This window comes from Nicotiana tabacum, chromosome 13 (assembly GCF_000715075.1).
Source record: "Nicotiana tabacum cultivar K326 chromosome 13, ASM71507v2, whole genome shotgun sequence".
NCBI classification, from domain to species: Eukaryota; Viridiplantae; Streptophyta; class Magnoliopsida; order Solanales; family Solanaceae; genus Nicotiana; species Nicotiana tabacum.
The window spans coordinates 35,588,983-35,661,071 of record NC_134092.1 but is presented as its reverse complement, the minus strand read 5'-3'; the positions used below and the strand labels follow the sequence as shown (position 1 = coordinate 35,661,071).

Sequence of the window (72,089 nt, the reverse complement as noted above, 5' to 3'; positions counted from 1 at the left end):
AGTCCCCTCTAAAATCGCCCAAATCCGAGCTCCCAATCTAAAAATATGGTAAAATGGGTTCCAAGTCTTAAAATAATATCTTATATGCATTGTGCGGTAGTACCTTACGCGGCTAAGGTTGTACGCTCGCGATCGCGATGCCCAAAAGACACACTGCCTTAGGAAATTATTCGCGAAAGCGGCCTGACGCACGTGAATGTGATGGCCAACTGGCCCCAAGCTCCGCGAACGTGGATGAACAGTCACGAGCGCGCTGATCTCTGACCCCCAACACATCACGCACGCGATTCACTATACGTGAATGCTAAGAACAACAATTCTAGTGCTCCGCGAAATCCACCAGTCGCGAACGTGATGCATAGACCTCCAGCCGGTTCCTAGTACAATGCGCGATCGTGACACTCTTCACGCAATCCTGATATACACCCTCAGCACCAGAAAACAGAGAAAACCCAGCAATCAAACATTAAAGAAAATGGTCTAAAACAATCCTTAAACTCACCCGAGCCCCTGGGGAGCCCGTCTGAATATACCAATAAGTTCTAAAACATACGATAGACCTACTCGAGGCCTCAAACCACACAAAATAATATCAAAATCACGAATCGCACCTCAATTCAAGCTTACTGAACTATTTCAAAATTTCAAATTCCAAACTTACGCCGGACACGTCCAAACAACTCGGAAGCACCTCAAAATTTACACACAAGTTTCAAATGATATAACGACCCATTTTCAACTCTCGGAACAAAAATTTGAACCAATAACATCGAAGTCAACTCCCGATCAAACCTATGAACTTTTCAAACCTTCAAATTGCCAACTTTCGTCAATTAGAGCCAAAACCTTTTAAAAATATCCAAATGCAAATCCGGGCATACGCCCAAGTCCAAAGTCATCATCCGAACCTAATGAAACCATCAAAACTCTGATCCGAGGACAAATACACAAAAGTCAAACTTGGTCAAATTTTTCAACTTAAAGCTTCCAAATTGAAAGTCATTCTTCCAAATCAATCCCCAACTACTCAAAAACTAAAATCGATCCTACACCCAAGTCATAACGCATCATATGAAATTACTCAAGATCTCAAACTACCAAACGGATTGCTAATGCTCAAAACGATTGGTCGGATCATTACAGAAGAATCTTGGTCCTTGCAATAATGTCTACCATGCATTAAGGACTTGCCCAATAACCTTCACCAATTGTCTTTGTATCTTTGAAATGCATCCTAGATGGAGGTATGGATGTGTGATGCTTAGTGAATATATGTTTGTGAAGTCCTGTATTATTGCAGCTAGATGTGGCAAAATGGATAAAATTTACAAGTATTCGCCCATAATATCCGCTCAGAAATGAGTTGGATACCTTATCCACTAAAAGCGGGTCAGATATGGGTCAACTCATATTATTCGCTCAAAAAAATAATAACTCGCGGACCGAAAATAAATTTCACACATTGATGACTAGTTGGTACATACTTAGTGGATTTTTTAGAATTTGTCTCTTCTGTTATTTTCTTTTTGTTTTCTCGTTTTTGTCATACACCAAAGTCTAGTTAACTGGGTATAATTTTTTGTGACAAATATTTTTTTTCTTCCTTAAGCTAGTCTCTGTTTTCTTTTTCATAATTGTTCGATTTATTTAGATAAAAAAAAATTAAAGTAAGAAAACATCCCGTACATTTTTGAGACAATACATTCTAATAGTATGTATTAAAGTGACTCTGCATCTGAATTTCAAAGGAAAACGTTACAGAACAAGCTAAGATACTCCGTATAGAATAACCCATATTTCAAGTGTTGAACATAAAATTAAAAGGACACAAGAAGATGTACTCTTTTTAGCTTTGACTACAAAATGGGCAAAGGACCAAATATATTCATGTATTAAGAGAAAATATTTAAATATATCATTCAATATACTTTGGGTCCAAATATATCTCTGTCGTAATATTATTGGTTCAAATATACCATACTTCTGTTAAGTTTGTCTAGTGTGGACATCCAATCTTATATGACACTAATATTTGATAAGGTAGATGCCGTATGGCATGCCACTTCAGCGCCCCTAATCCAAATATAAAAGACTAAAATTTAAAATAGAATATTTTTCATGGTAGTGGTAAGGGTGACAATAGTGGTGGAGGGGAAGGAAATTTTAATGATGGAAAAACAATAGAAGGGAGAGGTAAAATGGGTTAGGAGCGCTGAGGTGGCAAGCCACATAGCATCCACCTCATCAAATGTCCGTGCCACGTAGGATTAGATGTCCACTAAATTAGACAAACTTAACGAAAAAAAGGATATATTTGAACCAATAATATAACAACAAGGATATATATGGACTCAATGTATAACGAGAGGTATATTTAAATATTTTTTGATAGTACATGAGTATATTTAGCTCTTTTCCGCTATAAAATTGATGTCGATTATGTAAATAAATAATTAAATACTTCATTATCATTGAAAAACATGTGGATATTAATACAAAACAAAAAATAATTTTTAGGTGTACTAACTAAATGTTGGTCATGAAATAATGATTTAAAAATTGTTATTAAAACATCTAAGCAAAGACTGATCTTACTTTTGGCAGAACCAAAAATAGGTAAGAGAAAAGTATATAGGTGTGGAACGAATTGATAGGCTGTGATTAACAGACCAAGTGCACGATCAACTTTTTGTCAATTACGGAAAGTACATGTAATTAATACCAGATCGCTTCACTCTCAATGCTTGCATGCCTCTCTCGCTTTTACTTGAGTAAGGTTATAAATAACATATTCGATGTTTGTTGTGACTTACTAGTAATATCCTCCTGGTAGTCTAGCTATACTAGGTGATTGGTCTGTGTTTGAAATAGCTAATTTAGTGTGAAGTATAATCTTAATGCGGCAACATAGATTCATATTGTGGCTAGCTGTGCATGGAAAGTTACTAACCATAGCTAGATTGATAAGAGGTGATAATGCTAGCTAGGTGTTGTCTATGTGACATCCAACATTTGTTTGTTGAATGTACATGGTCTGTTGAGTTGCGGAAGGCCATTATTGATTGGGTTTGGACCTGATCTCCAGCATCTAGACACTACGCAATCCTTACTCAAGATCTAAAGTAAGCGTAGGAGAAGGTGGCCAAGACATTAGATCTTTAGGTATATTAATGTTGTCTGTTATGGTAATATTTCACGGTTATTAGCAAAAGAAATAACTTCAAGGAAAAATATGAACATAGGTAGCCAGATACCAGATTCCATACAACTGCCACCATTTTGAGTAGAACTCACTTAGCCAAAAGTAGACTTTTAATGTGCTCCAACCACATTAATAGCCTGTTTGGTCAAGAAGCAAAAATTAGCTTATTTTGAGAAGTGATTTTTTCTCAAAAGTACTTCTGAGCAGTAATTAGTGTTTGACCAAACTTTTAAAAACTGCTTCAAAGTGTATTTTCCTCAAAAGTGCTTTTCAAAAAAGTGCTTTTAATTTGGAGAGAAAATATTTTTTTTTGCTTTTCCAAAACTGTTTCTGCTTCTCCTTAAATGCACTTTTTTTTTCTTCCTAAAGCTTGACCAAACAGGCTATAAAAGGGCAAAAAGTTTGCCTAGCCTATCTACTAAACAGTTGAGACATGAAATATACCATAGATCAATTAAAAGGATACATAAAAGAAAAGCATTAGACCATATATAGTTCAATATAACTTGCCCACAACAAAGAAATATTCTTGAAAATAAGAAATATTAACTTTTGTAACAAGACGTTAGATATTTTATCAAACTGATATCTTCCTCAACAAGAGAGGAATATCTCTACTTGCGTCATAGCCAAGTCCATAGGAAAGCATTAATGAGCTTTAGAACTTGAAATCCTCTTCAAGCTTCAAATTACAAAGAACATAATGGAGAAAAAGGAAAAAATGGCAGAAATCCATTCACAAGCAAAGAGCTTGATTGATGAACCAGTATAGTAATAAGGAGGGGGAGGTCCATAATTATACTGTACTGGACAGCACGGAATAACCGGAGTAGCTGGCGGGCAATTGCCATAACCAGTACTAGGTGGTAGTGGTGGTGGTGGTGGAACACCAGAAGGTGGTGGTGGAACACCATAGCTTTGGTAACCAGAAGGGGGTGGGGGTGGTTGTTGGGGATGGCAAGGATATGGACAAATTGTACAATTTGCACAAGCATTTTGTGGTGATGTGCCATCTCCATAAGTATCTTGAATAGTATTATCTTGAGTATTATTGCTACCAAAAACACTTGAGAAAAAGTAGAGTATAAGCAACCAAGTTCCTAGAAGAAATTTCAATTTTTCTTGGGCCATTCTTGGTTTTCCAATTCCTTGACAACTTTGATAGAGAAGAAGTAGCTAAAGCTAAAAGAATATAGATGATCTCTCTTTTTTTATGTTTGGTTCTCTCATGGTTTTGGGGACTGAAATCATGTATCAAGTGACACATCAAACCAAAACCATGCCACATAGCTAGCAAATGTGGCAAATTCAAGGTGTTGATGATGAAACTAGTTTGACTCTGTTTGCATGGATTTCTCATACACAGACAATGAAAACAAAGTGGTAAATGTACATCAGCTAAAACAGAAGTGATATAAGGTCAGCAATTTCATTTTTACATGTCTTTAAACAGAAGTGATCTAGAGGCTATTAGATCAGCAATTTCATTTGTACATATCTATATACAGCTAACAAAAGCAAAAAGTGAAAGCCCTCAGAAAGGAATATACTATGAATCAGCTGACTAAATTCAAATTGTCTACTACTACTCCAAAATGGAATGAAACTTGGCATTTGTTTTGAAGTTTCCAAAAAATTGAGTTTGCAAACTTGGTTTTGAAGTTCATAAAAATTGTATACAAGTAGTTAGCAAGTGTAAGTGTAAGTAGCACCTATTAGCATAAAACAACTAGTGCATGTTTTTTCATTCTTGGTTAAGCATACCTTAGCAATGCATTTGGAGATTTCCCTTTTGCTTAAATTAGGTTTAGCTGCATATTCCTCTATAGGCATCCACAGAAATAGAGAAAAATAAGAAGGTAAATAAGTAGTCCCTATTGTTGAAAAAATTATTGTATGTATTCACCAAGTCCAAGTTGACTAAGAAATTTAATTATTCCTCTAACCTAATTTGTTTGACATTATTTTCTTATTAATTTGTTCTAAAAAGAATGAAGCATTTTTATATTTGAAAGCAATTAACTTCAAACTTCTCGTTTTAGCCTTAATAAAAGGCTTCTATAGCCATATAAATGTTATGGCATGCTTAAAATCACAAATTTTAAAAGTTTTATAACCATACAAATATAATGTATTTAAGATCGCAAGTTATCAATTTCTTTATGTTTTTCTTAAATTTCACGCCTGATTAAATTATACCAAACAAATTAGAACAAGCGTCAATGTGGAGTTGATTTATTTATTTTTTAATATCTACTTCGAGAATTTCGGCTGACAATAACAGGCAGGAAAACAAAATATTGATCCAGAATGGAGTTATTAATAAAAATACAAAAATGGGTCAAAATTATCCCTTATTATTTGATAAATGATTTACATTTATCCTCCGGCATCTATCAGTCCAAAAATACACCCTACATCTATCTATCAGACCAAAAATATACACTATGATATATTGGATTAATAGATGGATGTAGGGTGTAAATTGGATTGATACATGGCGGGAGAGTAAATATAAATCATATACCAAACAATAGGGGATAATTTTGACCCAATAAAAATAAGCATCAACGTGACGTTGAAATTTTCAATTTCTAATTGGGGAATTGCGGCTGACGATAAAAAGGTGGGAAAACTAAATACGGGTTCATAATGACACATTGACAACAGGTGAAATTCCCAATTGCCAACTCGTTGACTCTAATAAATTGAGGAACCATATATATATATATATATATATATATATATATATATATATATATATATATATATATATATATATATATATATATATATATATATATATATATGCGTGTGTGTGTGTGTTAATGGTGGGAACTCGATGAAACGGATCCAACATTGAAGGAGTCCACTACTGGAAATGGTTGACAATGAGAGCTATATGTTTACCCTGTAATTAGGTAACAAATAAATTTATACGCGATTTAAAGGATACATGGTTTAATTCAACACAAAAAATTAAGATTAACATATAAATGAATTAAAGATGAAATAAGCGATCAAACCAATCACATTGTTAGGATCAGGACTGATCTTAGATTGAATAGCGACCTTATCCTCGATTGGACCCTCGATTCGAGCCCAGTCGAGAATGAAGAACAGAATAAGTGAGAAATTTTTTAACGGTAGCTAGAAGGAAAAAGTAATTTTTTATTGCTTTTAATTGGGTGTTAAAATGTGTCACATTAAAGAAAAACTTCCCCTTTATATAGTAGGAGAATTGCAGTCCTAGTACAAGTCTAAAAGATGTAAAAATCTTCTTTTCCCTGTAATTATTGATCCATAATCGATATCGAGCGAGATTCGCGTCGTGATATCTAGTTGAGGGCGAGTATTACGGCCCTCTATCCATCATGCATAACCATTCATCGTGTCTCCCGATGTCTAGAACTTACACTCGGCCCGGGTCACATTGCTTTACCATATCCAATGTCGGATATACCGTTCATTCATCCAGGGTCTCGATACGAAGGGTCTCTGACCTCGATTACAATCTCCCGTATCTGTGCTCCTCCTTCGTTCTCTCATCAGGGATCCGGGGTAGAGATTGCCCCCAATTTTACCCATACACAGATAGTCCTCTCGTTTTTTGGAGGGTAGATTTATCGAAGCGACGGGAAGTGAAATGTGAACCTCGGTTCCTTCCTTTCGTACGTTAGGACCGAGTTATTAGGTCAATGAAACGTCCCATCAACTGCGTCTTTCAGACTTCAGACACATGTCAGTCGCCGGTTGACTGTCCTCGAATGGGAAACGTCACGCATTGATTGTTCTCCCCTATAAAAACTCCGACCCCTTTTCACTTCTCCACTTTCTAATTACAGAACTCTTCGACTTATCCTCGAATTTTCTACTTACCTTTAACTCCTTCAAATCTTCATCATTGCTCCTTAGACCTTCACATCTTCATCCTCAATCTTCATACATTCTCTTTGAATCTTTAACCCACACCTTCATATCTTCATCCCATCTTCAAATATTCATATTATTTCTTCAAACCTTCATGTTTCCCGGATCCCGATGGCAAAAACTTCTAAACACGTGCCTCAGCAAACCGCTTCGTCATCTTCCAACCCGGACATAGACACTGATGTGACCATTCCTGAGGTGGCCTAGGAGCCTCCCTTGAAGAGCTTCGTACCGGGGGCTGCTCTATTAGGAACGACTTTAATGTCGATAAGGCCTCCAGTCAACAGGACTGAGGTGAGGGAGCATAAAGGTACATATGCTCCATTACTGAGGAGACACTACCCACAGTCCGGGTAGACTGTAACTGGGAGGGCAAGGAGGTAGTTGTCCCCGGACCCAATGATGACATCAGCACTCACGTGGAGGGGTAATTAAGTTTTTACACTTACCCCTTCATGCTCCCCTCGGTGGACCCCATAGTCCTCGACTTCTGCATAAGGTACGACCTCTGCCTTGGGCAGATTCACCCATCCTTTTAGAGGATCGTAATCCTCCTCCGACACTTTGTGAACAGCACCGAAGCACCTCGGTTCACCCTAGACCCTGCTTCGTCTATATAGTCCCCGAATCTTTCGAAGGGGGTTGATCAAGCTCGTTTGTCGAGAAAGCAAGGTTTCGTTCTCGAGCATCGACAAGGACCGAGATCGAGGCTGGCATGTGAGGTTCGTTCGGGTGAAAACTAAAAACCTCATCCCCTCCGAATTTCTACCGTTCCACGAAAAGTGAAACGCATCCCGTAAGTCTTTTCCTTCTCAAGTATTTGGCATTCTCTTTTATTCTATTTCTAATTGCATGTGTTTGTCGTCATGCAACGGTTGCCCAGGTTCCTAATGCAGTCCCTCACTTCAAGAAGTGGATCGAGGGGATCTGCAAACAGATGCCCTACCTCAAGCGCACATGGCGTGAGCTATCGAAGGGCATGTGAGAGGCCCGTTCCCATGGTGAGGCTCTTTCCCGAATGATTACATTCATACACGACACTTATATTTTGCTAAGTCTTCTTCCTTTTCACAGGTTTGCCCAAGACCACCGAGTTCAGGCCGTTGGATGAGGATGTACGTCCTCGCTCATTGAACCCTGCGCTTCGGGCCAGCGGGGCTGCCGCAAAGAAGGAGAAAAATAGGAGGAAGTCTTCAGTCTCCCTTGATGCCTATGTGAAGAAGAAGAGGGTGACCATCCGGGTCCGAAAAATCCAAAAGAGAAGAGGGACTATCCTAAGGAAAACAACCTTGAGTTCATTGCTCATGAGTCGACCCTAAATGAAGGGGAGCAGGAGGCAACCCAGAAAGGTGACCACGAGGTCGATCCCCCTCTAGCTCGAGAACTAGAGGGAGAGATGGAGGTCGCGCCCTCCCGAGAAGCCGCTCATGTCCCGAAGGAGCTAGCTGGTGTCATCGACATCGTGGAGACATCATCTTATACTTTGTCCATTCTCGAAGAGGCTCAAGCGAGCAAAGAGAAATCAAACTAGACGGCGCCGGACCTAGATGATGCCCTCCACACATTCTTCGATGGCATGGACATGGCCGCGTTGGAGGATTTTTCCTGGCTGGGTCACCTGGAGGTCCCAAAAAAGGATGTTCCATCAAGAGTGGGCGAGCTGAGCTCGAGCCCGAAACTAGTGAAACAGTTCCCTGCCCCGAGTGTTGACCCCGACCGTAAGAGAACGGTCGTTCTTATTATCCCAACGGGCCCCCGGGCGTTGTCTGCTCTGGTGGGCATGGCTAGCTACCTTCATTACCTGGTGATCGAGGAGGACCAAGCAAAGATGAATGAAATAGGAACGTCGAGCCTCTTCAATGAAATGTAACAGGCACTTAACTAGGTAAGAGGTTTATCATTCGTATCCCTTGCGAATTTCTCTTAGCTTTAGACATGTTCTAATGACTTTGTTATTTTTCAGGCTTCAATGCTTCATCATGAAAGCTCCCTTTGGTCCCGCTTAAAAATCAGCCAGCTCGAGTTCGAGCTCAAAGAGCAAGTCCGGAAGAAGGACAAGTACAGGGCTCTTAGTGAACAACAAGACGAGGCCCTCAAGGACCTCCCAATTCTCCAAGCCGAGCTGGAAAAGGCTCAGAAGGAGGCCTCGTCCTTGAAGAGGGAGCACACCGACCTGGTCAAGAAGGTAAAGATCTTTAAGGCTAAAAATGAGAAGTTACTCGGGGTGACTGACAACGCAACTTCACAGGTTCAAGAGAAGGTAGACCTGATCGACCAGCTTCGCACTGAAATGGATGAGGTCAAGGCCACGACCGAGGCATGGAAGGGCAGGATGGACTTGCTAGCTTCAAAAAATGAGGCTACAAAATAGGAGCTGGCATCGGTCAAGGACCAACTCCGGGTGGAAAAGGACAAGGCCGATAAGTGGTCTCGGCTAAATGAGGAACTTCGGGACCAGCTGAACTTGGCCGTCAAGGAACGGGATGCCCTCGACCAAGAATATGCCGCTCTGAGGTCCAAATAAGAGGCAACTTCTATTGAATCCTCTAATGTCTAGGAAATGCTGGCCCAATATAAGACTGATGTGGAGACAGTTGAGGCCCGCTTAAAGATGAAGACCGAGTACGTACAGCGACTATCCCGGAGAGAGACCCTCGAGGAGATCCATGCCTGAGGTTTTGACATGTCGGCCGAGATTGAAGAAGCCAAGAAACTTGAGCCCGAGGTAAAGGAACTCTATGAGCCCGAGGGTCCCAAAGGCTCTAATGGTTTCGAGGGTTCCGACGGTTCTGGTGACAAGTCGATCCCCGGTAAAGACCATGCATAAATGCCTTAGTTATTTTTTAATTTTTCCTTGTATATTTTCTTTTTTGTTAATTTGGAGGTCGTTTTATCATGCCTTTGAGAATATTTTTTGGAATATCTAAAAATTTCCCCTTTTGGAAATATCGTATCTTTACTTTCCACCATCAATTTGAAATTTTTTATTTCCGTTTCATTTTTAATGCCTTACAATAAAATCAAATATAGTCTAGAGCATCCATTTTTTGGAGGCCCAAATGGGTCCCGATTTTGATGGCAACTTCGGATTACTTGTGGGTTCGGGTCTTCGATAAAACCAAAGGCCTTTAAGATGCTTAAGTGTCTTAGACGATGTTTTGTTGAGGGTAACCTTTCATAGGTTTTGATTTTTCGTAAGGTCCTTACTTTCTGAGTACGGACTTTGGACGTCTCCGAGCCGTTTTTAGGGCGATCGTAGCCTTTCGTATTAGGGCACTACCTAATAGGCTTGGTGCCTCCAGGACTTGGTAGCTCGGGTCGTCCAAATTTTTATCGGTCGACAGTCCCCGGGTAGGGGTAGCCCGTGGGCTTTAGGATCCAGGATTGAAGAAGTGAAATGCGTAGTAATAAAGTGTAAGGGAAGTAGAGATTTCTTTCATTGTTTAATATGCAAAGTACATGATTGGAGGCGCATAAGCCTTGTGTTGTGGCTAGAGTGGACTATGTGGGCACGGTTCGCATGACCGTTTGACCCTTACAAATGAATTCTTATCACCAAGCCTTGGCTTTTGACATATAAAATTTTCCTTTTCTAAGAATCCTAACCTAGGGGTGATGGCCCCCAATATTTAAGGCCGAGCTTGTGAGGGATCGGATACCGTTGATTCGGTGCAAATGATCATCAATTCTGGTTTAAGGCTAGTCTTCAAAACTAAGGTAGCACGTTTTACTATTGAATCATTAAAAACCTTGCCGAAAAACCCACCTCGGGACAAAATCGGTTCAAGGGAAAAAGAGTACAATACGTGCTTTCAGACCTAATAGTCATGTTCGTCCCTGGCCGAGTACCTGCATATGTTAGTCTGCAATGTAACTAAATTAAAAGGTAATTAAGTTCATATCTTAGCAGTAGTACCGCTATAAGTGTGCCACGTCCCAGTTGCTCGGTAGTTGTACACCGTTTCCCTATTCGAGTTTATACGATCCTTTGCCGATTATTCCGACGACTCAATACGGATCCTTCTTAATTCAGACTAAGTTTCCCTTCATTTGGGTTCCTGGTGTGTATTGTTACCTTTCTTAATACCATGTTCCCAACTTGAAAATATCGGAGGTTGGCTATTCGGTTGTAGTACCTCCCTACTCGTTGCTTCTGTGCGACTAACCAGACTAGGGTGGCTTCTCGCCATTCATCCAATAATTCCATGCTCATGGTCATGGCCTCGCCGTTTGACTCTTCTATAGTATACTGGAGCCTGAGGCTCGGTTCCCCTACCTCAACTGGTATTAAGGCTTCCGCTCCATGGATGAGAGAGAATGGGGTTGCCTCGGTACTTGACTTCGAAGTCGTACAGTATGCCCACACGACTTTGGACAAGATTTCCTTCCACTTTTCTTTAGAACCGGTCAACTCTTTTTTCAGGTTTCGGAGTATAGTTTTTTTCATCGATTCCGTTTGCCCGTTCCCATTAGGGTGGTAAGGTGTTGAAAATATCTTCTTGATTTTGTGATCCTTGAAAACTTACTTACCTTGCTGCCAACGAATTGTTTTCCGTTGTCACAAATGATCTCAGATGGTATCACAAATCGACATATTATATGATCCCAGATGAAGTCGATGACTTCATTCTCTTGGACCTTATCGAACGCCTGAGCCTTGACCCATTTGGAAAAGTAATTGTTCATGAATAGTATGAATTGAACCTTACCTGGTGCCCATTCCCTACTTCATAAACGGCTATGGAGACAGGACTGGGTTGAGCATCTCTCCCGGTTGATTAATCATCGAGGCATGTCTTTGGCACTCGTGGCATTTTCGCACAAAGTCTTTCGCATCCTTCTCCATTTCATTCCAGTAGTAGTCGGCTCTGATTAGCTTCCGAACTAAGGATTCCGCCCCCCAATGGTTCTCGCAAGTGCCCTCGTGAACTTCTTTCATGGCATATTCAGCCTCTCCCCGCCCTAAGCATCTGGCCAGTGGGCCAAAGAAGGATCTCCTAAACAATGCCCCTTCGACTAAGCGAAATCTGGCAGCCTTGGTGCGCAGGGCTCTCGATTCTTTCAGATCCGAAGGCAATTTTCCTGTCTTCAGGTAGTCTATATATTTGTTCCTCCAATCCCAACTCAAACTTGTCGAGTTTACTTCGGTACGACCTTCTTCTACCACAGAGTTCATCAGTTGTACCACTGCCCCCGAGTTGAATTCATCGGAGTCAACATCTTACCCCAAGTTGGCCAGTGCATCGGTGTCGCTGCTTTGATCTCGGGGTACATGTTGCAGAGTCCATTCCTTGAATTGGTGCAGAGTCACCTGCAACTTGTCCAAGTACCTTCGCATTCGTTCTTATTTTACTTCGAACGTTCCGTTAATTTGATTTACCACGAGGAGGGAGTCGCATTTGTATTTGATCACTTTGTCCCTAAGGCTCTTAGCTAGTTCTAGATCTGCAATCGTGGCCTCATACTCAGCTTCATTGTTATTCAATTTTACATTCCTAATATTCTGCCTAATTATGCTTCCCGCAGGTGGTTTTAACACGATACCGAGCCCAGACCCCTTCGCGTTGGAGGCACCATCTATGAATAGGGTCTAGATTCCCGAATTAGCCCCTAAGATGAGCAGTAATTCCTTTTCGACTTCGGGTATTGAGGCCGACATGAAGTCGGCCATGAAGTCTACCAAAATCTGAGATTTTATGCCAGTTCAGGGTCGGTACTCGATATCGTACCTGCTAATCTCCACGGCCCATTTGGTCGGCCGGCCCGAAAGCTCGGTCTTATGTGTGATATTCCTTAGAAGGTTAGAGGCTACGACATATATAGGGTGGCATTGAAAGTACGGTTTTAGCTTCCTGGAACCACTTAGCAAAGCGAGTGCTGACTTTTCCAGGTGAGGATACCTTGATTCGGCATCGCCTAGAGTTCTACTGACATAGTAAATAGGAAATTACGTACCTTCTTCCTCCCGGACTAAGACATCACTTACTGCCACCTCGGAAACCACCAAGTAGAGGTACAGTTGTTCGTCGACCTTCGGAGTGTGCAGCAGAGGGGGGCTCGATAGGTACCATTTAAGTTCTTCCAAAGCTTGCTGGCATTCTGGAGTCCAGGAAATATTATTCTTCTTCTTCAATAATGAGAAGAATCGATGGCTCTTGTCCGAGGACCTCGAGATGAACCGACTTAATACGGCTACACGCTTGGTCAGCCTTTAAACCGCCTTGATGTTGTCCACTATGGTGATATCCTCTATGGCCTTTATTTTATCAGGGCTGATCTCTTTCCCCCGATTGGATACCATGAACCCGAGGAATTTAGTCGAACCGACCTTGAACATGCACTTCTCCGGGTATAGCTTCATGTTGAATTTCCTTATTATGTCGAAGGTTTCCTGCAAATTTTTAAAATGGTCCTCTACTCGCAAGGACTTGACCAACATATCATGAATATAAACTTCTATTGATTTACCTATTTGTTCTTTGAACATCCAATTTACTAGGCGTTGGTAGGTGGTACTGACATTCTTTAATCCAAAAAACATTACGTTATAGCAGTAGGTGCCAAATTTGGTTATGAAAGAAGTATTTTCTTGATAGTTCGGGTCCATCCTAATTTGGTTGTACCTGGAGTAGGCGTCGAGAAAATTGTGTATCTCGTGCCCGGCCGTCGCGTCGATCATTCGATCGATGTGAGGCAAAGGGAAAGAATCCTTTGTGCATGCTTTGTTTAGATATTTATGAGCCACACACATCCTTAGTTTATTTCCTTTTTCAGGTACTACCACTATGTTAGTTAACCAATCCGGGTATTTAACTTCCCGGATGGATCCTATTTTTAGAGGTTTAGATATCTCATCCTTGATGAATGCATGTTTGATCTCGGACTGTGGTCTCCTCTTCTACTTAACCGGATGGAACTTCGGGTCCAAACTCAGCTTGTGAGTAGTTACCTCTGGTGAGATCCATAACATGTCAATATCGAACCAAGTGAAACAATCGGCATTAGCTTTAAGAAAATCAATAAGTTTTTTCCTGAGCTCGGGGGTTAACCCCGTGCCCAGGTATACTTTTCGATCTGGTAGATGCTCGATTAATATGACTTGCTCCAATTATTCAACCATTGATTTGGTGGCGTCGGTGTCATCATGAGCTATGAATGACATCGGGATGCTGTAATCGTCCTCCTCATCTGCTCCTTGTTTTTCCTATTTCTCCGGTTCAGCTGAGGCCAATATTAGTGATTCCTATTTAATCTCTTCCTTTTTGGTCAGTTTCGTGTTCCTTGATGTTGAAACTGCAGGAATTGAGATTACCCCGTCGATAGCAACCATCTCCCTTGCGGCCTGATGTTCTCCGTAGACCGTTTGGACTCCCCCTAGTGTGGGAAATTTCTATGCATGGTGCAAGGTAAAGGGTACCGCCCTCATGTTGTGGACTCATGGCCTACCAAATAGAGCGTTGTACCACATGTCCCCTTCGATCATGTAAAACTTCGTTTCTTGGATTGTCCTGGCGGTGTTTACTAGCAAGGTTATCTCTCCTTTCGTGGTCTCACATGCCATGTTAAATCCGTTCAATACCCAGACTACTGGTGCGATTTGGTCCTGTAACCCCAATTGCTCTACGACTCTTGAATTGATGATGTTGGCCAAGCTACCCGGATCAATCAGCACCCGTTTAAAATGAAATTTATTGATAAGTATGGATATTACTAGTGCATCATTGTGAGGCTATACAATGCCCTCGGCATCTTCGACGCTGAATGAAATGGCTCCATCCGGAATATAATCTCGGGTGTATTATTTCCTTATAATAGACACTTTGGTGCGTTTAATCATTAGCCCTTGGGGGACTTCGACTCCCCCGATGATCATGTTGATCACGTGCTGAGGTTCCTTTTGTTTGACCTGTTTGTTGGTGTCCTTATTTCTGAAGTGATTTTTGGCTCGTTCACTTAGGAATTCTCAGAGGTGCCCATTATTGAACAGTCGAGCAACTTCTTCTCTTAGCTGTTGGCCATCTTTGGCCCTATGATCGTGAGTGTCACGATACTTACACATCACGTTAAAATCTCTCTAGGCTGGATTGGACTGCAACAGTCGGGGCCACTTGGTCTCTATGATGCACCCTATGGCCAACATGATGCTTGCAGCGTCTACATTGAAGTTATATTCTGATAACCTTGGTGCATCCCTACTCCCGAGCGACCTGTCAAATCTATTCTTGTTCATCAGACCTCGGCCACTGGGCCCTCGATCACTTCTCTTCTCATTCCTTACGGGGTGACACCTGGATCCATTTCCCCTTTGGTCCGTACTATATGGTTGGTATCAATCTCGGACCGGTCTTGGCTCTTGATCAATGGCTCTCTTAGATCTATTATCAGCCCTGATGGGGTAAACAAATCCAGAAGGGGCCCCGAGTTGGTCGTCCTCGACCCTGATCTTTGATTGGTACTTGTTGTGGACATCGACCCAGGTTACCGCTGGGTACTCCACCAAATTATTTTTTAGTTGTTGAGAGGCCAAGGAACTTCGGGGGTTGAGCCCCTGAGTGAATGCATGAGCGGTCCAATCATCTGCAATCAGTGGTAGGTCCATCCGTTCCATCTGGAATCTTGACACGAACTCCTTGAGCATCTCGTTATCCCTTTGTTTGATCTTAAAAAGATCTAACTTTCTGGTCTCGACCTTGATGGCCCCGACATGGGCCTTTACGAAATCATTTTCAAGCATACCAATGAGTCAATGGAATTTGAGGGCAAGTTGTGATACCATATCATTGCTCCCTTGGATAAAGTTTCCCCACACCTTTTCAGTAACACCGACTCGATCTCATCGTCTTCCAAATCGTTCCCTTTGATTGTGCATGTATAAGAGGTCACATGCTTATTTGGATCCGTGGTCCCATTATATTTGTGGATGTCGGGCATATGAAACTTCTTTGGGATAGGCTTTGCTGCCTCGCTCGGAGGAAAGGGCTTCTGGATAAATGTTTTGGAGTCCGGTCGTTTCAATATCGGGGGTGCTCCCGGGATCTGATCGACCCTGGAGTTGTATGTTTCCACCTTATTATCATTAGCCTCAATCATTTTCTCACTTGACTACACCTGTTTTGTCAACGCTTCAAGCATCTGCATTGCCTCGGGATTTACCCAGGGATCGGCTTCACCCGGTCTCTCAGTAATTTGTTCGTCTCTTCGAGTGCATTCCCGAGATTGTTTGGGCTCGACCCTGTTAGGGGCATGGCTTTGATTCTACAGCTATGCTATTGTCGCTTGTTGAGCATGCACTATTTCGAAAATCAGTCGTAGGCTCTCCCCATCACCTTCGCCTTCGAGTGCTTCTCGAGTTGTTGGTCGGGGTCCCCCGTGAACACTGTTTTCGGGATCAGTTGACAAATTGACGTTGATGGCCACCTGCGAGTTGGCATCGTCCAGGTCGGCAGCTGGGACACCATTGGGATCGGCATGAAGCACATCATTACTGGGCAACAAATTATTATTTTCTCCATGATGGCCAGACTCAACATCAATGTTCAAGTGAGCAGACTGAGAGTTTGATATTTTTAGGCTGACCTAAAATTAAGATTTCAAAGAACAAGTATAAAATAGGGTGTGTTATGGAGATTCGTATCAAATTATCATTATTATCCTTAGCCCAACGATGGGTGCCAATTTGTTTACCCCAAAATTTGGTAACAATTATATTTGTACGCGTTTTAAAGGATACATAATTTAATTCAACACGAATAATTAAGAATAATATATAAATAAATTAAAGATAAAATAAACAATCAAACCAATCAAAATGTTAGGACCATGACTGATCTTAGATTGAATAGCGACTCCGTCCTCAATTGGACCCTCGGTTCGATCCTAGTCATGAATGAAGAACAAAACAAGTGAGCGAAGTTTTTAAATGGTAGCTAGAAGGAAAAAGTAAACTTTTATTGCTATTAATTGGGTTTTACAATGTGTCAGATCAAAGAAAATTTTTTCCTTTATATAGTAAGAGAATTTCAGTCCTAGTACAAGTCTAAAAGAAGTAAAAATCTTCTTTTTCTGGTAATTGTTAATCCTTAATCGACATCAAGCGAGATTCGTGCTGTGATATTCGGTAGAGGGCGAGTCGAGGGACATAACCGTTCACCGTATCTCCCGAGGTCTAGAACTTACACTCGGCCCGGGGCGCGTCGCTTTCCCATGTCCGATATCAGATATACCGTTCATTCTTCCAGGTTCTCTATACGAAGGATCTCTGACCTCGATTACAATCTCCCGGATCTATGCTCCTCCTTCGTTCTCTCATCGGGGAATCGGGGTAGACATTGTCCCCGATTTTACCCGTACATACTATAGTAGGTAAACAATATAAATTAGTCGATTTGTGAAATTTCTCACAAATTTAAATGCATTGAAATATACTCTCCTAAATATGTGTTATAGTGATTATATGTAAGGACAAATATACTCTATATGTTTCAATTTATATAACATATTTCATTAAGCGAGAGTCATTTGACTAAATTTCGAAGCTAAATTAAGTTGGTTAAATTGGGTATACTAAAATTAAAATTAAAATTTAGATATTCAAAAACTGTACAAAAAGTACTATAAGTTGCAATTCTTCTCATGTCAATATAATATAAAAAATATATTAGACAAATTTCACACAATTTGAATCTCGAGAAACTAAATATATCACATAAATTGAAATGGGGGAGTAATAGATCATTCCTAATTTTAGAAGACTCACACTAATTATTTTAAAATATAAGCAAATTATTATGTATTGGAATCAAATAAGTACAAAATATAGGGGCTTATTAGATATGTCAAACAACGAGTGTGAAATGGTATACCTAGTTGTTGTAATATTAGCTAGGTTGACAAATTGACTAAAAGACGTGTCTGTGTATTATAACCTTTCCTTGGTTTCTTGTTTTTTTGTAAATTCTCCATGTCCTTTTTTATATTGGGAAATGCATAAGTATACCCTAAACTATAATTGGATTTTTAATTACACGTTTAAACTATATATGCAGGATCCTATTACCCCCTAAATTATTTTAAAATGAAATAAATTTGCCCTTAAAATATAACATCCACATCTATATTGTATGGTGGAGTACACGCACCTCAGTTATTTTACCACTAATTTTATTTTCTTCAATATTCTCCTTTGTTTCTCTGTTCTTTCTCTTGCCTTCATTATCAACAACCCCAAAAATCACCAGTGTCATACCTACTTCACCAGACACCATATCTTTACCACCTTCAAAAGAACCATTTTTATTTTCGCCTATCATTGCATTCGCCGCCTTTATTTATTTTTTCCTAACCATAGAAATTTATTACATTAATACAAATATAATTCCAACTAACCTCGATCAATTAGAGTAGAACATAAAGAAAGGTAGATCTATTAATCCTCGAGAACTTCTCAGAGGATAGTTCAAAACAATCATTATCTTCATATTTAATTCTCCAATTCAAGAGTTTTCAAACTTTGATTCTAGAGTTTTCATATTTAATTCAGTATTTGGTAGTCTTTACCGAGACTTTATTGTTGCTGCAAAAGGAGATGCACGAGTAAAAATAAAAATGGATGAAGATAAAAATGGTGAGCCCGACTTCATTTTTTCCCGACGAGGAGTTCCCCGGATTTCTTGTGGGAATCCCTTACTGCGACTAGAAATAATTAAAAGGGTAGGAGATTATTTTATTAATAAAATATAACTAATGGTAAAGTATCCAATTATAAAAAGACATATGTAGACATTTAATAAAATTTTAAGGCAGTTTTATGCTCCCACATGCCTCCAAGAAAGTGAACACACTTGCTCTGCCGCATCATCTCTTAAGGGGATATTTATTCTTCTTGAAAAATAGTTTAGAGGGGTAATAGGACATCCACAAAATTTAAGTGTGTAGTTAAAAATCTGACTATAGGTCAGGGGAACTTATGCATTTTTTTTCTTTTATATTTCTACTATCATGACATGAATTAACGACCTAACACATTTTGTTTGCAATAAATGTTTAATGCACGAATAGACTTGGTGTAAAAATTGGGAAGTTTTCTATCACGACCCAAACTCAACATGTCGTGATGGCGCCTATCACAGAACTAAGCAATCCGACAATTACAAATAACTACGCATTTAAAAATTAAAAACATGAAGAAATAAGTTTAACAATGAGAGATCTCATAAATAACCGATAAAAAAATACCGCGACTCAATATAAAATCTCCAAAAGTCCGGGTGTCACTGAGTACATGAGCTACTAAAAAGTCAACACAGTCTAACTACTAATACAATTGTCTAGAAAGATAGAACAGTGCTAAATAAATTAAAAAGAAGGAGAATCGAGGTCTGCGGACGCCAAAGAATCTACCTCAAAAGTCTCCAAGCAGATTAAGCTCCAAATATAGCAACCGCTATGCCCAGAAGTACCTGGATCTGCACACGAAGTGCTGAGTATAGTATGAGTATAACTGACCCAATATACTCAATAACTAATAGGACAAACCTTGGACTGAAAGCAGTAACGAGCTCAGGTAGGTAGAGTCTAAATCCAGACAATAACGGTACAGATATGACAGTAAAAATGAGAGTAATAACACAAAGAAAATTTCATAATCAGCTGTACACAGTACAGAAAGGTAGACATGCTTTCAAGGTCTTTAGTTCAGGCTCAATACTGGTAAAAATATGCCAAGTATAGCTAGCATGAGGAATATTACATCTCCATATCTACATGTCAAATATGCATGCCACCTGTAATGCAACACTATTATAAACTCATATGCTCATGCTCTCAGAGTATTCCTCCTCACTCAGCATGTTCAATAACTTAGCACTCCCAATCACTCAACACTCTCAATCACTCAGCACTTGTACACAGCACTCAATGGAACCTGCGCACTGCTACTATGTCAGTTTTCGGAGGGGCGGATCCTGCCCAAGCGCTAATATAAGCCAATATGGCATGCTTCGGCGTGCAGTCCGATCCCATCATGTAACGACCCGACCTGTATTTTTACTTTTTAGAACTCTGTTCCCCTAAATAACACTTCTTGTACGTGCTTCTACTATTTTATGGCTTGTGGGGATGGTTAGTTCGGGATTTGGAAAGGTTCGGGTTGAAATCGGAACACTTGGTTCCTTAAGGTTGGCTAAAACGGCTAAGTTTGCCTTCGATCAACGTTTTGAGTAAACGACATCGGAATAGGGATTTGACAGTTCCAATAGGTTCGTATGATGATTTCAAACTTAGTCGTATATTCGAATCGAGTTTTGGATGAACCGGAAATATTTCGGCACCTAATAGTAAAAGTTGATTCTTTAAAGGTTTTTGAAATTCTTTAAATTTGGTTTGAAGTAGATTTTGGTATTATCGAGGTCATAATGGAATTCAGTGACTGGGTATAGTTCTATAATATCATTTAATACTTGCACGCAAAATTTGGTGTCATTCTGAGTAGTTTAAGTACGTTTCGGCGCGTTGGGAGTGAAATTAAAGAACTTGAAGTTCATATTTTGATTCAATTGGTTTGGGGTGTGATTCTTTGTTTTAATTTTTTTTTGTGTATTTCGAGAGTATGAGCGAGTCCGTTTTATAATTTTTAAATTTGTTGGTATGTTTGGACGGGGCCTCGGGGGCCCCGGATGCCGTTCGGACTATGCGCGGATTGAGTTTGAAACTAAAAAGGGCTGCTGGTTGCACCAGTTCTAGTGTAACCGCACCTGTGAGCCTTGGGCTGAAGGTGTGAGCCCGCAGATGCATGGTTCGTACCGCAGAAGCGGCTGGGAGCATTTGTCCATGAACCGCAGATGCGTGCGAGTTTGCGCACCTGCGAACGCGCATGTGCGATTGGAGAAATCACAGAAGCGGCTATGTCCGCAGGCGCGCATCGAAGGTCGAAGGAGCGGTCGCGCAGGAACGGCTCCATCTCCGTAGATGCGTACGTTGGCCAGCTGTGGGAGGACCGCACCTGCGATATTTCCTCAGCACAAGCGGCACCGCAGGTGCGATATTCGCTGGGCAGTGACGTTGGTTAAATAAGGGACTTAGGCATTTTGCTCACTTCTTACACTTCTTGGGGGCGATTTTGGAGCTGGTTAGAGAGGGAATTTTCATCAACTAATTGAGATAAGTAATTCCTATCAGATGTGAGTTAAATACATAATTTATGGGTAGATTATAACATGTAAATTAGTAAAAATATTGGGGTTTAGGTGAAAACCTAGGTTTTGATAAAGAGGAGATTTAACCACAAAATTTGTTATGGAATCTAGTAAAAATCAAATATTTAAGTCCATAATGTTATGGGTAACAACTTTCTCCGAATATTTCGGGAATCCAGACACGTGGGCCCGGGGGAGTGAATTTTAGGGATTCTTCAAATAGGCTTGGGAAATCACTTTGACAGTCATGATATGAACTTTTGAATATGTATTGATCATTTTATATAATATTTGACTAGTTTCGACTTGTTTGGCACGAAATTGAGGGTTTGAGCACAATCTTGGACTGGAAAGTAGGCTTTGAGAAGAGGTAAGTATCTTTTCTAACCTTGTAAGAGGGAACTATCCCCATAGGTAAATTAATTAACATGTGTTTCTATTTGTGGGGGCTACGTACGTACGAGGTAAGGATTCGTTTTTCATTGATTCATTTGTCATTGTCTTCATTGATGACATTTTGATTTACTCACGTAGCATGGAGGAGCACGAGCAGCATTTGAGAGTGGTGCTTCAGATCTTGCGAGAACAAAAGCTATATACTAAGTTCTTCAAGTGTGAGTTTTGCCTAGATTTTGTAGCATTCTTAGGGCATGTTGTATCAGGCGAGGGTATTAAGGTGGATCCCAAGACAATAAGGTTAAGAGAGGTCATATGTGGGGGCTACGTACGCACGAGGTTAAGGGAGTTCTTACGTAGCTACTAATTATGCTATCATCCGGGTTGTCTAGGATCCATATCATGCTATACTTGAGATGTTTGCACCCTTAATTATTAATTTAATTGCTTCAGTTAGATTGCACACTTATAAAGGAACTTTTAAAAGGTTAAATTTCACTTACTTGAAGTTGTAAATAGAACACTTGACTGTTATTGAGAATTTGTGTTTCTTTAAAGTATTTTCTTTGTGGAACGGGTTGAACGCCTCGGTAGTAGATAGAATCATCTATGGTTCAAGCCGTTCGACCCTCGACAGTGCACAGTTTAAATACTTTATGTTGGATCAGGTCGTACGACTTCGGTATAATTTGCGCATGATACATCTTTTGAATCATTTATAATTGATATTGCTTCATTGGCTTGAGATATAAATTGTTAAATGATGAAAATAAAATTCGGGACTTAGTACTTGTGAAAGGATTATTTATTATTTCCTGTTGTTCTGTTTTCAGTATTATTCATGAAATCCATGCTTATTTCTAAATTTTGGTATATTATTTTTAGCCCATAGTAAGTGTCAAAGTCGACCCCTCATCACTACTTCTTCGAGGTTGGACTGCATACTTACTTGGTATATGTTGTTTATGTACTCACGCTACACTTCTGCACTTAATGTGTAGGATCCGAGGCAGGTGCATCGGGGTATCAATCTGGCGCGCACGCTTGATTACTACTGCGAGATTTTACGGTGAGCTATCTTCCGAGCCCTTTTTGCAACAGCTAAAGTCTTCTTTTTGCCTTATTTCTCTGTCTATTTTGTTTCAGACAGCTGTATAGTACTCTTTAGTATATTCCACTAGTGGCCCATGTACTTGTGACACCAGGTCTTGGCACACACTACTAAACTTGTGGTTTTGGCTTTATTTCTACGGTTATGATTGCATTTAGCGTCTTTTGTTTTAATTATTCTAAATCTGTTATTTATCAAATCTTTTAAATTAAGAAAATTTAATTACTTAAAAAACTTATTAAAATGGTAAATCACTAGATTGGTTAAGTTTGGCTTGCCTAGCAATGGTGTCAGGAGCCATCATGGCCTAAAATAGAATTGGGTCGTGACAACATGGTATCAGAACACTAGGTTCACGTAGGTCTCACAAGGTATGGGCAGCCCAAATAGAGTCTTGCGGATCGGTGCGAAGACGTCCGCACTTATCTTCGAGAGGCTATAGGGTGTTAGGAAACTACTCTTTACTCATCTCCTATCGTGCAGTTGATGGTGTACTAAGTGTCTTCCTCTTATTCTCTCAAAGATAGTGAGAACGCACACGGCAGACGTTCCTAACACGGGAGGGGTTACTCCCCCTGTTGCTAGAGGCTGAGACAGAGGCATGGAGAGGTGACCCGACCAGATGTTAGTGACCAATTATGAGGAGAGATTCTCTGAGTTGTCTCGCCATGCACTTATGATACTTCCTACTGAGGTGGAGCGAGCACGGAGGTTTGTTGCAGGGTCTCACTCAGTTATTCAGGCTGCTATGGCCCGAGAGGTTGAGATAGGGACTTACTATTAGCTAGTAGTGGATATTGCTCAGAGGATTGAGGGTTACTGTCAGAGGGGTAGAGAGAAGATGAAACGGTACAAGAGGGTCCGTTATTCCAGAGAGTTTAGAAGTACCCCGGCAGGGGGGCGAGGTCAGTTTATGAGGGATCAGCCCAGCAGGACCACATATCCAGCATTGCCACCTCCTCGGGGTGCTCCAGTGCGACCCTATTTTATGCACGAGGTGATGAGAGTTCGTACGTAGCTACTAATTATGCTATTGTCCGGGTAGTCTAGGACCCATATCATGCAATACTTGAGATGCTTACATCCTTAATTGTTAATTTAATTGCTTAAGTTAGATTGGAAACTTATAAAGGAATTTTTAAAAGGTTAAATTTCACTTACTTGAAGTTGTGAATGGAACACTTGACTGTTATTGAGAATTTGTATTTCTTTAAAGTATTTTCTTTGTGGAACGGGCCGAACGCCTCGGTAGCAGATAGATGCATCGATGGTTCGAGTCGTTCGACCCTCAGCAGTGCACAATTTAAATACTTTATATTGGATCGGGTCGTACGACCTCGGTATAATTTGCGCATGATACATCTTTGGAATCATTTATAATTGATATTGCTTCATTTGCTTGAGATATAAATTGTTAAATGATGAAAATAAAATTCGGGACTTAGTACTTGTGAAAGGATTATTTATTATTTCCTGTTATTCAGTTTTCAGTATTATTCACGAAATCCATGCTTATTTGTAAATTTTGGCATATTATTTTTAGCCCATAGTAAGTGTCAAAGTCGACCCTTCGTCACTACTTCTTCGAGGTTAGACTGGATACTTACTGGGTACATGTTGTTTATGTACTCATGCTACACTTCTGCACTTAATGTACAGGATCTGAGACAGGTGCATCGGGGTATCAGTCTGGCGTGCACGCTTGATTACTACTGCAAGACCTTACAGTGAGCTATCTTCCGAGCCCGTTCTGCAGCATCCGAAGTCTTATTTTTGCCTTATTTCTCTGTCTATTTTGCTTCAGACAGCTGTATAGTACTCTTTTGTATATTCCACTAGTGGCCCATATACTTGTGACACCAGGACTTGGCACACACTTCTAGACTTGTGGTTTTGGCTTAATTTCTACGGTTATGATTGCATTTAGCGGCTTTCATTTTAATTATTCTAAATCTGTTATTTATCAAATCTTTTAAATTAAGGAAAGTTAATTATTTGAAAAATTTATTAAAATGGGAAATCACTAGATTGGTTAAGATTGGCTTGCCTAGCAATGGTGTCGGGCGCCATCATGGCCTAAAATAGAATTGGGTCGTGACACATCATGAATCAAGACTGCTATGGCATGCAACCTGATCCTATAAATATCACTCACATTCAGGCCCTCGACCTCACTCAATCATCAATCTCTCCAGTCTCTAGGGCTGATAATACTCATCCAATCAGCCCAAAACAATGATACATGATGTAACAATAAATGATAACGGAGACTGAAATATGGTATGTAAATGATGAATGCGACTGAGTACACAACTGCAATTTAAACAATTAACTCAACAACAGAAACTACCTCTGTGGGTCCCAATAACACCAACATATAGCCTAAACATGATATCTAACATGAATCACAACTTATCTCCTCTAACATATGGAGATTACATGAATAACAACAAGATTGGGTAACTACACAGTTCCACGAAATCAACCGAGTCACAATTATTATGGTGCACGCCCACACGCATGTCACCTAGCATGTGTGTCACCTCAACACCAATCACGTAACACGTACTTCGGGGATTCATACCCTTAGTATCAAGTTTAGAAGTGTTACTTACTTCAAACCGCGCAAATCTCTACTCCAACAAACCCTTGCCTCACAAATCGGCCTCTGAACGACCCGAATCTAGCGACAAACAACTTAATACAATTAATACAAGCTATGAGAATAAATTCCATATGATAAAGTTAGGTTCTTTAACAAAAGTCAAAAAGTCAACCCAAAAGGTAACTCCGGGCCCACATCTCGAAAACCTACAAAATTTACAAAATCCGAACACCCATTCAATAACGAGTCCAACCATACTGAAATCACTCAATTCCAACCACAAATCGACACTCAAATCTCCAAATCTTACTCTCCAAACTCTAGTCCAAAATTTTCCAAATTCCACCTTAAAAACACATAATCTAGGTGGAAAATTCAATGGGTATTCAATATTAATGAATAAAAATGATCAAAAGTGGCTTACCTCTTGAAATCTAGTGAAATCCCTCTCAAACATCGCCACTACCCGAGCTTGCGAAGTCCCAAAATGAGAAATAAACCTCAAAACCCTCGATTTTTATCTTCTGCCCAAGCATCTTCACACTTGCAGCTCCGATTCTGTGGAAAAAGGTCCGCTCCTGCGGAAGTCACCTAGGAACCTGACCAGCCGCACCTGTGGCCTAAAACATGCACCTGCGAGACCGATTCTGTTGTCCGCTCTTCGCTTCTGCGCATCCGCACCTGCAGATTCCAATCCTCTTCTGGGAGGCCAGCCACATCTACCAAACTCCGAAGATGCGGAAATCTTCCTCGCATCTACGGCCACTTCCCAACACCCACAAGATCGTTCCTACGACCCCATGCTTGCTTCTACGGTCGCGAACCTGCGACCATTCCTTCGCAGGTGCGATCGCACCAGACCAACAGTAGATCAGCCACTCCTCTAAGTCCCAATTTCAATCTGTTAACCATCCGAAATCCACTCGTGGCCCCCCGGACCTCAACCACACATACCAACAAGATAAATTTCCAACTTCTACAATCGATGCTGAAACCTATCAAACCAACTCTGATTGACCTCAAATTTTGCACACAAATCATAAATGACACAACGGACCTATTCCAACTTTTGGAACCAAAATCCCAGCCCGACAACCAAAAAGTCAACTCTCGGTCAAGCTTTTCAACTCTCCAAACTTCTATTTTTCCAACTTTTGCCATTTCAAGCCAAAATTATTGACGGACTTCCAAATCAATATCTGGACATACTCCTAAGTCCAAAATCACCATACAGAGCTATAGGGACCATCCAAACTACATTCAGGAGCTATTTACATATAAGTCAACATCCGGTCAACTATTTCAACTTAGGCTTCCAACCTTGGGACTAAGTGTCCCAATCTATTCTGAAACATCCCCAAAATCAAACCAACCACCCCGGCAAGTCACATATCAACAAAAAAGCATAGAATAAGAAATAAATGGGGAAACAGGTCTATAATACTTAAACGACCGTCCGGGTCATTACATTCTCCCCTCTTAAAAAAAACGTTTATCCTCGAATGAGTCTAGAATCATACCTGGAGTCTCAAATAGGTGTGAATATATGCTCCGCATCCCCCACTCGGTCTCCCAAGTAGCCTCCTCAACTGGCTGACCTATCCATTGTACCTTCATTAAAGCTATGTTCTTTGACCTCAACTTCTGAACCTGTCGATCCAAAATGGCCACCGGCCCCGCATCATAAGTCAGATCTCATCTAAATGAATCGTGTTGAAGTCCGAAACATGAGATGGATCACCCAAATACTTCTGGAGCATGGAAACATGAAACACTGGGTGAACACTAGATACACTAGGCGCCAATGCAAGCTTGTAAGCCACCTCTCCAATCCTCTTAAGCACCTCAAAAGGACCAATATACCGAGGGATTAACTAGCCCTTCTTCACGAACCTCATAACACCCTTCGTGGGAAAAATCCTGAGCAATACCTTCTCCCTTACTATGTAGGCAACATCACGAACCTTCCGATTGGCGTAACTCTTATGTCTAGACTATGCTGTGTGAAGTCGATCCTAAATCAACTTAACCTTTTCCAAAGCATCCTGAAAAAAGTCAGTACCCAATAGCCTAGCCTCACCCGACTCAAACCAACCGACCGGAGACCGACATCGCCTACCATAAAAGGCCTCATACTGAGCCATCTGAATACTCGATTGGTAGCTATTGTTGTAGGAAAACTCTACAAGCAGCAGAAACTGATCCCAAGAACCCTCGAAATCCATGACACAAGCGCGTAGCATATCCTCCAATATCTGAATGGTGCGCTCGGATTTTCCGTCTCTCTGAGGGTGGAATGTTGTACTCAATTCAACTCGTGTGCCTAGCTCTCACTGCACTGCTCTCCAAAACTGCGATGTGAACTGTGTGCCCCGATCTGAAATGATGTACATCGACACACCATGAAGGCGAACAATCTCACGGATATAGATCTCAGCCAACCGCTCCGAAGAATAGGCAGTCCTAACTGGAATGAAATGTGTGGACTTAGTCAACCAGTCCACAATCACCCAAATAGCATCAAACTGCTACAAATTCTATGGGAGCCCAACTACGAAGTCCATGGTGATACGCTCCCATTTCCACAAAGGAATATCAGGCCTTTGTAGCAAATCGCTCGGCCTCTGATGCTCGTACTTCACCTGCTGACCATTCAAGCACCGAGCTACAAACTCAACTCCCCCACCAATAGTGCTGCCTCAAGTAATGGTACATCTTTGGGGCACCCAGATGAATGGAATACCGCAAACTGTGGGACTCATCAAGAATCAACTAACGTAGCCCATCCACGTTGGGCACACAAATCTGACCCTGCATCCGCAACACCCCATCATCCCCAATAGAAACTGTTTTGGCATCATCGTGCTGAACTGTATCCTTAATAACAAGCAAATGAGGGTCATCATTCTGATGCGATCATATAAAGAAAACTGAGAAACCATGCAAGCTAGAACCCGACTAGGCTCCGAAACATCTAACCTCACGAACTGATTGGTCAAAGCGTGAACATCTTATGCAAGCTGTCTCTCACCAACAGGAATGTATACAAGGCTACCCATACTCACTGCCTTTCTTCTCAATGCATCGGCCACCATATCATAGTCCTTTAGCAGCTCCAACCATCTCTGCTGCCTCAAATTTAGACCCTTTGCTGGAATAAGTGTTCCAGATTTCGATGATCTATAAATACCTCACAAGACACGCCGTAGAGATAATGCCTCCAAATCTTCAATGCATGAATGATGGCTGCCAACTCCAAATCATGAACGGGGTAGTTCTTCTCATGAGGCTTCAAATGGCGTGAAGCATAAGCAATCACTCAACCCTCTTGTATCAAGACACACCTGATACCAATCCGAGAAGCATCACAATACACTGTATAAGAACCCAATGCTAAAGGCAAAACTAGAACTAGAGTTGTGGTCAAGGTAGTCTTGAACTTCTGAAATCTCTCTTCACACTAATCCGACCACCTGAATGGAGCACTCTTCTGGGTCAACCTGGTCAAAGGCGCTACAATGGATGAGAAATCCTCCACAAAACGACGATAATATCTGGCCAAGCCGAGAAAACTCTGAATCTCAGTAGCTGAAGACAGTCTGGGCCAACTATGAAATGCATCAGTCTTCTTTGGATCCACCTTAATCCCCTCATTGGACACCATATGCCCCAAAAATGCCACCGAACTAGACCAAAACTCACACTTGGAGAACTTGGCATAAAGCTTCTCCTCTCTCAACGTTTGTAGTACCATCCTCATATGTTGTGCCTGCTCCTCCTGGCTATGTGAGTACACCAGGATATCATCAATAAATAATATGACAAACGAATCAAGATATGGCTGGAACACACTGTTTATCAGATGCATGAATGTTGTTGGGGCATTGGTCAGCCCAAAAAAACATCATAAGGTACTCAGAGTGACCATAGCGGGTCCTAATGCCGTCTTCAGAATATCCGAGTCCCGAATCTACAACTTGTGATATCCCGACCTCAAATCAATCTTAGAGAACACTCTCGCTCCCTGAAGTTGGTCAAATAAGTCATCAATGTGCGACAGAGGATACTTGTTCTTAACTGTAACTTTGTTCAACTGTTTATAGTCAATGCACATCTGCATAGTATCATCCTTCTTCTTCACAAACAGAATCAGTGTGCCCCATGACGACACACTAGGCCTAATGAACCCCATATCAAGAAGCTTCTAAAGTTGCTCTTTCAATTCTTTCAACTCTGCTGGTGTCATACGGTACGAAAGAATAAAAATAGGTTGAGTGCCCGGCACCAAGTCAATACCAAAATCAATATCCCTGTTGGGTGGCATGCCCGGCAGGTATGCAGGAAATAAATCTGGAAAGTCTCGCACTACCAGAACAGAATCATAGGAGTATTGGCACTAACATCCCTCACAAAAGCCATGTATGACAAACACCCCTTCCCAACCATTCATTGGGCCTTCATATATGAAATCACCCTACTGGGAACATAGTTCAGAGAACCTCTCCACTGATCCTAGGTAACCCCGGCATCGCCAACGTCATGGTCTTGGCATGACAATCCAGAATAGCATGACATGGGAACAACCAATCCATGCCTAGAATCACGTCAAAGTCAACCATGCTAAGTAATAAGGGATCAACTCTAGTCTCCAATCCCCCAATAGTCACCACACACGACCGATACACATGGTCCACAATAATAAAATCTCCCACCGGCGTACATACATGAAGAGGTGAAACTAAGGACTCACTGGGCATATCCAAGTAATGAGCAAAATATGATGAAACATACAAATAAGTGAAACCAGGGTCAAATAATATGGAAGCATCCCTGTGGCATACTAAGACAATACATGTGATCATTGCGTCTGAAGCAATAGCCTCTGGCCTGGCAGGGAAAGCATAGCATCGAGCCTAAGCGCCATCTGATCGGTCTCCCCCTCTAAGGCGACCTCTAGCTGGCTCAGCCCTACCCCGAGCTAGCTAAGAGGTGGTGAAGTAACTGGTGCGGAAGTCATAACCTGACCCCTCTGCTGAACTGGACCTCCAAAACGACGGGGACACTGCCTTCATGCATGTACAAACTCTCCGAGCGCGAAGCAACTCCTTGATGGTGGTGGAGACTGAATCGGACCTCGAGAGCCAGAATAGCTACTAGAAGGACCTGGTACAGATGAACCCTGAACTGATCGAGCACGAGATGAACTCTGAGTTGGGAGGGAACTAAGAGATGACTGACCTGGATAAGCACTGTATGAACCATGGCTAGCTGATGCACCACGATGAACCAGACGAGTCATCTGAGCGGGCTTATAAGGATGAACCCTGTTGTGGTGGGACTGCCCTCCAGAAGAAACATCGCTGAAACCACCCATACCCAGGGCCTCTTGGCCTCCCTCTCCTCACGCTCCTGACTACGGACCTACTCTAGCCGCCTAGCAATATCACCTACCTCGTCAAACATAGCACCTGATGCAATCTCCTAAGTCATGACAAAGCGTAGTCCATAGTTGAGGCCATCAATGAACCTCCTAATCCTCTCCCTCTCTGTGGGGACCAACCAGATCGCGTGACGAGACAACTTTGAAAACCTCATCTCGTACTGGGTCATGGACATACCCTTCTAGCGTAGCTGCTCAGACTACCTATACAACTCCTCCCTACGGATCTGTGGAACAAACTTCTTTAAGAAGAGAATGAATAACTCATGCCACGTAAGTGGTGCAGCACCGGGTGTCCTGCTCAACTCATAGGCCTACCACCATATGAAGGCTACCCCCGACAGCTGAAAGGTAGTAAATGAGCATCCTCTGACTCAGCCCCACTGAATGCTGGAGGCCTGAGCCTCCCAAACTACTCTAGACTCTTCTGTTCCTCATCACTCATAGGTGGACCCACTTGGGCCTGAGGAGCTGCAATCAGCTGGACTGGTAGTACCCCCGGTGTCTAAAGTCCCTGAACTACTTGCTCTGAAGTATGGGTGGCGGGAGTCTGAGCACCTCCCCCGGCCTGAGAAGTGGCCGGTGCGTCCTGAACTGAAACCGCATGACCAATGCTAGTGCATACAGCCAATATCTGGTCCAAAGCCTCCTGAAGGCCTGGAATCACAATGGGAACAGATGGTGATTGAGTTGATCCCACCGGCTCAACCATATCTAGAAGCTGCTCCTGAGTTGGAGCAATAGGTGGCTCCATGGGTACTGCTCTGGCTGTTGTACGAGATGCACCTGGGCCCTTACCGCGACCCCGGACTCTTGTGGCCGTAGCTGGTGGTACTAGCGGCCGTCCGCCAAATCTAGGAGCACGTGTCCTTACCATCAGTGAGAGAATAGAATAATAGAAATTTAGTTTCCAGAATCAACAAATTCGCACGACAAGAATACAAGAAAGTGATGTTATCCTAATGGTTCAGTAGCCTCTCGAAGATAAGTACAGACGTCTCTGTACCGATTCGCAAGACTCTACTAAACCTGCTCCTGACTCATGAGACCAATTTAACCTAGGCTCTCATTCCAACTTGTCACGACTCAAACTCAATATGTCGTGATGGCGCCTATAACAGAACTAGGCAAGCCGACAATCACAAATAACTACGCATTTTTAAATTGAAAACATGAAGAAATAAGCTTAACAATGAAAGATCTCATAAATAACCGACAAGAAATACCGCGACTCAATACAAAATCCCCAAAAGTTCGGGTGTTACTGAGTACATGAGCTACAAAAAAATCAACACAGTCTAACTACTAACACAATTGTCTAGAAAGATGGACCTGTGCTAAATAAACTTAAAAGAAGGAGAGTCGAAGTCTGCGTACATCAAGGCAGCTACCTCAAAAGTCTCCAAGCAGATGAAGATCCAAATCTAGCAACCGTCGTACCCAGAAGTACCTATATCTGCACACGAAGTGCAGAGTGTAGTATGAGTATAATCGACCCAATGTACTTAATAAGTAACATGACTAACCTTAGGTTGAAAGCAGTGACGAGCTCAGATAGGTACAGTCCAAAATCCAGATAATAACGGTACGGATATGACAGGAAAAATGACTGTAATAACTCAAAGAAAATCTCATAATCAGTTGTACACAATGTATAAAAGTAGACATGCTTTCAAGTTCAACAGTTCAAGCTCAATACTGGTAAAATATGCCAAGTATAACTAACATGAGGAATATTACATCTCCATGTCTACATGTCAAATATGCATGTCACTTGTAATGTAGCATAGTGATAAACTCATATGCCCATGCTCTCGGAGTATTCAACCTCACCCAGCGCGCTCAATCACTCGGCACTCCCAATCACTCAACACTCTCAATCACTCGGCACTCGCACTCAGCACTCAACGGTACCTACGCTCACTATTGGTATGTCAGACTCCGGAAGGGCAGATCCTGCCCAAGCGCTAATATAAGCCAACACGGCATGCTGCGGCGTGCAGCCCGATCCCATCATGAATCAATCAAGCCTCATGCGGCGTGCAGCCCGATCCCATAAATATCACTCACAATCAGGCCCTCTGCCTCACTCAGACATCAATCTCTCCAGTCTCTCAGAGTCACAACATTACAAAAAAAAGGGTCAATAGCGACAGGAAAATTGGTCGCTAAAAGTGTGATTCTGGTCCTTGAAGGTCAATAACGACCAGTAAAATTTGGTCACCACTCGTCGCTAGAGGCTCCGCCGCTAAAGAACAATAACGACGAGTTTGAGGAGCTGGTCCTTAAGGAGTTTTAACGACTGGAAAAATTCTATTCCCTAAAACAGTTTTAGGGACCACAAATCTGGTCCTTAAGCACTTTTATTTTGGTCCCTAAGCATAGACCAATTGCTGCCTACAATATTTAGTAACCAGCTCTACTGGTCCTTAATGAGTCTTTTTCAGTCATATCCTTTTTATAAATTATATTATTTTTAGTGTAGAAAATCACATGCACATAACAAAAATATCAATGAAATCATGCTTTCAAATACAAATGTACATGTATAAAATTGGTTATGAATTGCAAAAAAGTGTATTACATCCCATTGGTAATTGTATAACCATGAGTCATATGTCACCATGATGTTTACACAATCTTTTAACAAAAATAATTTTTTTTCCTAACTATCCTTGCAAGTGATAAAGAATGCTGCATGAAGTCTTCAAAACTTGCATCTTTACTTGTAAGTTCAACTCTTCAAACCATGTAAAAAATAAAAAGTAAATTTTCTTTTAGAAAATTATGAAGATCATACTATGTATTTCAAAGATAACAACAATGAGAGGAATACCTGAATAATGCATACTTTCTTCTCCTTAAAAGCATGTCATTTACATATATAGTCCAATTGCACTTTTTCAAATATAGATTAATGTAAAATAACCTATCCATATTTACGAAATACATTTTTTGCCCTATTTTTTAAACATTTTATATCATTGGTAATGAATTTACTCCTAACTACTCTAATAGCCTGCTTGGCCAAGCTGCAAAAAATAGCTTATTTTAAGATGTGTTTTTTCTCAAAAGTACTTTTGTAATTATGCTGGAGCTACACATACGAGGGCAAAATGAATCCAACTGGCACAAGGAGGTAGAAAGATTGAGCAACTACCCTACTTAGAAATGCATAGTTATATGTAGAGATAGTAAGTAGAGGAGATGTAGTAGATTAAAAGTAGTTATTAATTCTGTTATTGGTCTAGCTTAAGAGTCCAATTGAGCTAGCGGGTTGTAAATATTATACTTGGTTAAATGAAAATTTTGACTGTTTAACCAAAAAAAAAAAAGTACTTTTGGTGAGAAGTATTTTGTGTTTGGCTAATCAACTTGAAAAGCACTTCTGAGCAGCATTAGTGCGTTTGACCAAGTTTTAAAAAATATCTTCTAAGTTTATTTTTCTGAAAAGTATTTTTCAAAAAAGTATTTTTGAAAAGAAGCTACTTTTTTTCTGCTTCCCCAAAACTACTTCTGCCCCTACACAAACGTACTTCTTTTCTTCTAAAAAAGCATTTTTTTGAAGAAACAAAGTGCTTTGGGCTTTGGAGAAGCTTACCAAACAGGCTATAACTCGCCTTCAAATTTCGTCAAATTTTGTATATTGCCTCATCTATATGTTTTCAATGAATTACTATATTGCCCATTAAAAAAATCTTTTTTTGTCTATGTTTTTTGAATGTTCTATATTATATGTAATATTTTTGGCTATTTTTGATAGCATGACTAAAATGACTAGTTATTGATAAATAATATCTTTGTTTGGTACATTCCCGTAAGATTCCTTATATAAAACCGCGTTTAATTAGCAGTAGTAGAAGGCACTGTTTATCAACAAAATTTTCGTGAATAGTCTTCATGCCTTTGTCTAACACCTGGCTACCATAAGTAGATTAATGCTCCGACTCCATGTCAATCGCCTTTTAAAGCAATGATTCATGCAACATAGTACTACTAAAGTACCAATTCATGTAATTGACTTTTTTGTTTTTCTTTTTGTAATTCTAAGAAAACATAAATGCTTATGAACTTTTAGCAAAGCCAATTGAGAACTTCTTCAATTGTGACAAGAATAACAAATAAAGGAAAACAAGGAAAGATATGATAATTAATTTGCTTGGTGATCACATTATTTTGTGTGAAGTTGAACTTGACCAGTAACCTCTTTGATTCGGTTGAATAAAGGAAATCTGTCAATTCAACCCTTTAAGATAATGTTAATTGCTATTGGTTGAAGTATAGATAACTCTTTTTTGCAGAAAATGCAGAAGTCATGAGCTCTTTGGAGAAGCCGTTGTATTTGTTCTTCTTTTTAGCTAAGCAAATCTCTGCTATTTTATTGAACATCTCATGCTTCTTTACAAAAGGTTGAGCTGCATATTCCTCCATATGCATCCACTGCGAATATTAAAAAGGGAATAAGATTGTCAAAATAAGAAATCTTTTAGCATAAATAAAGACTTACATTAATCTTGTTTAAAAATCCAAAATAAAACACAATCATATATTATTTCACCTACAAAATCTCCCTACTCCAAAATTAAAATTAATTAATCTTTTTTCATGGTCAAGACACGTAGATAAATAAACAACAAAAACAACAACTATGTCTCAATCCCATACAATAAGAAAGTCGCACCTGTGCTCCCTTAATTTCAGAATCTTGCTTCTGGATCTTATAAGAGAGTGGTTTCAACATGCAAACAAAGAACAAATCGGACTTCCCGAAGAATGATTTATGGCTTTGCCTGTAATACAATTAAATCTAAGTCTTAGTGCCAGAAAGTTCATAGCAAAAGGAATTCTGCTTTGATATGGAAAAATAAAGCTCTAGTACTGGAAATGTTCCTATATATTACCTGAATGCAAGTAGCTCTAGAAATTCTGCTTTGATCTGAAAATCATAATATGCCAAAATTCTTTTTAAAAATGAAATTATTTGTAAAGATGAAAACATATATAGTTAGATACTTATATTGGCTTCACATCAAGCTCTAGTATTGAACTTACTCCGGTTTCTTCTTGCACTTCTCTTACAGCAGCATCACATATATCTTCCCCCTGTTGTTTGAAAGAGTTTGATTTTGTGAAAATTTTGTTGCAATTTATTAAAAACCAATAGGAAAGAGGATTCGAAATATCGTTATTCACCTCATCAACAACACCTGTAGGCATTTTCCAAACCTCTGTTCCCTTGAATGCCCCATTTCTTTCCTGGACTACTAGTACCTGATATATTATCATGTATTTATTAGAATGTAAAGTTCGTAAACATCTTCAAAAATAAAACCGACTAAATAATATCCCCCCTTTCATTCCAAATTTTAATTGTTTGGCAAACTGAATTTGTTTTAAAATGTTTGACTTTTAGAAACAACAAGAAGCATTGTATTAATTGTGACATGTAAGAGGGAGATAAATGCAGATAGCTTAGACAAATATTATTATAATTAAAATTATTAAAACTTTAAAAGATAGATAATATAATCGAGGACTCGAAGGCAGTATAATATACCTCTCCATTATCATTCATGACAAGAGCTCCAATACCAATTCTGTGAGAAGCATTTGCAGGAATAATATGTGGAATTTCAGGAATCCAATATACAAGCATCAAATATGTTGGCTCTGCGTGGTGATACCAAAATCCTTGCTGCATTTCATGAAAAAATAAGTAACACAAATAATTCATCAATTGTGAGCTAAAGGAACTTGTTTAATTTTCTTTTACCTTGACTGCAGCATTAACTAGGTTGGCATGTTCTATAGGCAATTTAATCCAAACACCCCTTTTTCCCTGCAACGAAAAATAATGCACTAGAAATATTGTCACAATTGACCAAATTAGACAGATCTTCATAAAACTCCGTCCGTTTGATTTGAAACAAGAAGAGGAATAATAACAAGTATAAGAGGATCCACATTTCTAGTGTGGACCAACTCGAACATTATATATTTATACATTTTAAAATTTTAGAGCTTATATGTTAATTATATTATCTGTGCAAGGATTGTATTTAAAAAAAAATGGCGAGTATATGGTGATATTCTGCATCCACTGGTTTACAATCTTAATTAGATCTTGCTTCTGACAACAAGTGATATCCTCTCCTAGGTGTCGTCTGGTGGTCGTCAATTAAGAAAAATTATGATGTGTCATGTTCAAATTCCAACTAAGAAAAATAATAATATTTCATTTATTTCAATTTAGATGGCACAAAGTTTAAAGAAAAAAAAAAATTTGAAATACGTGGAGCTAAAAGTTTAAGGGGGCAAATCCTTTTTTGTATCTGGTAAAGACGACTGATGTTGTCTTCTGATTTTTCTGTTGAATCTCTAGTAAGTTACTTCATTTAGAAAAGAAAGAGAAGGATATATCTGTTTTTTTTTTTTTCTGTAAGAGAAGAAGAAGATAAGAAACCTGTTTTCTCCATTGTGATATTGAAGCTCTAAGCATAGTAACGAAGTGGTTAGAATCCATTAGCTCATTGATTTGCACCTTCACACCGTCATATGTATCTTCATCTGCCTCAAAAACTCCATTAATTTCTTTCTCGACAGCTCCATTACTTTCTAACAGATTCGCCATCTCTTCCTCCTTAACAATCATTCAAGTCTTGAATCTCTTCGTAGCCGAAACTTTTCTGAATAATATGAAAGCTCTCTGAAGAATTAAAGCTGCATATATATCTATATGTTTAGGGGTGACAAAAAGGAATGGCATATGAAGAATAAACCTGAACATGCATGGATTCACTTTTAGAAACTATTTATATTTGATAGCCGAAAAAATGTATAAATTTTTTATAATTTTTGTATATAACATACAGAATATATATATATACAAAAAATATATATTTTTTCGGCTATTATTGTGAGAGCGGCTATACAATATCATTTTTTCTTTATCTAGTCTATCCCTTTTGAATAGTTCACGAATAAAATGAATTGTACAGAAAATAATAAATTAAAGGAAAAGTAGTGATTGGTATATATAGTAACTCTAGAAGCGCATTATTTAAGATTTAAGTTTTAATTAATATAAGAAGCGTGCAATCAAATCAATATATCTGTTTTACAAAGATTGAGATGTGGAATATTACATTTTCAGTCACATAAGTTTTGACAATGGTGCAGCCGCTTCAAATATATATTTTAGACCAAGTTTGCACCCATTTTCACAAAGAATAGTGATATTTTACACCTGCTAACTCATATATTAACATAATAATAATAATAATAATAATAATTATAATGATGATGATGATGATGATAAGAAGCATTTGATGGACATATATTTGCTAGACTGTAACTTACAAAGATTTGAAGGAGGAGCTTGATCAAGCTTGTAAGTATATTTAATTTTTACTAGTACTCTGAACCCAGCGGCCTAGAATATCAACGAGCTAGCATTTCGTACCAAATCTGAAACTCAGCAAGCTTTATATAGGCGAATTAAATTTTCGTTCTCCCAATAAGAACGTAACGCGCGCTATGACAGCGTCTACGAATTATAATAATTATCTGCTGACCATGCTGACCACTGTCTTTTCCTAGCGAAAAAAAAAGCAGTCAATTAGCGAAACGGTCTTAGTTGGTTAACTAATTTTACCAATCAATAATGTATTTTATTACACAAAAAAGTTAGTTATTATTTTTATCGGGTTACTTATTAATAATTATTGAGGACACGGTTAGGAACTTAAGTTATTCGGGACAAAGTTGGAGTGACCCTCATGAAGGACCAGATACGAGAAGTGATGTTAAGAAGTATGATCATGTGATGAGCAGAGACGCAGATGTGTCCCTGTGAGGAGTGTGAGAGGTTAACCCTAGTGGGCCTTAGGAGAGGTATAGATGTTGGCCTAAGAAGTATTGGGTGAGGTGATTAGGCAGGACATGGCATAACATCAACATACCGAGGACATGACACTTGATAGAAGAGTGTGGAGGTCGAGAACTAGGGTAGGGGATTAGTTGAAGTTGTGTGTATTTTTTTGCCATACCAGTTGCACTAGTATTATTAGTCTTGTATTTGCTTGTTTGTTGAGTTATACTACAACATGTTATTTCTTTCACTTCAGTTATCTTATTTTATCGTTGTTGTTACTGTGCTTCTTTTTATTTTTCTTTGATTCGAGGGTCTTTGAAAACAATCTCTCTATATCTACAAGGTAGAGGTAAGATCTGCGTACACATTATTTGCGTATAATTGAGTATGTTGTTGTTGTTATCCAGGTCGAAGCTACACTCTGGTGAGGGTGGTCAATAAACCATCCTTCATCGAAGAATTACATTGCGGGTATAGGTAAAATATTTTTTTTAGAGGTATATAACATATATTTAATCACTCTTTATCGGGGATTGTTTTCACTTCTTTTACGTTTAAACACCCTGGGAAAATATTCCTGACTTCGCCACTAATTGTTATTGTTGTTACTTAATATAAAACTTATATCAGAGATTTATCGGTGATTATTTTATAAGTAATATGATTATTTAAATACTTTTTTACATTATCGATGTGTAAAACTTGAAATCTTTTAGCAATACATGAGGCAAAGGAACGAAATAGTATTCCATAGAGAATGAAGGAAGAAACCAGGCAACTCATGAGGCAAGATAACTCCAATGAGAAGCCCGCAAACTGACATATGGGTTTGACAATTAAACAAACACGTTGCTCGAATGGGACACTATTTTATTTCTATATATGGAAGTTAGCGATATTGGAATTGCTTAGAATATTCCTGGACATGAAGTGCATGTATTTGAAAAAGTCTCAAGAAACACGAAATGAAAGTAAAGAAAGACGGCAATAAAATAAAGGGAAAAATGTCAAATATATCCCTTTACTTTCAGATATTGTCTACATTTAACTTCTATTATACTATCGGATCAAATTTATCCCTACCATTATACTATCGGGTTAAATTTACCCCTACAATCAGTAAACTTTTAAAAATTAGCTCTCAGTCCGTCAGGTAACCCAGAATCTCCCAAATCATTTTAATTAAGTTACTGGTTCGGCTTCTTGGTCCACTATTTTCATTTACCTGCTATATGAATTGGAGAAAAAAAATAAGAGAAAAAAATTAAATAATACAACCGTTAATAAACAAAGTATAGTTATTTGAAAAATCTAAATTAGGTAGCCTGTCTAAATTCTAAAAGTAATTACAACATCCCAATTTTAATAAATTCGTTGCACCAAATGTATGAGGACTTTGCAAGTATTAGTGATTGAAGTTGAAGTTTCTCGGAGACTTTACATTGTCGAATTCAACTTTGCTTTAATCAAATGCCTACACATTGTGCACTCTTAAGTTAGTCGATCGAACTCTATACTAACTAGACAATGACAAAATATATTTGAATATAATACATGTACATACATGATGATCAATTGCATATAATTCACAATAAATAGACTCATTAATTTTACAATGTTTATATGGTTGAAAAATATAAAAAATATTAAATCAATTCCAAACCCATTATTACAAGATAAAAAGTGGGTACTTTGTTAATTAAAAATATTCATGAATAATTTGTATAGTCTAGTAACTTTAACATTCATATCAATAGTAATTTCTGAAAATAGTGGAGAACAACAAGTGATTTAAATAAAAAAAAATTTGGGAGATTTTGGATTACTTAACACATCAAAGGGTAATTTTTATTGTTTGCTGATGATAGGGATGAATTTGGCCAGATAGTATAACGGTAGAGGTAAATTTGGCCAGATAGTATAACGGAAGTTAAATGTAGACAATATTCGAAAATAGAGGAGTATATTTGGCCCTATACCCTAAAATAAAACAATGTTCATGCATGGATGGATTCATTAAAGAATGTCTTTGTTGAAGGTAAAAGATGTAAAACCAAAAATTGACAATGAGAAAGTAAACATATAACACATTTCTAAGTACGAAAAAAGTTTCTACATCAATTGCCAAATTTATATGTAGGACTTTGTTTTAAGAAGATGTTCGAGATAGTTAAGGGGCAAGACATCTAAAGCCCCGAGTTCAATTGACACTTTAATACACTCTTCTTTTGAACATCAGTGTGCTTTTTCGTCTGTAAAGTTGTGTCCCTTAATTTGGGTTTAGTTTAATGATGGTTAGTATAATACATATGAGAGTTGTTTTGAGGCTTTGTGGGGGTCAAACGACTGTTTTTAAAAACTAGGGAACTGAAAAGAATAAAAATGCCAGAAACTTGGATTGAGGCAAATTCCAACTTCAGAGAAGTAAATCTCTTAATCTAGGAAGAATTTCATCAAGACTAACGAAAGAATGTTTAGCTGCCTACATATGACCACAAAAATTTGGGAATAATTAAAAAAACTTTTGTCGTTTTATTATTTTATTTAACTAAGGCAAAATACATACTTTACCCATCGACCTTGTCCCCAAATCCCTTTTACACACCTGTTAAATACGGGAATAATATTATACACTAAAACTTTTAAATGTGTGTCAATTACACACTTCGGTGTTTGACCATATCTGCTTAAATATTGTTATTACACGCGCCAATCAGCATCTGACACGTATCATAAATCGAAGAAAAAAGAAAAACTGGAAAAAAAAAAAACTCTGCCCCCCACACCCCCACCCCTTCTCCTCATCTTCCCTAAGAAAAAAAATACACAAAAGAAAAAACCCCGCCCCCTCCTCATCTTTCCAACTAGGGGTGGCAAAATGGTTAAAAGACCACCCATATTATCCATTAAAAATGGGTTGGATAATAAACTTTTTAAAAATATGTCAAATATGGATAAGAACCATATTATTCATTTAGAAAATGGATAAACAATGGGTAACCAATGGATAACTAATTGGTTTAACTTTTATATTTGCAAAGCCTCAAATTGGGGGTTCCTCAAGTTTGGGTGACTAGAAATTCTCTCAAAAGAGTTCATATTCAAGAAGTCATGGATAATATGGTTACCCATATTATCCGTCGGTTAACCCGTTTTTTATCCGTATTAAATATGGATCGGATCGGATAATTTATCTATTTTTTCATTACCCATTTTCTACCCGAACCATATCCAACCCGACCTGCCCGTTTGCCATTCCTATTCCTAACCCATCTTCTCCACTACCACCAACCCTTCCACCACAAGCACCTTCTTCCCTAATTATAGATTCAACTCTTTACAAATTTTTAACAAGTTTTAACAACATTCATCACAAATCCTTAGACAAATTTCAAATTCAAGTTCAAACTCAAAGCTTTAAACTTATTAATGGTATTTTTTGAATTTTATCAAAATTAATCACTAAATTTTCCGCATATTTTTATTAAATTTCTACTCAACAATAATTACGAATTCAAGCTAATTTTCTAGATCATGGAACACCAAAATCAACAAGACCCAATTAAATTTTTAAATTTTTTCAAAAGGTCAATAATGATGATTTTTACAAGACCCAATAGCTTCTCTTTTCTTCTTAGTCATGGGATTTGGAGAGGCTAAACATGAGGGGGCAGACAAAACTAGGATGGGGTTGTGTCAGGAACTGACTTGTAATTTGAATTTCTCAATCAAACAATAAAAGAGAATGAGTTTTTTGGGACAATTTTCTGTAATTTTCATTAATTGAAATGCGATTACAAAATGAACTAACTAATTAACTGGAATGAAGATAAGCTACAATATTTCATTGCATGACTAAGATATGTAGAATTGAAAAGAGGAATTGCTGTTAGAAGAGAAGAGAGGAGTGAAGAAGAAGAAAAAAGAGAAAGAAGGGAATTTGGATTTCGGGTATGTGCTCCTCCCCTACATTTTGTTAGCTTATGTAACAGAATTGCTGAGTTGGCCCTGCTGAGCTGGCACAATCTCCACCCTCGAAGCTCATTAATCCACATTCAACCTGGGTCGTTCATTTTCAATTGCTAAATCTCCAGCTTCTTTCTTCATAACCCTCCATCGATCCTTGACAACCACAAATACTTATTTAGCCTAATACAGGGAACATAACATACCTTGCCCCTAAAAAATAATCATTGTCCTCAAGGATTAGAATCAAACCCAAGAAATTTGGACTTGAGGAAGGCATATTCTTCCCAAGTAGCATCTTCAGGGGGTAAATTCGACCATTTGACTAAGACTTTAACAAAAGTTGCATTGCCTTTTTTCACAAGTTGTCTTTGGAGTATGGCCACTAGTTTGACCATGAACTGACCTTCCTCATTGGAGATAGGTAGAACTGTCTGGACCACTGTTTTACTCCCTACCTTCTCCTTGAGTAATGAAACATGGAAGACATGATGGACCTTAGAAGTTGGAGGCAGCTGAAGTTTGTAAGCTACCTGACCAATCTTAGCAATGATCAGATAGGGACCATAATATTTGGAACTGAACTTAAGGTTTTTTCTCAAAGCTATAGATATTTGCCTGTAAGGCTGGAGCTTCAGATAAACCATGTCGCCCACTTGGAACTCCCTTTCAGTTCTTCTTGAATCAGCATACAGTTTCATCCTCTCTTGAGCCTTGCATAAGTTGTCTTTGAGTAATTGCACCATTTGCTGTCTTTGTAAGACAGCATCAGCAGCAGCAGGTACAGTAGTTTCCAAAAGAGGACCCAAGGATATTTGAGGAGGTGTGAATCCATAGAGAGCCTCAAATGGGGTACCTTGCAAACTTGTATGAAAGTTTATGTTGTACCACCATTAATCCAAGCATAACCATTTCTTCCAATTTCGAGGTTTGTTACTAGTCATACATTTCAAATAGTTCTCAATGCATTTTTCACCCTTTCAGTCTGGCCATCAGTTTGGGGGTGATAAGTCGAGTTATACAATAATTGAATACACTTCAGTTTGAACAAAGCTTGCCAAAAATTACTGAGAAACAATTTATCTCTATCAGAGATAATGGTCTCAGGACTGCCATGAAAAGTATGGACCCTCTTCCAGAATTTGTTAGCTACCTCTAAGGCAGTGAAAGGGTGAGCTAAAGCCATAAAGTGAGCTGATTTAGTTAGCCTGTCTACCACTATAAAAATGACATCCTTTCCCTGTGACTTTGGTAATACTTCTATGAAATCCATAATTATGTGTCTCCGTGCTTGATCAGGGATTGGAAGAGGTCGGAGAAGTCAAGGATAAGTCACATTTTCATCTTTATTTCTCTGACAAACCTCACACTCATTCACATACTGAATCACCATTTGCTTCATGAGAGGCCAGTAGAAGAGTTGACCCAGTCTTTTGAGTGTTCCCAACTGCCCTGAGTGTCCCCCAAGAGATGAATCATGAAAGGTTTGGATCAATTGCTGTCTCAAGTTGCCAGTACCTCCCACATAAATTTTTCCCTTCCTCCTCAAAATACCCGAGTTATAGTGCTAGAGATGAGGCCCTTGTCTAGCTACTGCTAGTTGTGTGATCATATCAGTGGCTTGAAGATCTCCTTCATAGCTGGTGCTGATTTCTAACACCCAAGCTGGAACTGAAGAGATGATAGCATAAATCTGGGAGGTTATCATGTAGAGTCTGTATTCCTTTAAATTGTCTTGATAGGGCTTCAGCTACTCGGTTCTCTGCTCCTCTTTTGTATTGAACCTCATAATCAAGTCCTAATAATTTTGTTAGACCTTTCTGTTGAATAGCAGATGTGACCTTCTGTTCTAGCAGGTACTTCAAGCTGTGCTGGTCAGTCCTCACCACAAAGTGCTTGAATTGCAAGTAATGCCTCCACTTGTCAATGTCATTAAGTAGTGCCATATACTCATTCTCATATATCGACTTGTCCCAATATTTTAAGGCTAGAACCTTGCTGAAATAAGCTATAGGTCTGCCTTGTTGCATAAGTGCAACTCATATTCCTGAGTGACAAGCATCAGTTTCAATCACAAATTCTTTAGTGTAGTCGGGTAAAGCCAGCACAGGTGTGACTAACATAGCTCTTTTGAGAGCTTCAAATGTTGCTTCAGCTTCAAGGCTCCATCTGAAGTTGTCTTTCTTAAGTAAGTCAGTTAAGGGTCTGCATATAGCTGTATAGTTAGCTACATATTTCCTGTAGTAGCCAGTAAGCCCAAGGAATCCTCTAAGTGCCTTGACAGTGGTAGGTCTAGGCCAATTAACCATAGCAAGTACCTTGTCAGGGTCAGTGGTCACCCCTTCAGCTGTTATCATATGACCAAGATACTCTAATTTAGACTGACCAAATGAACATTTGGACCTTTTGGTATATAGGGAGTGTTCCTTCAATGCTTTAAACACAATAGACAAATGTTTCATATGGTCTTCCAATGATTTGCTATAGATTAAGATGTCATCAAAGAAAACCAACACAAACCTTCTGAGGAAAGGAACACCTGATTCATTAATGCCTGAAAAGTTATAGGGGCATTTGTAAGCCCAAATAGCATTACCTTGAACTCATAGTGGCCCATGTGAGTTCGAAAAGCAGTTTCGTGAACATATTCTGCCTTCATTCTTATTTGATGATACCCAGCCCTTAGGTCCACTTTAGAGAATATTTCAGACCCATGCAGCTCATCCAACAAATCATCTACAATGGGAATTAGATTCTTGTCTTTAATAGTTATCTCATTCAAACCCCTATAGTCTACACAAAACCTCTATGTACCATCCTTCTTCTTTACTAGTAAGGCTGGTGAGGAGAAGGGTGACTGGCTTTGTTGTATTATCTGATTGAGCAGCATCTCTTTGACTTACTTCTCAAGCTTTTCCTTCTGATAGTAGTTATACCTGTAAGGCCTTAGACTTATAGGTGAGGCTCCATCTTTCAAGGGAATGGCATGGAGGGTCCTTGGTTCAGTAAAAACTTTCTCATACTGGTTCAACACTTCTTGAATAGGCACAACCACCTTCTTTTGATCAGATGAATGATTCACCCTAACCATGAACAAGTGAGCTAGTATAGTTTGACCCTTCTTGATCAACCTTCCCATTGAGCTACCACCGATCATGCTTAGATTACCTTCTTCAGGGATGGCATGTAACACTGTCTTATTGCCTTCCCTCCCAATGGTGACACATCTTTTCTCATGGTTAAACTTGGTAGGATTGTACTTCTTCATCCAGTCATTGCCCAGCACTATATCACACCCACCTAGCTTGATAATTCTCAAATCTTCCTTGAAGGGTTTGCCCTGCATCTTCCAGCTAAAGGTAGTACAAATAGTGTGACACGTGACATAATTGCCATCAGCTACTGTGACCTTTATTAGGCTGCTATAATGTGACCTTCATTAGGCTGCTATAATGTGGTGCATAGCCAATGTCCTTAACAGCTTGCTCATTAATGAAGTTGTGAGTGCTTCCTGAGTCTAGCAGAATAGTGAGGTTCCTATGTTTAATGATTCCCCTAACTAGTATGGAATTCACTCCTGAGGAATTACCAGATAAGGCACTTAGACACATAACCTCCAGTACCCCCTGCTGAATCTCTCCTTCTATCATCACATTATGCATATCATTTGCTTCATTTATGGTTTCAATAGGTTCTTTATGCTCCCCAACTATACAATTCAATTGTCGGTTGTGGCACCTGTGCCCAGGAGTGTATTTTCCCCACACCTGAAACACAACTAATTGGCCTTCATGTACTCATACATTTCAGGACTCAACCTATGAGTGTTGTTCCTACTGGCTGGATGGTTGTTGTTCCTAGTGTTAGGGAATGTAGCAGGTGCATGATTAGGAGTTGCTGAGGTCCTAGCAGTAGTAGAGTTAGCATGGGACGGGCCAGATTTGGCCACTAGTTTATCCTTCATTTGCACAGCCTCTAGAGCCTTTTCCTGCAACCTTGCCTGTTCTATGGCATTGCTTAAGGTTGTAGGCTTGAACAACTTAACAGCATACCTAATTTCCCCCTTGAGAGCTCCTACAAAACTGGACAGAAAATGTGACTCATTCAAAACAGGATTTCTTATAAGCATGTGAGCCTTAAGGTCCTCAAACTTGCCCAGAAACTCCTCCATTGTCCCCGTCTGTTGGAGTTTGTTAAACTCCTCTACCATATCCTCCATCCGATTTTCTCCAAATCTAATACATAATTCTTCCTTAAATTCATCCCAAGTTACTACTCCGTTTCTCAAAGTCAAGGAATTATACCATACTTCAGCTAGACCATTCAAATAAAGTGCAAAACCTCAACTTGCAAGTTATCGGCAGTTTTATACGTAACGACCCGACTTGTCTTTTTAAGAATTAACGCCTCGTTCAGTGACTTAAGGTCTCGAGCAACTTTGTAATAAGTATTATGACCCGCGGGTGTGATCGAGTTTGATTTACTGAACATTCAAAATTTAGTTAAAAGAGCAATTCTTATGTAGAAGCTTAAATGGAAAGAGTTGACCGGAGAGATTAATTTTGAGCAAACGACCCCGACATAGAATTTTGAGGATGTAAATAGTTTTGTATGATGATTTCATACATAGGCGTATGTTCGAATTTGGATTTGAAAGTCCGTAGGACAATTCGACACATTTTGGCGAAAGTTGAAAAATATAAGATTTTGGAAAAGTCTGGCCGAAGGGTGAAATTTTGATAACGAGGTCGGATTTTGATTCCAGAAATGGGAATAGCTCCATTAAGTCATTCATGACTTGTGTGCAAAATTTAAAGTCGTTCCGGATTGATTTGATACGTTTCGGCGCAAAACATAGAAGTTGAGAGATTTGTAAAGTTAAGAAAATTAGGAGTTTGGTCATGGTCAAAATTTGAAGTGTGCGAGCAGGTCCGTAGCGTATTTTATGATTGAAATTCATATATGGTTTGTGTCCGGAAAGTTCCGGATGAGATTCGGGGTGCGTTTTGAGCTAGTCCGGACATTTCGACACTCTAATATTGTTCTGTCACTTTTGGGGGCACGGACCGCGCATTTTGGGGCGCTGAGGCAAAGGAGAGGCGCGGACAGCAGCAGAATTTTGCGGCCGCGCTTGGAATTTCGCGGGCCGTGGCAAAATTTTGCAGACCGCGTCAGAATTTCGCGGACCACGGTTGGAAGTTCTGCAGATCCGCTGGTCCGACTTCGGAAGTTTATATCTTTTGATCTACAAGGAATTTTGAGATGATTCAAAAACGAAAGTTGTAGCCCTTTATGTCTGATTTTCATAAAGATAAAGAAATCATCATTTGGGCATCTGTAGAGAAAGTTATTACCAAAATACTAAAGCCTGGCAGTGCAGCCCCAAGAATTTCGCGGACCGCACCATTTTTTCGCGACCGCGGGACCTGGGGCGCGGTCGTGCTTGGAATTTCGCTGACCATGAAATTGAGTTCAGAGGATGTACTATATATTCGAGGTTTAGGGCATTATTTCATATTTTGGACCTAGGGAGCTCAGTTTGTGGCGATTTTTCATGGGGTTTTCAAGAAATTCATCGGGGTAAGTGATTCTAACTCGGATTTGGTTAATATACATGAATATATCACTGATTTCATCATTTAGTTAGTACTTTGAGATGAAAATTTGGGGAAAAAATTGCAGAAACTTCATAAACCACAAATTTAAGATTTGAAGGTCAATTTGACATCCGAATTTGATAATTTTAGTATGGTTGAACTCGTATCGGAATAGGTGATCAGATTTCATAAAAATTATGTCGGGTTCCGAGAGGCGGGCCCCGCATTGACTTTTGTTAACTTTTTGGAATAAAATTTTAAGTCGACGTATTATTATCCGAAATTATTTCTGATGAATGTTAATAAAGTTATGCAATTAATTTGGATAGATTTGAGCGGCCCGGAGGTCAATTCAAGCAAGAAAGTGATTTTGGAATATCGGCATAACTTCAAAAAGGTAAGTGTCTTGCTTAACCTCGAGTGGGGGAATTACCCCTTAGGCATTGAGTCTTATGTGCCATTTGTGCAATGTGAAAGCCGTGTACGCGAGGTGACGAGTAATACTCGGGCTTATATGTGAAAAATTCATTGAGTTAAAGTCTTGGGCAAATTGTGTAGTAATTTGGATAATTGTTAGTATTTATTAAATTATTTATTTGCCATGCCTAAATCCTTGTTGTGGAATTTATTTTTATATGAAAATTTGATGTGGTTGTTACATGAAAATTTATGTAATTTTGTGAGTATTGTTGGTTTGATATTTCTTGGAATTTAATTTCAATATGAATCTTCCCTCTGCAAATAATTAATTAAATAAGTTTAAGAAGAGGTGTTTATATAATTATTAAAAAAATTTGAATTTAGTGAAGATTTTGCTTTATGTTGAGTAATTTCTATCTCTAATGATTGTTTTTGGGTATTGTACACATCGTGTGGAGCTTTTGGCTATTTTTTGTGAAATTAATTTATTTGGTTGTAGATTTGGAACTTGGTTGTGGCCATTGGAAAAATTGTGATATGAATTGATTTTGTTATGTTGCCGTGATAATTTTCCATGTGAATTGTTGTGTTGTGTTAATTATTATTTTGAGGATATAAGGGTGGCATTTTACCGTTGATATTATGTGGGTATAAGGGTGGCATTTCACTGTTGTTGTATTTGTTAGAATATTGTCTGGGCGGAGCGATAATGATGGTTATTGATATTATCTGGGCGGAGCGATAAGGGTGGTTATAGGAGTGATAAGGGTAGCAATAAGAGCGATAAGGGTGGCTATTGTCAGGGACGATATGTGATGATATGGGGTTGTGATGTTGATGACTTTCATGTGATGTTGTGATTTTTTTGTGTTTATTTTTATACCTTATGCAATTTATCTTGTTGTTGGTAAATTGATAACAATTTGATTTATGTTGAGATTGAGAGCTTGTGGCTATTGCCAGGCAAATATTAAAATAAAATGTAGGCACGAGGTGTCGTGAGTAAATAATGAGGATATTTGGCACGTGAATTGTCCGTGCAGTTATGATATAAAATGTGGGCACGAGGTGATGTGATGAAATGATAATGATATTTGGCACGTGAATTGTCCGTGCAGTTGTGATATGAAATGTGAGCACGAGGTACTATGATAAAATGATAATGATATTTGGCACGTGAATTGTCCGTACAGTTATGATATGAAATGATGGCACGAGGTACCGAAAAAATATGATGATTTAATTATGGGCACGAGGAGCCGTGAAAATATGAAAAATGGGTTGAGACCCGTATTTACGAAAAATATAAAAACAGGTTGAGACCCGTATTTTTATGATTTTGAAATGAGGTGTCACATGGTGACTCTTTAATCGAAAGAAATATATTCAAAATATTTATTTGAAAGGATTTTTATTCAAGAAGAATTATATGAAAGAATTGTATTTGAAAGATATTTATTCGACGAAATTATATTTGAAAAAGAGTTTTATTCGTAAGAATTATATGTGAAGGATATTTAATTGAAGAACTTGATTTAATTGGATGTAATTATATTTATTAATTATTGAGCGATATTAAATGGTAATTTTATTATCTTACTGTGCATATCATTGGTTGTTTTATGTTGCCTTGATGTTATTTGTTTTCTATTATTTTGTATATTATAATGCACAGGTTATTAAACTAGTGAGTGTCTTGATTGTACCTCGTCTCTACTCCATTGAGGTTAGTCTTGATACTTACTGGGTACCGACCGTGGTGTACTCATACTATACTTCTGTACATTTTTGTGCAGAGCCAGGTATTTGAGATATCGGGCTTGAGCAGAGCTAAAGCAGGATCGTAAGGATTCAAGGTAGAGCTGCTTGGTCGTCGCAGTCCCTTGGAGTTTTTTTATTTTATTGTACTGTTAATTTTTAATCAAACAGTATTATATATTCGGTCCTCGTGATCATTCCATGTATTCAGTTAGAGTTCGTGACTCAGTACTACCAGTCTTGGGAAGGTTGTATATTTATATTTGTTCCGCTGTAAGTTTTGATTACTTAAAAAAAATGTCTTCAAAATGTAATTAAAATCGGCTTACCTAGTCTTAGAGACTAGGTGTCATCACGACGCATGTGGTGGGATTTTGGGTCCTGACACTTAAGGTCCTGAAACTTGCCCAGAAACTCCTCTACTGTCCCCGTCTGTTGGAGTTTGTTAAACTCCTCTACCACATCCTCCATCAGATTTCCTCCAAATCCAATACATAATTCTTCCTTAAATTCATTCCAAGTTACTACTCCGTTGCTCAAAGTCAAGGAATTATACCATACTTCAGGTAGACCATTCAAATAAAGTGCAGCAGCCTCAATTTTCAAGTTATCGGCAGTTTTATACAATTTGAAATACTTCTCACATTTTCGAAGTCATACCTTTGGTTCTTTGCCTTCAAAACTGGGTAATTCCCACTTGGGAGAAGAATAACTGACGCTAATGTCTTTATACTCCCGACCATGCCTCCCATATGTGAAATGTCTAAAATGACTAATTTATTTAAATCTCAAAATCATGAACATGATCCCTACATTATCAATGCCTACTGGGCAACTCTATGCCTCATGTGTCGAATCAATGATGGCATTACAATGATTAACCATGTGAGCACTATTGATAGTAACCTTCATGTCTCTTAGGATATAACCTCCTGAAATGCCGTGCTAGGCACATTGATGGATTCTTGAATAATTCCAGCCCAATCTCAAACCTCGTTGTTCCTATTTTTAGTAAACCTATGGGGGTTAAAGGTTCAAACATGTCAAAGAAGAAGCATCATTCAGTGATCAAATATATTGGATAGAAACTTTTAAGGTCAACCTAGCCTATCTGTTGAGCCTTGCTTCATGTGCTGGCAGAGGGAGCAAGCCATCGCCCAAATCTGGGCCCCTTGCTGGTGGTCTTTCCAACGTAGTCAAACGATCCAAAATCTGCTCTAAGGTGCCTTGAATGCCAAGCTGCGTCTGTTGTAAGGTTTGTTGCCCAGCAATGAGCTCAACTAATGCCTCCTCGTGGTGAGTGATCTTCGCGTCCATGGTCTGCATCCTCGTACCTTCAACCATTAACGATTCACAGGTCGTAGTTATGAAGGCTCTGATACCAAATGTCAGGAACTGACTTGTAATTTGAATTTCTCAATCGAACAATAAAAGAGAATGAGTTTTTTGGGATAATTTTCTGTAAATTTCATTAATTGAAATGCGATTACAAAATGAACTAACTAATTAACTGGAATGAAGATGAGCTACAATGTTTCATTGCATGGCTAAGATCTATAGAATTGAAAAGGGAATTGTTGTTAGAAGAGAAGAGAGGAGTGAAGAAGAAGAAGAAAAAGAAAAGAGAGAAAGAAGGGAATTTGGATTTCAGGTATGTGCTCCTCCCCCACATTCTGTTAGCTTATATAACAGAATTGCTGAGTTGGCCCTGCTGAGCTGGCACAATCTCCACCCTCGAAGCTCATTAATCCACATTCAATCTAGGTCGTTCATTTTCAATTGCTAAATCTTCAGCTTCTTTCCTCACAACCCCCCATCGATCCTTGACAACCACAATACTAATTTGGCCTAATTATTCAGCTCAATAGAGGGATCATAACAGGTTGGGGAAGAAGACGAAATTGGGGGGGGGGGGGGAGAAAACGCTGGGGTTTGGGGTTGGGGAAGAAGACATGGGTTATATTCTTCTTTTTTTTAATATAAAAAGGAAATAGTTAAAAAAAAAAGGAAAATTAGTAAAAAAAAATTAATTTCAGATGAATTTTATAGTTTTCACGTACCTCTTTTACGTGATACACGCGTGTGACACATGGCAAAAGAGATGTGTAATTGACACACTTTTAAAAGTTTTGGTGTATAATACTATTCCCGTATTTAACAAGTGTATAAGAGGAATTTGAGTACAAGATGAATGGGTAAAGTATGTATTTTGCTTTTAACTGAAGAAAAGATGATCACAAAAAGAAACAAAAACATGCATAAAAAAATAAATGTTTTATTTTTTTATAATTAAACTTTTTATTAATACAAAATTGCAGTTTTCCCAACAAGCAGCCCCTAAGAAAATGAATAAAGCTCACCTCCTAGGGAGGGTCTCCTTCATTAACTTAGAGATGAGATTGAGATTACAAGAAACCTCACCACTTATCAGCACAAAAAACTAATAAACTAAAACAAAAGAGATTGGATTAGACTCCTAATTCTTCCGGAAGCTCTAGCATTAATTACATACGCAAGTAATTCTTTGCCAATTAATTTCCTCCACTCGATTGATGCTTTTCTCCCCCATATAGCACGAGTCACCTCTGTGTAAATCATTTTGAACATCTGGGCTACCTGTGTTTTCCCTTTAGCATTCTTGAATATTAAAAAAAAAAAAAAAAATCAAAACCTTTCAAAAGGTCAAAATTTTGGAGATATCTAGTTTATAAGCGGAGGCGGACCTATGTTGTGGGTTGAGGGGTCACGGGACCCCGATAGTCTCGGCAAAAATACTGTATATATATGTTATATATATTTGTCCATATATATGGGACCCAATAAATCTTTGAGTTGTGTCCCCAAACAGAGAAAGGCCGATGGAGAAGTGGTTGTGTTGGGCAATTAAATTCGCTCCTTGGCTGGATGACGAGGGTTCAAAACCCTACTTCAGCCTTTTCTCCTTTTTGTTTTAGTTCTTGGAATATAACAGTTTTTATACTTAATAGTTAATACTCTGCAAATTGCTTTATTTTTAACTTTTATCTTCTTTTTGAATTCAACTATAGCGTAGTACTAATATACATAATAGTCAACTTAATTAGTTTTATTCTTTTTCAAATCTCTACCTTAAAATTAAAAGCCTCAAATTGCAACATATCGCTCCACAAATAGAAAAATTAGAATTCTTCTACAACTGCCTTCTTCAACAATCACTTTGACTCTGACTCGGCAATGGCAACTGAGAGTTTGAAACCCTTGTTCAGTTATTTGACTATTAACATACCCATAATCTTGATTTCTTTACTAAATTTTGATAATTTAAAGTTGGGACGCCCTTTTGATCATTAGCCTCTTTTTCATTTATTAAAATACTAATCATACTTAATCAAACACCTTCCCTTCCCATAGTATCCATTTTGCGAAGAAATCTCTCTTTGTTCAGTGCTTTCTTTTTCTTTAGAACTTCTTTTTGTTTATATTTGAATGGTAAGTCATCATAATATTAAGTTTTCAAAGAATTGCACACCGAATTTTATCGCTAGTGATTAACATATTGTGGTGCACCTGTCTTGCTCTAATCCTGGGTCCGCCTCTATTTATAAGTGTTCTCCATTAACTTTTAATTTATAGCTTAGAGGTACATTTCTTATTTTTCAGTCGCCTTATGGGGGATCTATACATGGTCATGATAATACGAATTACGATATTACCACTAACACGTTATCTAACTCTTAATAATAGTTACAATCAATATTTTATAAATTAAAAAATTAAAGATCTATGGGGCTTATACCCCAATATGTCTCAACGACGGCATCAAGTAAAACGTTCTGGCTTCTCACTTTTTAAAACACGAATTATAATTTACAAGTTCATAAATATATATTTTAATAGTGGATGATTCAAGAAATTGGTGTACATATTAGGTCGGATAAAGAAGATGTAAAACGAAAGACAGATTATAATGATGGAACAAAACGAATAAACAATACGAAAAGATAAAGAAGACGAATATATTCATTCAAATTTGACCAAATACCCGGTTTGTGTTACCTTTATATGGTTAAAATTGGGCTCATCCAATTTTACTATTTGACCGAGACCGGGAGGTTGCATCGAAGGACGGCCTCGTAACGGAACAGACTAAATCACGAGGATAAGGTACCGAGTTCAGAATCGAGGTACCTGTCGAGATCGAGGCTAGTAGCGAGCGAAGCCAAATGAGACAGACATCGAGCAAGATCGAAGAGTCGAGGATCATGGCGTAAATCTCGAAACGGATCAAATCAGAAACGGTTAATTAGCTAATCATGGGATTTTCTTTTGTAATTAGAATTATACCATAAGTAAAATTCCTCTACTATTTAAAGAGAGGTTCTAATCATTTGTGAGACAGATTGTTCACAGATATCAAATTAATATAATTCTCCTTCTCGTTTATACTATTGTTCATTAACTTGTTATATTTTAATTGTTCTTGCATCAACAAGTTCGAGGGTATCCAAACTCGAGGGTTGAGTTCCATTCTAACACTAGTTTGATTTACTTTATAGTTCATTTCTGTTATTAATCTTCATATTTATCAATTAGTATTAAGTAAAATTACGTGTCCTTAGAACCACATTATAAGTTTAATTGTTATCCAACTTTAAGAATAAATAGTTTGGCGCCCACCGTGGGGCCAAGAATAATAGTGGTTGCTTAATACTGATTCCGATAAATACACTGCTTTACATTTGTTCTCATAAGAATCTTTATTTTCAGGATAAACATGTCAAACTCACAAGCAGTGCCTGCACATGGTGACAACGGCCTCGGATTTCACAGAGAAAATGACAATATAGCCGCCCCAGGGATCGAGGCGCCTCAGGCTGACCTAGAGGGAGCACCAATTGCAAATCCTGTTGATGTCAGTTCACAGTCGCCCTAAATGCAAATTTTGGGCGTTGATCCCGAAGGTAGCGTACGCAGGGAAGTTTGATCAGGTACTCGAGGTACGCAGGGCGGAGAAGATGGTGGAGTTAGCCTTCAATTGATATTCGAAATGTTAGAGGCTCAACAAGCCGCTATAGCACAACTATAAAATCAGCACTGAACACCGAGTAGGATCGAACCAAAAGTCGTCCACAGGACCGAGCCTGTGCCAGAAAGGTCGAACGCCAACGAATCGGGGACTGCCCCCGCCATCATGAAAATGCTCGAGGAGCTCAATAAATGGATTGAATCGAGAGAAAAGAAAATCGAGGCAAATGACAAGAAAGTAGAGACATACAACTCCCGGGTTAACTAAATACCGGGGGCACCGCCGATTCTAAAGGGTATGAATTCAAAGATATTCGTACAAAAGCCTTTCCCTCCAAACGTGGCTCCGAAACCCATTTCAAAGAAATTCTGAATGCCAAAAATTCCTAAGTACAATGGGACCACCGACCCTAATGAGCATGTCACTTCTTATACATGCGCAATAAAAGGGAATGACTTGGAAGACGATGAGATTGAATCTGTTCTACTAAAGAAATTTGGAGAAACTTTGTCAAAAAGAGCAATGATATGGTACCATAATTTGCCGCCTAATTCAATCGATTCCTTCGCCATGCTTGCAGACTCCTTCGAAAAGGCACATACCGGAGCAATAAAGGTTGCGACTAGGAAGTCGAACCTCTTCAAGGTGAAACAAAAAGACAACAAAATATTGAGGGAATTCGTATCTCGGTTCCAGATGGAACGCATGGAACTACCTCCGGTCACAGACGATTAGGTTGTTCAAGCCTTTACTCAAGGTTTGAAAGAATGAAGTTTGGCAGAATCACGACAGCTAAAGAAGAATTTAATTGAATATCCAGCGGTAACTTGGGCCGATGTACAACCAGTCAAAGATCAGGGTCGAGGATGATCAATTGGGGACCCCTTCTGGTTTCGTTTATCCAAACAGGACCATCGGCAAAACTCAAAGGGATATTGACAGAGAACCCCGGTCGAACAAAGATCGATATCAACCATACAATGCAGATCATAGAAACAACGGTCCAGGACACAATCCCATCCAAAATGATCGAAGGAATGATCGAGGACAGAGCTCTCGAGGGCTCATGAGCAAAAGTGGTTCGATAAATATGCTGATCCCATAGAAGCACCATGATTATCAGAATACAACTTCAGAATCGACATATCAGGTATTGTATCAGCCAATGGGAGAATCAAAGATACTAGATGGCCCAGACCCCTACAAACCGATCCATCCCAAAGAAACCCCAATCAAATATGAAAATACCATGGTACACATGGTCATAAAACCGAAGATGCAGACAATTAAGGGAGGAGTTGGCCCGTCAATTCAACGAGGGTCACCTTCGAGAATTCTTGAGCGACCGAGCTAAAAACCATTTCAGAGATAGGGAGGCAAACAGGAAAAACGAGTTGGAAGAACCATAGAACATGATTCACATGATCGTTGGTGGGGTCGATATTCCACAAGGGCCCGTGTTCAAATGCACTAAAGTATCAATCACCAGGGAAAAACGAACTCGAGATTATGTGCCAGAAGGCACTTTATCATTCCATGATGAGGAAACAGAAGGGATCTCACAACCCCACATAATTCTTTGGTAATCTCTATCCTTATGAATAAAATTCAGGTTAAACACGTTTTAATTGATCCAGGAAGCTCGGCCAATATTATTCGATCGAGGGTCGTGGAGTAGCTCGGCCTACAAGATCAGATTGTACCCGCAGCTCGAATTCTCAATGGCTTCAACATGGCGAGTGAAACAACTAAAGGTAAAATCATCCTACCAGTAAATGTAGATGGAACTATTCAAGGAACAAAATTCCATGTGATCGAGGGCGATATGAGATATAACGCACTGCTCGGAAGATCCTGGATTCACAACATGAGGGTTGTCCCCTCAACCCTTCACTAAATGCCGAAGTTCCTAACACCGGATGGAGTACAAACGGTGTACGGGGAACATCATGCTGCGAAAGAGATGTTCGCGGTCGACGAAGTAATACTGTTATCGGCGCTTTCATCAACTAAGGGATTGGAGTCCAAAGGAAAATAAGAAGCTAAATAGCAACCACAGCCACCAGCCTTGACTCAATCGGAGAAGCAGGGAACGGACGAGGATGATGACTACTGGACCCCTCGATCCTTCATAATCCTCGAGGATTCTGACGCTGCCAAATCGACAGTCGAAGAGCTAGAGCAAATCATATTGATCGAGCATCTACCCGATCGAAAGGTATACCTGGGTACGGGGTTAACCCCCGAGCTCAGGGAAAAACTCATTAAATTTCTTATCAATAATATGGATTGTTTTGCTTGGTCCCACCTAGATATGACAGGGATCCCGCCGGAGATCACTATACATCGACTGAGCTTAGACCCAAAATTTTGCCTGGTAAAACAAAAGAGAAGGCCCCAGTCCGAGGTAAAACATGCATTCATCAAGGACGAGGTAGCCAAACGTCTCAAAATAGGATCCATTCGGAAAGTAAAATATCCCGAATGGTTAGCAAACGTATTCGTAGTCCCTAAAAAGGGAAATAAACTTAGAATGTGCGTAGACTATAAAGATTTTAAACAAAGCAAGTCCTAAAGACTCTTTTCCTCTTCTGAATATCGATCTCATGATCGATGCCACGGCCGGCCACGAGATCCTTAGTTTTTTCGATGCCTACTCCGGGTACAATCAAATACAAATGGACCCGGATGATCAGGAAAAGACTTTGTTCATCACTAAGTACGGCACCTATTGTAATAATGTAATGCCGTTTGGACTAAAAAAATGTCGGTGCCACTTATCAACGCTTAGTAAATTGAAAGTTCGAAGAACAAATAGGAAAATCAATTGAGGTTTATATTGACGATATGCTAGTTAAGTCTCTGCGAGCAGAGGACCATTTGACACATTTGCAGGAGACCTTCGATATACTAAGGAAATACTACATGAAACTCAACCCGAAGAAATGTGCATTCAGGGTCGGCTCGGGCAAGTTCCTCGGCTTTATGGTATCAAATCGGGGGATCGAAATCAACCCCGATAAGATTAAGGCAATCGAAGACATCACAGTCGTGGACAATGTTAAGGCCGTACAAAGATTAACAGGGCGCATAGCCGCCCTAAGCCGATTCATCTCGAGATCTTCATATAGAAGTCACAGGTTCTTCTCACTACTCAAAAAGAAGAACAATTTTGCATGGACCCCGGAATGCCAACAAGCATTGGAAGAATTAAAGTGGTACCTCTCGAGCCCGCCACTGCTTCATAATCTAAAAGCGGACAAGCAACTCTACTTGTACTTAGCAGTCTCAGAAATTGCGATAAGTGGAGTCCTAGTTCGAGAAGAACAAGGTACGTAATTTCTTGTTTACTATGTTAGTCGAACTTTAGGTGAGGCCGAGACCCGGTACCCACACTTAGAAAAATTATCGCTTTCCCTAATAAGCGCCTCTAGGAAATTAAAACCATATTTTCAGTGTCACCCGATCTGTGTAGTGACTACTTATCCCCTTCGCAATATTTTGCATAAGCCCGAACATTCGGGCCGATTGTCCAAATGGGCCATCAAGATCAGTGGGTACGACATCGAGTATTGACCCCGAACGACCATCAAGTCTCAAATCTTAGCGGACTTTGTGGCCGGCTTTACACCAGCCCTCGTACCCGAGGTCGAAAAGGAACTATTATTAAAGTTAGGTATATCATCGGGGGTGTGGACCCTCTTCACAGACGGCGCTTCGAACGTGAAGGGGTCCTGGCTAGGCATCGTTTTGAAGCCGCCCACGGGTAATACAATTAGACAAGCTATCAAAACTTCCAAGTTAACTAACAATGAGGCCGAGTATGAGGCCATGATTGCAGGTCTCGAGCTAGCTAAAGGTTTGGGAGCAGAGGTCATCGAGGCCAAATATGACTCCCTGCTTGTGGTAAACCAAGTTAAAAGAACCTTCAAGGTTCGAGAAGATCGAATGCAGAGGTACTTGGACAAAATATAGGTGACTCTACATCAGTTTAAAGAATAAACCTTACAACATGTGCCTTGAGAACAAAACAGCGAGGCTGATGCACTTGCAAATTTGGGGTCATTAGTCGAAGACAATGAGATTAGCTCGGGGAATGTCGTACAACTTTCAAGGTCAGTAATTGAAGAAGGCCATACCGAAATCAACTCTACAAGTCTGACCTAGGATTGAAGGAACAAATATATCGAGTACCTAAAGAATGGGAAGCTTTCATCGGATCCTAAGGAATTGAGGACTCTATATACGAAGGCCGCACGATTCACATTGCCCGAAGATGGAACACCATATAGAAGGATGTTCGATGGACTATTGGCAATATATTTGGGACCAGAAGATACCAACTACGTCCTACGAGAAATCCATGAGGGCACTTGCGGAAATTATTTCGGTGCTGAATCATTAGTTCACAAAGTCACTAGAGCAGGATACTATTGGGCCGATATAAACAAGGATACAAAAGAGTTTGTTTGAAAGTGCGACAAATGTCAAATGTATGCGCCGATGATTCACCAATCCGAAAAGCAACTCCACTCAATCTTATCCCCATGGCCATTCATGAAATGGGGAATTGATATCGTCAGCCCTCTACCATCGGCCCCATGTAAAGCTAAATTTATTTTGTTTATGACTGACTATTTTTTTAAGTGGGTTGAACCACAGGCTTTCGAGAAAATTAGAGAGAAAGAAATCATAGACTTTATCAGGGACTGCATTATATGCCGATTCGGGATGCCTACCGAGATCGTATGCGACAATGGAAAGCAATTCGTCGGTAACAAAGTGACAGTTTCTCGAAGGTCACAAAATAAAAAGGATCATGTCGACACCATATCATCCTAGTGGGAACAGACAGACCGAATCGACAAACAAGACCGTCATTCAAAATCTAAAGAAAAGATTGAACGACACTAAGAAAATGGAGAGAAATATTGCCTGAAGTCCTTTGGGCATATCGAACAACGTCAAAATCCAGTACGGGGGCAATACCATTCTCTTTAGTATATGACGTCGAAGCTCTGATCCCGGTTGAAGTCCGAGGACCTAGCGTCAGGTTTCGATATGCAACAGAAGAGTCAAATCACGAGGCTATGAGTACAAGCCTTGAATTGCTAGATGAAAAATGGAAAACCGTCCTCGTTCGAATAGTCGCACAGAAACAACGGATGGAAAGGTACTACAATCGAACAGCCAATTTTCGACACATTAAAATCGGGGACTTGGTTCTGAGGAAGGTCACCCTCAATACTCGAGACCCAAATGTAGAAAAACTTGGCCCAAACTGGGAGGGATCATATCAGGTCCTCGATATCATCGGAAAGGGACCCTACAAACTTGGCACGATGAACGGCGAACAATTACCAATCAATTGGAACATTGCACTCCTCAAACGATATTACTGCTAAGGTATGACCTTCTCCATTTTCGTTTATATTTTATACTAACCATTTGCAGGCGTTTAGTCGAAGACACCAAAGGATTCTTCAAACACAAAGTCCTTAGGTCTGAAAGCACGCGCTGCACTCTTTTTCCCTTAGACCAGTTTTTGTCCCAAATGGGTTTTTCCGGCGAGGTTTTTAATGAGGCAACCATTGTTCGTGCTAACTTACAGCAATTCAACAGTATCCGAGGCTCCTTTACAATCAACCTCTAATACTGGGGGCATCAACCTCGGATAGTTACAAGGAAAATACTTCGTGTCGACAGGGTCTCGATAGGTAAAGGACCAAACGGTCAAATGAACTGTGTCCATGCAGATTACTCGAGCCCTAATGGCAAAACATGTACATATGTATAATCTATTGAAAGAAGTATTTTTCCTTACCAGATGTTCCATGCCTTAGAGAAATTTGTACTTTATAATTTCATACTTATGATCTATTGTAGAAACTGGCTTAAGGGTCGATCACAACTGAAGTTCAAACAATTTACTTTATACTCGGGGACTGCCATCCAAAAAATCAACATGATCAAATTACTAAACCTCAAAATCGTAAGACCTTAAAAAATAATCCTCGGTTTTATAGGCCACGACCACCCCACTCGGGGACTGACACTTCGAACAAGTTCTAAGTAGAGCAGGGATACAAGCCTAAGAGGCGAATCCCAAACTAAAGGCTGCAACCAAATTAACACGGTTCGGAGACTTCCGAATTCCGTTATAAAACAGGCCTTCAAATATTCTCATAAACCGGTTAAAAAAGGCAACCCTCGGCTGAATTACTAAGGGTCTCGATAATATCGACCCTCGAAAAACCCTCTGGGGTATCGAATTATTCGAACTCCCAGACAATTTTATGCTAAGGCATAACAAAGCAAAGGATTTCGATAACACCAATCCTCGAAAAACCTAATGGGTACAAATTTATCTCGTGCTAAGGCATGACAAATTTTTATGATTAATTTTTCAAGCCGAAAAATGGGAAAAGCTATTCTTTTGAGGCCATATTGGCCTAATTCAAGAGCCAAAGGGCCATTTTATTTTTTGAGTTTGTGAAATCGTCCTTACTCAACTAAAATCTAAAGGTCACTCTACTTCAAGTTCGAGCAAGTACTCACTCGATTTTAAAGACTACACTGGTCCGACTTCGGTCTAGTTGCCTAAAGTCCCAAACTTGTGAGCGAAATATCCATAAGGCATGAAGGCATGAATGAAATAGAATTATCATGAGGCCGAAATAGAATAAAGACAAGTCAAAGAGAAAAAATATCTTTTATATATATACGAAAATATTTACAAGGACCGATCAGGGTCTCGCACAAAAAATCAAAAAAGAAAAAGCCTAAGATTCCTAATTTTCCTCACGGGCAGCTTCATCTCCATCGAGGTCCTCCCCATTCTCGGACCCGCTCTTGCTGCCATCATCATCATCATCATCGGAAGAGACCAGCGCTCTAGCATCAGCTTCATGCTCTTTAGCCTTTATTATCTAGTCAGTAAGATCGAAACCTCGAGCATGGATCTCCTCGAGGGTTTCCCTCCGAGATTGGCATTTGGCGAGTTCAGTAATCCAATATGCTCGAGTTTGAGCGGTCTCGGATGCCTCTTTCGCTTGGACTTGAGCGGCTTCAGCATCGGCCCGGTAGACGGCCACGGTCGCCTCTACCTCAGCCTTTGCCTTTTCGGCTTCAGATTTGGCCTTTGCAAGTTCGAAAGCCAACCGAGCCTCAAGCTCCTCTATTTTCTTTGCCTGAGCTAAGCTCTTCTCCTTCATGCCTCGAAGTTGACTTTCGACCGATGACAACTGGGCTCGAGCAACCTCTTTTTCAGTAGCAAAGCGGTCCATACTTTCTTTCCACCCCAAGGTCTCCGCCTTCATCACGTTGACGTCCCCGCGGAACTGCTCGATCCTCTTGAACTTCTCCTGCAGCTGTGAGATTCAAATGTTAGCCACCGTTCTCGAATCGAGCCCATGAGCTTTTAAGATTTTCATTACCTGCTCGATCAGGTCGGTCTGATCTTGGTGAGCCTTGGCCAACTCGGCTCGGAAGTCCTTGATCTCCTCTTCTTTTTGCCCACTGAGAAGTTTAAGGGCATTTCTCTCCTCTGTGAGCCCTCAGAGGTCGGCCTCACATTGGTTCAGCTCTGCCCGGGACTTTGAAAATGCCTACTGATGGAGTGCCAAAGCCGTTATGGAAAAAAGAAAGGAAATTAGACAGGAAGAGAAAAAATAAACTAAGTATGATATCGACAAAGGGAGTTGAGACTCACCCAATTCAAGGCTTGTTGAGCCTCATCGAGGAGACTCGATGCTTCTCTCAGGTCGGTAGCATCCTCAACCCCGATAAAATAACCATGGAAGGGGTCCTCCCCTCGATGGGCCCCGTCTACTTCGGGAGTCCTGGTAGTTTGGGCCTCCCAAATTGCCTCCACAAAAAACGCAGGGAGAATCGGTGAGTCTCTAATATCTATTGCCCCAAGTGAGCCGCTTGGGGCGTTCTCGCTGCGAAGGGCCTCGGAGCCGGCCCCTTCAAACATACCTGTCTTTTGCTCATCTCGGAGGAAGGCATCTTTGATCTTCGACGACTCTAAGGCTTTGCCCGAGTCCTTTTCTAAGACCCCCTCGGCTCGAGGCGGAATCTCCTCAACCACTACCGACTCAGCAGCTTTTGGGGCCTCGGTGGTTTTCTTCACTTAGGCCACCAGTTCCGAGCCATCGTCTTCATCTTCTTCTTCTTCCTCCCTTAGCCATTGAATCACATCTGCAGGCAGGGCAACGGTGTCCTTCTTCGGCTTACGAACCAGATTCTTCTTAGGCTATGGATCCTCAGAGGTTGAGTTCCTTTTCCTCTTCTTTCCCTTCGCCGGCTTCGGAACCAGGGTTGAAGTCTCCTCCTACCAGACGGGGGCCTCATGACCGCATCCTTGCCCATGCCTGTACACGAGAAAATTGAATAAGTAGAAGAAGGGCATCTTAATCAAATCATCAAATACACAAAAATTGGGCTTACCATGATTCATGGCCTCCCATCGGTCCTTTGCTAAATCGTGTCGTGAGCGCTCGGCATATGTAGGGGTCGAGGTCAGGTTCCGAACCCAGCTCTCGAGGTTGGGAATCGCACGGGGCATCCAAGAGACCGCTACATCATGGAAAAAGAGATCAATGAGAATAGACAAAGGAACAAATAATATATGAAAGCTAACAGTGAGACGGTACTTACGATTCGTGTTCCATTTCTCAGGAAATGTCATCTTCTCGGCTGGGATTAGGTCGGAAGTCCTCACTCGAATGAACCGGCACATCCAGCCTCGATCCTTGTCCTAGTCTATGCTCGAGAACAACACTTTGGTATCCCGACGTTGGAATTTTATTAACGAGGCGGGGGCTATAATATCTGATAAGGTGATCGAGGGTGAAAGGGAGCCCCTCGACTTTGGTCACGAAGAATTGGATCAGAATAACAATTCGCCAAATGGAAGGATGAATTTGGCTTAGGATTATTTGATATTGACGGCAAAAATCAACGATGGCGGGGTCGAGGGGGCCCAGCATGAAAGGGTAAGTGTAAACTCTTAGAAACCCTTCCACATGGGTGGTGATGTCTTCTTCGGAGGTCGGGATCACCACCTATTTGCCCTCCCAGTTGCAGTCTTTCTTTACCTGCTTAAGGTATCCCTCAGATATCGAGCATATATACCTTGACATTGGCTCACATCGACCAGGAATCGACGAGGCTTTATCGGTCTTGAAATCGGAGTTTAGCGCGCACCCCCCAGGAATGCATTCCTCAAGACGGGGTTCCACCGGCGTTTTCCCGCCGGCCGGTTGAGAAGATGAAGCAGCTTCTTTTTGTGATACTGTTTTCGATGTTTTTGCCATTTTTGTGTAAGTTTGAAAAAGAGGAAGATACTAGGACTTGACGTTTGAGAAATGATTATCAGGAAAACCTGAAGATTTGTAGAAGGGAAGAACTTAAGAGATGTAAAATATATGGATATTAGAAGGAAGTGAAAGTAAAGTTTGAATAAATGAGAAAGGGGTCTATTTATTGGATTCACGGCAACGGTTCAAAGGCACTAGTGGCCGACCACCAACTGAAACTCATTAATAACTTGGGGAACTATATCGACGGGACGTTTCGGTCACTCCCGTCGCCTTCGATTTTCTACCACCAACTGAAACTCATTAATAACATGGAGAACTATATCGACGGGACGTTTCGGTCACTCCCGGCGCTTACGTCACGAGGATGATGTCATGACAGGTCGAGGTAGAAAATCGAAGGCTTAATTCATTTATTTTCATTTCACTCCAAAAAAATGAGGAAAATATCTGTATACGGTTAAAATAGGGCCCACCCAATTTTACTATTTGACCGAGACCGGGAGGTTGCATCGAACGATGGTCTCGTAACGGAACAGACTAAATCACGAGGATAAGGTACCGAGTTCAGAATCAAGGTATCTATCGAGATCAAGGCTAGTAGCGATCGAAGACTAGTAGCTATCGAAGCCAAATGAGACAGACATCGAGCAAGATCGAAGATAGCACAATAACAGAAAGGCGAGATATCCGTGACTGGTCGAGGATCATAGCGTAAATATCGGAACGGGTCATATCAGAAACGCTTAATTAGGTAATCATGGGATTTGTTTCTGTAATTAGAATTATACCATAAGTGGAATTCCTCTACTATTTAAAGGAGGGTTCTAATCATTTGTAAGACAAATTATTCACAGATATTAAAGCAATATAATTCTCCTTCTCGTTTATACTATTGTTCATCAGCTTGTTATATTGTAATTGTTCTTGCATCAACCAGTTCGAGGGTATCCAAACTCGAGGGTTGAGTTCTATTCTAATAGTAGTTTGCTTTACTTTATAGTTCATTTCTGTTATTAATCTTCATATTTATCAATAGGTATTAAGTGAAATCACGTGTCCTTAGAACCACATTATAAGTTTAATTGTTATCCAATTTTAAGGGTAAACATTACCATTGGAAGAAGTCGACAAGGCATTGAAGGTGGTTGGGCAATTGATTTCGTTCAGCTTCTTGCTTATCATGATACTTGATGTTTGGTTATAAATATATATTTTTAGCGTATTGCGTACATTACATTTTAATATTTGAATGATTAAATATCCGACGTCTGAGCTTAATTGTGTCATTTTATGTGTAAGATTGTTGAAGGATGAAAACGCATGAAGGTTGCACATATGGATGTCAAAGATACACAAAAAGAGCACGAAAAGGCAAAAATAAAAAATTGGACTAGGCTCCAGACTAGGCGACGCCTGGTCCTGGACGAGATTAACTGGGCGTTGCCCACTTTGCAGCGCGCCTCACACCAGGCCTCGCGAGCTCTGTGGCCTGGTCCCTTTCCTAGTCCGTGCATTAAATGTTTTTTATTTGGATTGAGGCTTGGGGACTCCGATCTTAACCTATAAATACCCCCTAAACGTGATTAGTAAGGGGTTTGGTCAATTTTGGAGGCAAGAAAAGGCAAAGAAACACAAACGGAGCACGAGATTCATCATTCTTCCATCTTCCATCTAGTATTCATAGATTTTATGTTTAAAATATTATTTTGATTATTGTCGTGAACATGAGTGCCTAAGAACCTCATTATTCTAGGGTTATGGGTTGTTATTGACTATTGTTGTGTGACGGTTGATAGTATTACTTGATTTTAACATATTAAATTTTTTATTCAATCGTACACTTAATTATTCTATTGTGTAGCTAACAATAGAGTAATATCTACAAATTTATAGGTGAACTTGAAAGTGAAAACTATAGATTGCATATAAGATTGAATAGAGTAAGTTCTTGAATTCGAGCATCGGAGAATAGATTCACGATTAAGATAGACATGTTCTAGTTGCCTTACTTGATTATTTTTGCAGGAAATACACATGCGTTCTTGTTAATTCTGACTCTATAGACATATAGTCTTAGGTTGGCTTGAATAGGCGAGCGAAGCGTTGAAAGAACTTCACGAGCAAAATAAACCCTGCTAATCAACAAATTAGATAAATCAAGTGACTAAATCAATTGGCAGAAGGCAATAGGAGAAACATTAATCCCATAACCCTGGAATATTCCAATCTCATTGAATTTTTTCTAAGTGTTTGTTTGCCCTACTTGTGATCTTATTTTCTTATTAGTTTCGTAGTAATTTTGTTAATAACCACTTGAGCAATCATCTTCTTCACAACCACTTGAGCAATAAATTTATAGATAGTTTAGATAGGACAATAGTTGATCATAAATCTTCGTGGGTTTGACATCCAATTTCTAGTCACTTTATTACTTAACGACCGCGTATACTTGTGTGTGCGTGTGGCCGCAACAATGCTTCTCCACTTTCTGTATGGTTGAATATTTTGGTGATTTCTTGGACCATGTTTTGGGTCTGCTGGGAAAACTGAGCCTACTTCGTGAAAATCCACATCAATTAGCATAGTGAATTTGAATACTAGATGCTTCCAACCCTAAAGTTGAGGGTTTGAGTCACCAAGGAACAAAGTGGGGAGCTCGGGAAGGGTAAAAATATGAATGTCTAAGAAACAAAAAGAAAAATCGATGCATGTATAAAACAATAATTTGTTTATTTATTCTTGTTATTTTTTGGAGCAATAGAGCAAGTGCTATGGAATATGACTCACAAGTTACGACTATCAAAAGTGCTACTGGAGATATGATTGTTGTGATAGTCTAGTGGTCAAGAAACACAATTTCAAATAAAAAATTTTGAGTTCAAATATCTGACTTTACTGTTGTTCAATTAAGTACTTTTCACTTAATGTTGAAATTCTTTTTGCAACCTATAGGCCATATTTCCGTTTTTTCTCCTATGCGCTTTTTCTTTCTTCTTTTAGTTTCTTGATTAGTAATTTTGGTTTGCTTGACCTAAGTTTTGTTTTTCTATTAAAGATGTTTGAAACAACTCAGTAAGAGCAAGGTAAAGTGAGAAAAGTTTGCACAAAACTAATGAAGGTAAGATATGTGTTTTTCTATATAAAGTTTTATCGTTTAATGCCATGCCAAGTGATTCTTGTTTTGGGACAGCCTATGCCAATTTCAACATGGACTTCTGCCCTCGAAAATGCACCAACTAAACAGCAGAGGACGATGTTGGATGAAAGTTGTTAGGTTTCGAATTTAAATTGTGCAGGTCAACTAAAGCTATCAGAGCAAGTCTCACAATCAGAGGAAAACATTTGCTTAACAGCAAAGTGAGTAATGATCATGGGAAAGAACACTGTTATTGGAGCACTAATTTTTTTGATAAGGTAAAGTTTTATTGATAAAAGTACCAAGATGGTACAGAAAATTACATAAAAGAACCCGACAACATCTACTGAAAACTCTAATTACATCTTTCCTTGCAATTCCAAAAAATTCCATATACTGATTCATGTTTTCTAATAGACACCTCTTACACCTAAAAAATAAGTTATGTAGACAAGAGTTTTTGATGGTAGAAATCTGATTTCTTTTATTTTCAAAACAAACATTGTTCCTCTCACTCCAGATAGTCCAAAATATGCATAATGGGATAATTTTCCAAATCTGCCTCATTTCCTTTCTTATCTTCTGTCCTTGCCAGCTAGCCAGTAGATTTCTAGTGCTTGAGGGCATAATCCAAGTAATTCCACAGCGATTCAAGAATAGCTCCCAACATTGCTTTGCAATTTTTCAATGAATGAACAGATGGTTGACTGATTCCAGACCTTCTTCACACATATAGCACTTATTCCTCAAATTGAAACCTCTTTTTCTGCAGTTTGTCTTGAGTTAAGCAGGCCTCTCTGATAACTAACCACCCAAAGCAGGCTACTTTAACAGGTGCCTTTTTACTACATAGCATTTTTCATGGCCAATTAGATACATAATTGTCTGCCATTTTTGACAGAATGATTGATATATGCGCTTGTTGTCCAAACCATGGGTCCAGTGGCGGACGCGCGTGGCGGCAAGCGGGTTTAACTGAACCCGCTTCATCAAAAAATAATACTGTGTATATGTATAAATTAGGATTACAGTTGACAATTACTATTTTATGACTAAAGTTATATACTTCTAAGATTGAACCCGCTTGTACAAAATCCTGGGTCCGCCACTGATTGCGTCCTCCGTATTTTCCTCTATCACCACTATATCCATTAACTGAAATAATTGATAAACTTTTTCCATCTCCCAATCATTAAAACCTCTTCTGGAATTTAGCTGCCAGCCATTGGAAGAATATTGCTCAGCAACACTTCCTTCTTTATTAAGAGAGCAGTTGTATAAGGACGAAAATCTTTCTTTAAAGCTCACATCCCCCACCCATACTTCAGTCCAGAATCTGAATCTGACTTTTGCTCCATTCCCCAACGTCAATTTAGTATGTTGCTGAAATCCAGTCCACAGTTTATCTATACTGCTCCAGATGCTCCCTGACAATTGGAGGGCTCCACACTTCCTTCTTCTCATACTTGGCATTTATAATATTCTTCCAGATGCTCTCTTTTCCATTATTATATCTCCATAATCATTTATAAAGTAAGCTTTTATTACGGAATCTCAAGTTTCTAACTCCCGGTACACCTCCTTTCTTAACAGTCATCACCTTTTGCCATTTGACCAGATGTAGCTTCTTTTTTATGTTATAAATCTGTATTGCTGTAATAAACAATTAAACCATTAAACTTTCAGAAATATATAAACAAAACTGAAAATTAGTAATACTTGTTTAACGAAATAAATTCTGGAAAAAACAGTATAGGAATAAATCGAGCCCACTGAATACACAGTGTGTCCTTAAGGAAATTATTCCCCTCAAGTACCCGAGGTGCTGGAATATATCCTCCCAGGATAGAACGATTTAACTCACCGGAGTGTTGGTACCAAAAATGCCGATGAACAGCGAGTCACTCGAAGGCTGTAAAACACACTGAAATTTTTGTGCAGAAGAAGAAGAAGAAGATCAGAAAATTTTGTAAGGAAAGATTCTGGGATTCAAAGTAATATTTATAGAGTTGCTGGCATTGTTTCTGAAAAGGTTTGCTACCTTTCAGAAACAGTCATGGCTGTTGAAACAAGTTGTTTGAAATATTGCGGGAAAATGGATTTAAAATAATTCGGGAAATAAAACGGGCCTGACCGGACCGGGTCGCGAGTCATGGATTATTCCGGATTGAATTTTTCGTTAATTATTTAATTAATTAATTAAATAATTGAAAGAAATTTTGTCCAAAAAGATTAATCAATCAATCTTTGACCAAATCCGAATCCGAATCCGAATCCGAAGCCGGAGCCGAGCCGAACGAGCGACGACAACGACGGCGTGAGACTTGCCTTCTTCTTAACTCTTTAAGAACTAGAAGAAGAGCAATTATATATATACCCATCGAAAGCCTTTTCTTCCTTTAATATGGGACAATGTCCCTTTGCCAAAGAGGAAAACTCAAATATTTCATTTTCCCTCCATTTCTCATTCACCTTCTTTAAGCTACACAAGCTTAAAATCCCAACAATCCCCCACATGAATGGGGAATGGCTATAAAATAAAGGAATGCACGGACGCGTGTGTGTTTTACATGCAAGAATTAATTGCATCTGGATAAGTAAGTTTCCCTTTGAACTTTCCGTAGTGAACTTATATCGGATATACTCGGTCAATCGGTAGATTTGATATCTTTGAATCGTCGAGCTTTGCTGTATACGTAGACAATATAAGTTACACAATCAATCCTTAACCATCTATGGTTCTCACGGTTGTGTTCGTTTCAGCCATGAACACCGCCCGGTTTCATGAGTGCTTAGAGAATGGGCATTTACTTTCATTCCCCTTGAAGTGACTTATACTTCACACTCACATAGGTGATTTCTAAACGTGTAATCCTATAGACACACTATCTGGTCATATCCTGCTAGACTTAGCAAATCATTAAATAACCTTTAAGCTTTGTTGACTCATCAAAAAAGCCTTAATGCTTTACCTCGATTTGTGAACATTGTCTTCATCACGAGAATGAGTTAAGTTATTTGACAATGTTGAACCGTCATTCATAACTTTGTTTGATCTCTTTGAACCTAGCTCATGGGATCTCCAGTTTGCTAGGTAGAGTTACCGCCATGATGACTTGTCTTAGACCTTAACCTCATTCCCTTTGATGATCTTTCAACTGCCTCTCTAGATAGGCCTTTTGTAAGTGGATCTGACACGTTATCTCTTGACTTTACGTAGTCAATTGTGATAACACTACTAGAGAGTAGTTGTCTAATGGTATTGTGTCTCCGTCGTATATGACGAGATTTTCCGTTATACATAATGCTCCCTGCCCTGCCTATTGCCGCTTGACTATCACAATGTATACAAATAGGTGCCAAAGGTTTGGGCCAAAATGGAATATCTTTTAAGAAATTCCGAAGCCATTCAGCTTCTTCACCGGCCTTATCTAAAGCTATGAATTCAGATTCCATTGTAGAACGGGCGATGCACGTTTGTTTGGATGATTTCTAAGACACTGCTCCACCCTCAATTGTGAAAACATATCCACTCGTGGATTTAACTTCAGATGATCTAGTGATTCAATTTGCATCACTATATCCCTCGATCACAGAGGGATATTTGTTATAATGCAAAGCGTAATTTTTGGTATGTTTGAGATACCCCAAAACTCGTTTCATTGCCATCCAATGTATGTGATTGGGATTACTTGTAAACCGACTCAGTTTACTAATAGCACATGCTATATCTGGTCGCGTACAATTCATGATATACATCAAACTTCCCAATACTCTTGCATAGTCCAGTTGTGAGTCACTTTCACCTTCATTCTTTTGAAGTGCATAACTCACGTCAATTGGAGTCTTGGCAATTTTGAAATCCAAATACTTGAACTTGTCAAGTACCTTTTCAATGTAGTGAGACTGTGATAATGCTAGACCTTGTAGAGTCTTGTGAATTCTGATTCCTAAGATCACATCAGCAACTCCTAAGTCTTTCATATCGAATTTGCTAGCCAACATGCGCTTAGTAGCATTTATATCTGCCATGTTTTTGCTCATTATCAACATGTCATCAACATATAAACAAACAATGATTTCATGACCTGGAGTATTTTTAATGTAAATGCATTTGTCGCACTCATTGATT

The 72,089-nt window shown here is 39.5% G+C and overlaps 1 protein-coding gene across 4 annotated transcripts; it reads right to left on the bottom strand.

Moving 5' to 3' along the window:
- Positions 1-34,853: 34,853 nt before the first annotated feature.
- On the bottom strand, positions 34,854-38,366 carry LOC107832477 (nudix hydrolase 10). 4 transcript variants are annotated; one of them, XM_016660326.2, is made up of 9 exons: positions 38,236-38,366; positions 37,340-37,562; positions 36,650-36,715; positions 36,434-36,571; positions 36,070-36,147; positions 35,929-35,979; positions 35,778-35,812; positions 35,558-35,666; positions 34,854-35,316 (listed from the first exon to the last, which is right to left on the bottom strand). In XM_016660326.2, the coding sequence occupies exons 2-9, from the start codon at positions 37,526-37,528 to the stop codon at positions 35,143-35,145; spliced, it is 840 nt and encodes a 279-aa protein (XP_016515812.2). In that variant the 5' UTR covers positions 37,529-37,562; positions 38,236-38,366; the 3' UTR covers positions 34,854-35,142. The 4 variants fall into 4 exon arrangements, with proteins under 4 accessions (XP_016515812.2, XP_016515811.2, XP_075084011.1 ...); XM_016660325.2 differs by having other exon boundaries at positions 37,340-37,596; positions 38,236-38,360; XM_075227910.1 differs by having other exon boundaries at positions 35,929-36,147.
- Positions 38,367-72,089: the final 33,723 nt, after the last annotated feature.

Coding starts and splice junctions, on each gene's coding strand:
- LOC107832477 (XM_075227910.1), bottom strand. CDS start 37,528: ATGATTGTTAAGGAGGAAGAGATGGCGAATCTGTTAGAAAGTAATGGA. Junction 36,148..36,433: donor TCATGAATGATAATGGAGAG/GTATATTATACT, acceptor ATAATATATCAG/GTACTAGTAGTCCAGGAAAG. Junction 35,667..35,777: donor CTAGAGCTACTTGCATTCAG/GTAATATATAGG, acceptor ATTGTATTACAG/GCAAAGCCATAAATCATTCT.